At 43.7% G+C, this 70281-nt stretch overlaps 4 protein-coding genes across 4 annotated transcripts; 3 read left to right on the top strand and 1 right to left on the bottom strand.

Annotated features, from left to right (window-relative positions):
- Positions 1-23799: 23799 nt before the first annotated feature.
- PSMB9 (proteasome 20S subunit beta 9) lies at positions 23800-29396 on the bottom strand. The gene is made up of 6 exons (XM_049889985.1): positions 29239-29396; positions 27332-27399; positions 26424-26555; positions 25188-25317; positions 24801-24942; positions 23800-24231 (listed from the first exon to the last, which is right to left on the bottom strand). Exons 1-6 carry the CDS (start codon positions 29296-29298, stop codon positions 24104-24106), a joined length of 660 nt encoding a protein of 219 aa, XP_049745942.1. The 5' UTR covers positions 29299-29396; the 3' UTR covers positions 23800-24103.
- A 190-nt stretch (positions 29397-29586) lies between these two features.
- On the top strand, positions 29587-37365 carry TAP1 (transporter 1, ATP binding cassette subfamily B member). Its single transcript, XM_049889825.1, has 11 exons — positions 29587-30508; positions 30971-31085; positions 31250-31380; positions 32160-32365; positions 32788-32985; positions 33791-33919; positions 34081-34269; positions 34948-35121; positions 35360-35522; positions 35792-35928; positions 36732-37365. Exons 1-11 carry the CDS (start codon positions 29911-29913, stop codon positions 36942-36944), a joined length of 2253 nt encoding a protein of 750 aa, XP_049745782.1. The 5' UTR covers positions 29587-29910; the 3' UTR covers positions 36945-37365.
- Positions 37366-38473: 1108 nt separating this feature from the next.
- PSMB8 (proteasome 20S subunit beta 8) lies at positions 38474-41600 on the top strand. Its single transcript, XM_049889780.1, has 6 exons — positions 38474-38665; positions 39439-39586; positions 39746-39857; positions 40280-40409; positions 40808-41012; positions 41270-41600. Exons 1-6 carry the CDS (start codon positions 38519-38521, stop codon positions 41356-41358), a joined length of 831 nt encoding a protein of 276 aa, XP_049745737.1. The 5' UTR covers positions 38474-38518; the 3' UTR covers positions 41359-41600.
- Positions 41601-43634: 2034 nt separating this feature from the next.
- TAP2 (transporter 2, ATP binding cassette subfamily B member) lies at positions 43635-54645 on the top strand. The gene is made up of 12 exons (XM_049889764.1): positions 43635-43768; positions 44346-44855; positions 44945-45059; positions 47752-47882; positions 48137-48342; positions 49154-49351; positions 49527-49655; positions 52126-52314; positions 52502-52675; positions 52856-53015; positions 53421-53557; positions 54366-54645. The coding sequence occupies exons 2-12, from the start codon at positions 44354-44356 to the stop codon at positions 54543-54545; spliced, it is 2121 nt and encodes a 706-aa protein (XP_049745721.1). The 5' UTR covers positions 43635-43768; positions 44346-44353; the 3' UTR covers positions 54546-54645.
- Positions 54646-70281: the final 15636 nt, after the last annotated feature.

Raw genomic sequence — 70281 nt, 5'->3', positions numbered from 1 at the left:
TGCTCCACTCCTTCCTCTGATCCTGGCGTTGGGAACTGCCAGAGAAAACTGGGAGAAACCCCAATGTTTTTGCAGTCTACATTTACTCTTCCTTTAACTCATTGGTTTCAAATTACAGGTCAGAACCCAGTTAGACTGACATTTAAAAAAATTTAGACAGTGATGGTAACTATAGTTTAATAAAACTTTTCTTTCGGTTATATATATGTCATATATTTATGTACCGTTGTATACTTATTAGTGATTATATATATACATATATAGTAATTATATACATATGAAATATATATAATTATATGTAATTTTATAGTGATTTTATGTATATATATATATAATTGACTCGACAGCAAAGGGGTTTGGTTTTTTGGTACATGTATACAAAAAAAAAAAAAACCCCAAAAAACCAAACCTGTTGCCATGGAGTCAAATCCATTTCATAGTGACCGTATAGGACAGAGTAGAACTGCCCCATAGGTTTCCAAGGAGTGGCTGGTGGATTCGAACTGCCAGCCTTTTGGTTAGCAGCCGTGGCTCTTAACCACTGTACCACCAGGGCTCCATATATATATAATCTCTAAGGAAATTCTCCCGTGTATGTGTGTGTGTATAATTTTTGTTACTGTGGATAACAAAAAAAAAGTCTGAAACACACTGCTCTAAACTTGCCAAAAACTTGACCCTCCCCCCAAAAAAGTCTGAAAAACAGTGTTCTGAACTTGCCAAATTCTTCTCCTTGAACTGAACTGAACTCCCTGATGTCTCTGTCCCCAAAGTAAAACCGAGGCCTTCTGCCTCTGAGCCCTGACCTGTCTCTTAGACTCATCTCTAAGGAAATTCTCCCTCAGGGGACCCCAGACCAAAAAGTGACTTTCCTTTAGGAAATAGTAGGTGATGGGAAGGGGTTTTTGCTCTTTCTTTCTGAAAATGGCTGCTCATTGAAAGTACCAGACAATGATCAACACATCGTTTTTCAATTACATTGAATCCTCTATTTTAGTAACCATCTGCAAAAGATTTGAATTAATTGTTGAATATCTTCCTACAAAGGAAACTCCAGGCCCAGATTGCTACACCAACAAATTCTTTCACTTGCTGAAAAATAATTCCAGTCTTACAGAATTCTTCCAGAAGACAAAAAGAGAATATATCCCCTACTCATTTTATGAGTCTAGTACAGTCTTTATAGCCCTATGGGGGCAGTTCTACTATGTCCTATAGGGTCGCTATGAATCAGAATAGACTCAACAGCCAAGGGTAGTATAATCTTTATAGTACAAACTTGACAAAGACTCTACAAGATAGAAAAATTATAACTCATTATCTCATGGATACAGAGATGAAAATGCTAAACCAACAGTTCCCATGGGGCTTTCCATAGGGAAAATAAATCTCACACTCAAAGCAAAGGAGAAATCATCAACATCCAAACAAGCTGAGGATTACATAGCAGCACTTTTAAAAAAAATTTTTATTGTGCTTTAAGTGAAAGTTTACAAATCAAGTCGGTCTCATACGAAAATTTATATACACCTTGCTATCTACTCCTCGTTGCTCTTGCCCGAATGAGACAGCACACTCCTCTCCACCCTGCATTTTCGTGTCCATTCAGCCAGCTCTGACCCCCTCTGCCCTCTCATCTTCCCTCCAGACAGGAGCTGCCCATGTAGTCTCATGTGTCTCCTTGATCCAAGAAGCTCACTCCTCACCAGTATCATTTTCTATCCCGTAGTCCAGTCCAGTCCCTGTCTGAATAGTTGGCTTTGGGAATGGTTCCTGTCTTGGGCTAAAAGAAGGCCTGGGGACCATGACCTCTGGGGTCCTTCTAGTTATAGCAGCACTTATGACTAACTGAAAAGTTGGCGATTGGAAGCCACCATGCAGCTCCCCAGGAGAAAAGGCCTGGTGATCTGCTCCAGTAAATATTAAAAAAAAAAAAAAAAAACTGTCGCCATGGAGTGGAGTAGATTCGATTCCAATTCATACAGAGTAGAACTACCCAAAGGGGGTTCCAAGGAGTGGCTGCTGGATTGGAACTGCTGACCTTTTGGCTAGCAGCCTGAGCTTTTAACCAGTGCTGCTACCAGGGCAGCCCCATAAAAATGACAGCCTAAAAAACCTATGGGGCAGTTCTACTCTGTTACATGGGGTCACTATGAGTCAGAATCGACTGAGGACACCCAACAAAAACAACAACAAAAGATAAACATACACACAGGTCTTTACTACAGGTCTTTTTTTTTTAATCTTATGGTGGTAGGTTGTGACTCTCTGTTACTGAGGAAAAACAACTTATTGGAACCTCTGTGTTCTGCATTGTGTCCACCGGTAGGTTGGGAATACACTCCATCTCAACCTCATTTCTCAAGAAGAATCACTCACCCTGAATCAGATAAAAGTATAATTTGGCCAACTTAGAAAAACTAGTTTCAGTGCGATAGAATTATAACAGCTCTCATTCTATTCCAGCGATTCTCACAATGTGGTCCCTAAACCAGCAGTTTCAGCATAACCTGGGAACTTGCTAGAAATGCAGCTTCTCAGGTCCTGACTTAGACTCACTGAATCAGAAACTCTGGAGGAGGGGGGCCCAGGAATCTGCATTTTAACAACCCCCTCAGGTGATTCTGATGCACTCAAGTTTGAGAGGCACAGCTCTGGTTTACCTTCTATCATAGTCACAGATAAGACCCCACCTATATTCCATGGATTCACACCACCAGTGACTTCTGGCAAAAGCCTTTAGATAAAAAGACAACAAAATAAAACCCTATCATTTTCTTGTTTTCTAATAATTCTTGAGTTGCAGCAAAAAATTCCTTAGCAATGAAGTTTTGAGCTAGCTAGGGAAAGATCACAGAGGCACACATGCTCCCACTGAGGCCCAAGTAGGCTCATCTTACTTGCCTGCTTGTTTTGTGGGCTTATTCTTATGGTCAGCAAGGAATCAGCCCCTCAAGCCTGTACTCCGTGCTTGGTTCAGTCATTCAACAGACTGGTTCATAAAGAGTCCAGTACAGTCATTTTATACTATGCATGTATGAAAAAGGGAAATGCCAATGATTCTCTTCTGGTTTGACAGAAAATTCGCAAGTATTTTACCTTTCTGAAGATGGAGATAATAACTCAAAAATTATCATCAGAGTACTAAATTATTAAGAAAGATCAAAATTAAGAAACACTCAAAATTGCAGAGATTTTACAAGTTAAAAAAAAAAAAAAACCCGTTGCCATTGCGTTGATTCCGACTCATAGTGACCTTGTAGGACAGAGTAGAACTGCCCCATAGGGTTTCCAAGGAGCAGCTGGTGGATTCAAACTGCTGATCTTTAGTTAGCAGTCAAACCCTAACCAGTTATTTTATCAGGTCTTGCACAAAATCTTTGAAGTCTGGGGGTTTGACAAAATACCCTTGTTAGAAATATCACTTACAAAGACAATTTCATGTTGAATATATGTTCATTGTTCTTCACAACTTCAGGAGCAGGGGAGAGGGGAACAGTTTTTCCTTCTTAACTTGCTGAGAATTTTTTCAACAGCAGTTCAAGGCTAAGAACTGAAATTCCATTGTTAGCATTAAATTAAAAAGAGGCAAGCCAGGAAGATTGGGGAATCTCAGTTAGGAATACATATTTCCAAAGCCGTACTAAACAACAAACAGAATGCGAAATAAAATTAAAAAAAAAAAGAAAACAAACATGCAAGATCTTCATTTTCAGTGAAACTAGAAAGCACAAACGAAGGTTACACCCCAAATGATGTGTCATTTCTGCTTAAAGCAACTCAGGCTAGCAGAGCTGGGCAAAGGGAGCCGCAACGTTGCCGTGGGAATACAAGAGAATGTAGAGGAAACTAGTGGCAAGAGATTTCAGAAATGGCCTGCAAACATTCTCTGTAAGAGAAGGCGCCAGCCTGGGTTGGAACTGCTGTTGGTGCATCAGAGCTACAATGAAACGCAGGATGCTGGAGGAAGCAAAAAGCAAAAAAAAAAAAAAAAAAAAAAGAACCAAACCCATTGCCTTCCAGTCAATTCCAACTCACAGTGACACTATAGGACAGAGCAGAACTGTCCCATAGACTTTCCAAGGAGCACCTGGTAGATTTGAATTGCTGACCTTTTGGTTAGCAGATGTAACTCTTAACCACTATGCCACCAGGGTTTCCTGGAGGAGGCAGAAGAAGAAAAAGAGCAAACATTCAGTAGCATCACTAGAGGACTGTGCCAGGGGCACAGACCACACTGGGTGGCACTGTCAGAGGGTGACATCAAAGTGACTATAAAATTTTTGTGCAGTGTTTCAGCAGAAATTTATTATTTTTAATAAAAATATCCTTGTAGTTAGTTATAAAATGGAGCCCTGGTGGGGTAGTGGTTAAGAGCTCAGCTGCTAACCAAAAGGTCAGCAGTTCGAATCCACCAACCGCTCCTTGGGAAACCCTATGGGGCAGTTCTACTCTGTCCTATAGGGTGGCTATGAGTCAGAATTGATTCCATGGCAATAGGTTATTTATGGTTAGGATAACAACAAAAACATTTTTCGTAAGCCCAGCTTACATGTATCAATATATCTACAAGGCTAAAACGTTATGCTAATTTACTTTTTGAACCTTTTAATACCCTCTGGTCAGAGCTGTCATTTTTACCCAATTACAATGCCGCCTTGAATCACATGGTTTCGTCTGCTCGTGCTGCAAACATGCACTGTTGCTTTCATTGCTGCCATGGTGTTTTTATAGTTGCTGATTTTGTCAAATTTTCTGCTGTTTCAGCTACAATATTGTGGTAATTAGTATTTGTGAACCTATATCAGTAATTTTTTTGAGAATGAAGTAGTAATGAAAGGAAAAGAAGGAGTGATATACAGAAATTTACGAGTAATATTAGTACAAAAAACATTACTAAGGATCCTGTATGGTCTGGTACAGGGGTGCGTGATACCATAAGTTACCGCAGTGGGTGACATCAACCCAGTAATGCTGTTGCAGACATTGTCCTGGGGGTTCCAAGGTGGCAAATCTTAAAAGACAACACCACCTCCTAAGAGTAAGGGATCTGTCTGGAAAACAGAGGAATTCTAACAAGGGTGGGGGGGAGCCCTGCTGAAACAGGTTAGGTTCTGAAAGTCAGAGGAGGCATGAATTCAGCATATTTTGAGGTGAAGTCCACTGCAGTAGCAATAAAGGATGGGTCCTTGGATTGTAAAACCTGGGAGGTTATTATGGCCCATTCCAACCCCCATAAAACAGGAATCTTCCAGTAAGATATGGTCCAGAAATGCTCAGTTTATTCAGAATAAGTAGAAAAAGCACAGGTTCCATGTCAATATGCCATAAGAAAATAATCTGAAAAAAGCAATGAAACATCTTCAGCTCTGAAGGCCATAGAGCAAAATGAAAGAATTCAAGGGCACTTAGGAACCAAGGAGGCCTAAGGGCACCGAGGGGGGGACAAAGTGGCAAAGGGCCCATCTGGCAATGGACATAGGTGCCAAAGTGGGAGAAATGAGCAAGCAAGAAGGCAGTAGGTCCAGGGATTGAAGAAAGGGCACAGGAACAGGCAGGACACCAAATTTCAAAGTGAATAAGCAGGAGTCCCTGGGTGGTACAAATGGTTAACTTGCTAGGCTGGTAACAGAAAGGCTGGAGGTTTGGGTCCACTCAGAGGTGCCTTGGAAGAAAGACCTGGTGATCTGTTTCTGAAAAATCAGACAGCGAAAACCCGATGGAGCACAATCCAACTCTGACACACATGTGGTTGCCATGAGTCACAGTTGGCTCAATGGTAACTGGTTTTAAACCATCAGTGAGAAAAACGATTGAATTGAAATAACTGAACAATTAAAATTACGTGACCCAGAGACAGAGAGTTTTGAACTCATGAATAGGCCTGGTTTACCCACTAGTCACAAGAGAAGCAGTGGTGGCCATTGTTAAAATGCCAAGAATTCCAGAGCTGTTTGCCAAGAAACTCTGACCAACAATGGAGGCAGGCTTGTGACTCTGCTGGAATTGGTACTAGTTAGAATAGAAGAAAACTAAATAAGGCATAGCTGGGGGGAGAGTGGGAAGTGAGGGTCATGAATCAGCGTCTAGTGGAACACATTCAAGGATTAAACTGCTGTCCAGTTCTGGCAGATTTCAGATCCCTAGGGAAATCATCTGAGAGGGCCGTGTCGGCACACAGTCACAGTGCAGTGAGTCCGGCCACCGATTTTAAAGAGGTTCCTGCAATACAGGATACAGATGGATACTAGAAATCAAATCTGAAGGGAAATAGTCTACAACAGATGAAAATATCTGATCTCGCTCCTACTGGTCAGGTCAGAGCTGAGACCCAGTGGGGGATGGGATAAGATACAAGGAATGGACAAAGAAACTGGGCAAAGGCATAAGCTCCATTTTGCAGAATGGTCACATATGTTGAAGATTAGGGAAGGATGCTGCAGCCCATTGGTGTTTGCTCTTCCTTCAGAGTAACCATGCCTCAGTTTACCCAGGTAGACTCAAGTAGATGGAATGTATGCAAGTCCAGTGTAGATTACTATAATTTTACTATAACTAAGAGAAAAAATTATACATATTTATTATCAGTGTGTGCATCTCTTCTCAAGGGCCTATCATTCCAATCAGAATGGATCTCCATCATTCCATTTCCGTAGTGGAACATTTCAGGCCAGCTTACAGAAAAGCAGGTTCTAAGACAATGTAATTGGAAACGCACTGCTCAGTAGTGCTTAACATGTTTTATTTTGCATTTACAAAGAAATTACACCTTAGGCTGAACTACTTAATAAATATTTGTGGCTACAAATGGACTACAGCATTTGATTCTTAGCTTAGTATTTCCTTTTGCCCTTAAATTTCAGACTATGCTATGGATTGTGATTATCTACCACCACCTAGTGGAAATTCATGTATTTCTTTTTAAGTCTTTTTTAAAAAATAGTTTTTAAAAAATTCTACTGTAAATTCTTTTTGTTGTTAATTGCCATTGAGTGGATTCTGACTCACAGCGACCCCACGTATGCAGAATAGAACTGCTCCATAAGGTTTTCAAGGCTGTGTCATTTGGAAGCGAATCACTAAGCCTGTCTTTTGAGGTGCCTCCACGTAGGTTTGAACCTTCAACCTCTCAGCTAGTAGCTGAGTACTTAACTGTTAGTGATACCCAGGGTCTCCTCCACAGTAAATACTTGAATTAATTCTTGTTATAAAAGGTCCAAACCATAGAGAAGGGGATAGAGTAAAAGACCCTCCTTTTTACTGTCTCCCTCCCCATTCCGCTCCGCTTCACAAAGGTGACTGCAGTATGGTATGTGTCCTGCTGTAAAAAAACCATCCTGCTATACGTAGACATTTTCTATGCCTTTACATATACATGGTGGGAATATTCGGAGACATCAGTTTATGGTTGTTTTCCTCACGTGTATTTCTATCACAGAAGCAGATAAAGCATTTTCCTTTCGTGCCTTGGGAGACCACATCGAAACAACAATGACCCAAAGATTAAGGTTTGAATTTAAATTTTTACTTTGTAAAGGTTGCTCCCTGGTCTGCTGTGAGTGGGACAGAATGGCCCTCCATGGCTTTTGAGAAAAACTCCAGGGAAAAAATGCAAATGCTGGCAGTAAGAAGTCCAGCCAGTTCACACCAAAGTGGTGAGGTCAAAGGAATACAAGAAGGCATTGATGTAGTTTGCTGCAACAGGTCTCTTTTCAACTGGAAAACCCTTAGATGGTCTTGGACCTGTGGTCTCTAAGATTCATGGTATCTGTCATCAGAATTGAAGGGTTTTCTATAGTCATTTTCTTCAATTGTGCCTAAGCCCAAGTTAAGGCATGTCACAGCCTTATCTTTGCAGTTCCTTAATTAATAGGGACCAGGCCTAGGTCCAAATACAGGAGGATAATAGTGCAAAGGAGAGATCAACCTCCCCAAAAGGCTAAGGTGAGTGGGTGCAAAATTGGGCTCATGAGATCTTGATGGTCCTGCAGCTCAATGGATAACTGGCTTCAAAGTGGGCAGTGAGCAATAGCAGAACTAAGAACCGAGGTCGCACCAGAGTCAGGCTAGCTCCAAGGAGGAAGTTTTCATAAAGCAAATATCTCCACCCGTAAATAATAGAGCAAACAAACAGGCTGAAAGGGCTGCCGAGATTCTACCATTATGAGAATGGGGCATGTAAAGACAGGAGACATTTCAACTACGTAATATATTACACTTTTATATTTAAAAGTTATTTTTTCCATGGATGTTAGTTTTATTAGAATCTATGTTGTGCATCTTTTGTCCTACATATAAGTATTTTTGGTCCATATAGTGGATTGGCAGTGAATATTCATTTTACCTTCCTTATGGTGGGCCTTCTTGTACTTTAGTGGGAGGAATGCTGAAAGCTAAATTTCCCAGACTTATTGACAACCAGAGTTATGGATATGATTTTGGTTCACTCAAACTTTATGCTTGTTGTCTTCTTAAAAATATTTCAAAAAAATATGTATATTCTCATACATTTTAAAATTTAAACCTTTTTTGAGATAAGTTTAGATTCACATGCAACTGTAAAAAATAACACAGACAGATCCCATGTACCCTTTACTTAGTATCCACCAAGGGTGACACCTTAAAAAGCTATAGTACAATATCACAACCAGGATATTGGCAGTGATACGACAAAGATACAGAATATTTCTGTCACCTTAATCTGTGGTCTGTCTTGGCATATATTCTGTGGGTACTTGAAAAGAAGGTGTATTGTCCTTTTGTTGGGTGGAGTGTCCTATAAATACGATTAGGTCCTGTTGGTTGATGATTTTGTTGAATTCTTCTGTATCCTTGGTAGATTGGCTCTTTTATCATTATATAACATTCCTCTCTGTCTCTGGTAATTATCTGTGTTCTGATGCCTACTTTGTTAGATGATATAGCCACTCCTCTTTCTCCTGATTAATGTTTGCATGATGTAAGGTTTTTTTTTAATCCTTTTATTTTCAGACTTCCATTGTTATATTTGAAGTGAGTTTCTTGTAGACAGCTTATGGTTTGTCATATTTTCTCTATCTTCAAGTTCACTGAATCTTTCTCTGTGTCATCTATTCTGTTGTTGAGCCCATCCACTGAGCTTTTTGTTTTGGTTATCATATTTTTCTGTTCTAAAATTTCCATTTGTTTTTTCTTTATATCTCCTGTTCTTTGCTGAATTATTTCTTTTTATTTTTCTCATTTGTTTTAAGGTGTTTGTAATTGCTCTTTGAAGCATTTTTATGATAATCAAACCAAACCCATTGCCATTGAATCTATTCCAACCCATAGTGACCCTACAGGACAGAGTAGAACTGTCCCATAGGGTTTCCAAGGTTGTAATCTTTACGGAAGTAGACTGCCACATCTTTCTCCTGCAGAGTGGCTGGTGGATTCAAACCACCGACCTTTTGGTTAGCAACCAAGTTCTTAACCACTGTGCCACCAGGGCTCCTTATTTTTATGATAGCAACTTTAAAATCTTTATCAGATAGTTCCAGCATTTCTGTCATTTTGGTTTTGCCATCTACTCACTGTACACTTTCATTTAGTTTGAGAACATCCTGGTTCTTGGTATGACGAATGATTTTCAGTTGAAGTGTAAATTTTGGGTATTATGTTATGAGATTCTGGGTCTTATTTAAACCTTAGCTGATTTCTTTTGATACCACCCCAACAGAGGTGGGAGAGATGTACCTCATTAATGCCAGGTAAGGGTAAAAGTTCAGGTACCCCTCTCAGCCTCCATTGACACCTGAAGGGGGGGGCTCCTCATTACTGCTGAGTCAGCATGGAAATTTGTCTCCCCACTGGGTATCCACTGGCTGGTTGGGGTAGGAGAACTACTCCCCATGTGACCTTTACGGAACTCACAGGGGGTGGGAGGGTAGCCTGGTTACTTCTGAGCAGTGATAAAAACGCTTACTTTCCACTAAGCATTGTCTAATACCATCCTGGAGAGGAAGGAGAGAGGTGCTTTATTACTGCTGAGTAGGTAGAAGTCTAAGTCTTCACTGATAGTGCAGAAGGCAAGGGGAGAAGACTGTTTACCACTCAGAGGGGATGAATATCCTAGCTCCCTACTCACCTTCCCAGATACCAGCCTGGCGGGTAGGCACCTTGTTACAATTTCTCAAGGATGGAAGTCTGGGATCCCCACTCAGCCTTTGCTGGCATGGGTGGTGGTGGAGCCATAGTTTTTTTCTGCGTATTTTTGCTGGAGTAGAGCAGTTAATATGTAAGTTTTCTGCTCTTGCTAGGCTGTCCTTTTCCTGGTTCTTTGGCTAGAGCAGGTTTTTGTTGGGGCTTTCTCTGTGCCTGCCGGTATTTCGGGTTCCTGGCTTCTTCAGCTCTAAGTTTGGGATATATAAGGCAAAGACAAAACCCACACAACTCACCACCATGTCTTTCCTTGGGTCCTGAGGTCCCCAGCTCTTGTGCCTTCTCTTTTTTTCAGAGCCTTCGTCTGTTTGCTTTACATATAATTTCCAGAGCTTTTAGTTGCATGTAGCAGGGGAGATAGGGAAAAGTACAGCTACTATATTTTCTTAGAGGCGGAAGTCTTCTCCTCATACATTTTTTAAGTTGAAAACTAAAGCTTTATCCTAAATTAAAAAATATGCAAGTTTATGGTAATACTGTGTTTAAAAAAAAAAAAAACTGTTCCATCATTCTAAAAAATGTATCCAAGATTTTATACATGCCATCATCTGTTTCATAAATATAACCTTCACACATTTTATATTGTTTCTCTTTTTCTTAATTTTACATTCAACTTGCCTAACAAGATTTTATCCTAAATTTAGACTTGCAATTTTTGTTGTTGTTGTTGGTCACCATATCACATATCTCTGCAACAACTATGTGAATGTAACTTTAAACTTCCTAAGAGTTAAAATGTTTTGTTTTGTTTATTATTGCAGTTAGGATAGTACACAATAATCAAAACAGTAAAAATTTATCACAGATTTTGATAAATAATTATTAACCATAAAAGTAAAATTATATTGGCAATAATTCTCTTATTGAGATAGATGGGGCCTTTTTTTTTTTCAATTAGTTTGATATATCTGTAAATGAATAGTACTTCTTTCTAGAATGAGACAGAGTTTAGTATCAATTTTTATTTTGAGTTTTCCTTTTATATATGTAAGCACTTAGAAACTTTATGCACATAAATTAGATGGGAGAAGGTGGAGTTTTGTTATAGCAATTTTGCTTAATTATTTGAATTTCTGCATACTTATATTTCCCAAATCACATAATAAACTATCATCAAAAATTATTTAAATGATGTAACAGCTGACAATTTGATTAGGTCCTCTTTCTATCTTGATACAAAATATTGGAATCCACTTGACTTACGAAAAGGATTTGTTCTCTTGTCATTAGACTCATTTACTATTTCAATTTCTGGGAAGCAAACCTAAATGTAAACACATGTATTTAATATAATTGAATTCTCGTAAGACATGCTTTTATTTTTTAACTATGGGCTGCTGTGAACTTTAGACAATACCGCAAATCATTTGACTTAGTTACACTACTTGCACTCTTTGTAAAAATTTTAACTTTTTATCTCCTTGAAAACCTTCTAGTATCAATAGTGATCATGTTGCTGTACAGTGCCAACCTAAATTATTTTATGACTTTAGATTAACATTAAATTGAGTCAGTTAATAAATAACTTTTGATTACCTGAAAAATTGCTACAGAAATACTAATAATTCATAGAGACCAACAGAAAAAGAACTGGGTCACCAAATATAGCTCTTTATTGTATAGATTTTGTCCATATTTATTTTTTGCAAAATTCAAATTAAGACGGTGAATTCAATGTGGTATATATGTTAGCTTATTGGGTTGATAAGATTAATTACATTTTAAATCTAAAGTCGAAAGTTTTAAATAATAGTGACATAACGATACATATATTTCTTATGTTGAAATCACACACAAAATGGTGTATTAAGATGAATAAACCAAAAAGGAGAGGACTTATAGTTGGAATTTGGTCTTGGAACATTCATTCGTCCCTTATAAGAGGCAATAAAAAGTTTTTTCTCCCTTTAGTGTAGTCTTCTCAGCTAGCGGAGATTTCTTATCTCATCAAAATACTCTCACTCAATAGCCTGATAATTTTTAGTGCTTGTGTGTTGATATTGCCATGTTCTTCAATCATTTTTAAAACATATATCAAAAACTTCTTGCTTCTGAGAGACCTAGATCTTCTTATAACTATGTTACCCTCTGTTATGTAGATTTTAAGATGAGTATTGTCATTCTCCTTATTGAGGCCCAAAAGCTACAACTATTGCTAAGTCTCTCTCAGGTATCTGTGCACTTATCTTAATGAAGTGAGCAGCTTCCTGCAAAAATTCTTTTTTGTTGTTGCCTTTTTTTCCTCAAGCCTAGATCCTGAATTCAGAATACTAAAACTGTCAAGTTATCTTTTTTATCTCCCAAATCTTTGGTTTTCCCCCAGCTGGCCACTAGGTAGCACCAAAGGTTTAAACTTCCACCTTATAAAATGAAAGAAGTAATTAGGTGTATTTGGCATAAAAAAATGTATACATACATACACATATATAGAGAGGTACATAGATATAGATACACATACACACATATATGTTTTTATCTTTTATTTTTTGGTATTTAAAAATCAATTTTAGTTATATATTTATTTTTATTATGATAAAAATATATAAATAAAACATTTGCCACTTCAATGATAGATTTTTAATTAATTTTACACTATCAAAAGCGCTACCTTTGTACCATACCCACAATGTGGAAAAAGCTGACACATACAAAATAGGAGCTCAGCTTTTCCTAAATTAATTATGTCCAGGTAAAATATTAACATGAATACGTTTTCAGGAGGGGTAAAATTATACTCTTGTTCATATTCAAAGGCTGGTATGGTAACTGTTAACACATTAATTTTTAAGAAAAACTTACTTCTGGGTTTAAAACACCCTGTCAATTGGTGGGAATCCTGATATATACTTTACAGGATGGATGAGAAGACCCTGGAAGGTTGTCAATGCTCTCGCTGTCAATAATGTATTCTTACCTTCAGAATAATGATTGATAAATCTTTATGAAATAGCTTTTGATATTTATTTACAAAAATGATTTAAGAGCATGACAATGCCAGCACAAAAGCACTGAAAGTCCAACAGAAAATTCTACTCTTCTGATTTTGTTGGCTAATAAATTGAACACAGCCTTTCAGTCTTGTTATCAGCAAATGTTTTCTGCTTTTCCCTCATGCTTGTCTGAAGGCCTCTGTTATAAGCTATTCATCAAGAGACTGGGTCTCCTGAGACAGGCAACAGAAAAGTCTCAGAGTATCAGTGAAAATTACTCTACTAGGTACTCTTGACTCTTGATATCGCAGGGGATAGAAGTATGAGAACAAACTTAGCAGTTTAAGCTGATATTGACACCTACAGACATCTGTCAGACTATATAAGGGGACTTAAAACTTGGAACTCACAGGGCTGTCTCAGTAACAAAACAAAACAAAACCCACGAGTCAATTCCAACTCACAGTGACTCTATAGAAAAGAGTAGAACTGCCCCATAGAGTTTCCAAGGCTGTAAAACTTTTTCTTCCACAGAGAGGCTGGTGAGTTTGAACCGCCAACCTTTCAGTTAGCAGACGAGTTCTTTAACCACTGTGCGAACAGGACTCCTTTGTTTTAGTACAGAAGATTAATCTATCAAGAATTCTGCTTGCCCAAGATCAATGGAACAAGAAAAAGGACTGGATGAAATTGTTAACTGTTATTTAATTATGACTATTTGTTTTAGAGTATTGTTGATATTGTTTTAAATGCTCTATTTCATGATGGGCATATTAAAAAAAAAAACATTGTATTTTCTTCTTGATTTATCTATCTATAACCCTCAATTTTAGCCTGTGCTTGTGGAAACAGAAACCAAATGTTCTTTGAATGGTATCTTGTTCCAGTACAACAACAACCCATTGCCATAGAGCTGGTTCTGACTCACGATGACCCTAAATGACAGAGTAAAACTGCCCCATAGGGTTTCCAAAGAGCAGCTGGTGGATTTGAACGGCCCAGCTTTTGATAAGCAGCCGAGCTCTTAATCACTGCACCACCAGGGCACCTCTTGTTCCAATAAACCAAACCAGAAACCAAACTGTTGCCATCAAGTCCATTCCAACTCATCGCGACCCTGAAGGACAGAGTAAAACTGCCCTATAGTTTCCAAGGGGCACCTGGTGGATTCAAACTGCCAACCTTTTGGTTAGCAGCTGTAGCTCTTAACCACTATGCCACCAGGGTTTCCCTTGTTCTAATAAATAGGACCTCAGAATTCAGGAAAAATATCCTATATAGGCAATCTTAATATAGATTACAAGATAATGAATACTGAGGAGAAATTAAGAATGATGACCCTATTAATTGGAATTCTGACAAATACTTTTATAATACTTTAAGCTGAAAAAAACTAAACTATCCTTTGTTAAAGGATAATGGGTGAAATTTTACCTTTTAATTACCATACACCTATAAACAATCAAACATTTTTGTAGACAGCCTCATTAGTGATTGTATAGAAAATATGACACACATTGTTCTTTTCTGTAAATATTATACGAAGTGCCTTTTACAGGTTGCTTTATTCTTTATGGCAATGTAGTAATTTGTGGTAGTTCAGTAGTCCTTCTATCTACAAATTTGGAATCATAACCGTGGCAGAAATGTCACATTTGAAGGAAAATGTCATCTAATTGGGTATGACAAGCTACTATTAAAGAGCGAAAACTTCAGTTCATGTGTGGAAACAAGGCCTACAAAGTCCTCCTGGGACACTGGTCCATAGCTTATACAGTCCTCACCTAACAGGAGGAAAAGGATGTTTCTTCTGACAAGCCAGGATAATTGGTGAATTTTGGGCATCTCAGAGAAAAAGAAATTCCATTCACAGTTACAGGCATTGCAAGCAAAACTCTGAGGAGATGAGTTGGGGAAATGTTCTCAGAATAAATGAACTGATAGTGGCAATAAAAAAATTTCTGGTTATGATAGATGGGATTAAAATTAGGACCTATGGGCCTCTTCCAGATAGATGTTAACTCTTTAGCCTTAGTATCATAAGACCCTTGTTTTGTTAACTACACAACAGGGAGGTCTTTATGTCTTAATGTTATCAAATTCATGATACTGAATCAGAACATTTCTGAAAAATCTTAACTAATTCAGTTCTGTACCTTAAGGTTGGGAAATGACCAAAAAGAAGAAGAACTGTGTAGGAAAAATGTTCAAAAAATTAGAAAAAAGGCAAAATTGTGCTCGCTTGATCATTTAATATCATACTTGAGCATTTTCTCATAACCTTAGCCAAAATCTGAGTGTTTTAGGGTTTATAACATGACTAGAAAGAACCCAACCTCCAGTACAATTAGAGATGTATATGCAGAAAGCTGATAAGGTATGGTGGTTTTTGCTTTTTTTCTGGTAAAGATGATAACAACAAGTGTTTTAGTCTGGATTCTCTAGAGAAGCAAAATCAGTAAACTGTATATATATATTTCTATCAAGAAAATGGCTCATGCGGTTGTAGAAGCTGAAATGTCCCAAGTACGTGGGTCAGGATAGAGGCTTCTCCTGATGCTAGCCACACCCACACAGGCTGGTGAACCCAAGATCAGCAGGTTGGAGAGCAGGGCTCTTGCTCACAGACTGTGAAAGTTGATGAATTCCAAAGATCAACAGGCAAGACCACAGGTAAGGTGCTAGCTCAAATCCCAAGAACCAGAGGTCAGAGGAACAGGAGACAGCTGCAGGATCCGGAATGAACAAAACCCCACAAGTCTTACCAGAATATCACCTTATATTCAATACAGTCCACATGCCCAAGGAAATTCCCTTTCAACTGATTGGCTACTCACAGCAGACCCCATCATGGAGATCACGTAATATCAAATCTTATCTTGGAAGTGATCACACCATCATAGGACTATCAAACCACTGATAATCATGGCCCAGCCAAGTTGACACACAACCTTTACCGTCGAAACAAGGTTATGATTTTATTGTCCTGTTGTACATTAACCATTTTGAATCTAACATAGCACTCTTTCCTGACTGACTACACAAACCCCAAACCAAACCCATTGCAGCTGAGTTGATTCCAACTCATAGCGATCTTATAGAATAGAGTAGAACTTCCCCATAAGGTTTCCAAAGCTGTAAATCTTTATGGAAGCAGACTGCCACATCTTTCTCCTGTCAAGTGGCTTGTGGATTTGAACTGCTGACCTACTGGTTAGCAGCAGAGTACTTAACCACTGTGCCATCAATGCTCTTTTCTATTGACTACACACGTATTTGTTTTTTCACATACTTTTCAAGTCTCCTGTCCTTTTCCTGATGGTCTCATTAATGAGTGTGATAACACTTTGAAAAGTCTAACAAATAAATTTCTCTCAGAATTAGTCTTTTAGAGTAGAAATGCTGGCACAACAGACTGGAGGCTTGCTTGTGTAGTTAAAGGCCCATACCACCCACCAAACAGGCACCACCTCTTCTAGTCATTGCTGTTTGCTCTGCTTTTAGGAAGTGGACTGAAACCACTACTGCAGACTGCTTTAAAGCCACTTCTGTACCAGGAACTTCACCTTTTTTTCTTTTTTAACCACTGCTTCCCCAAAAGTCAGGTGCTTCTTCTGTCACGGTTACCAAATAAATGAATGTACGTTGGATCCCCGTTTCCTCCTGTTGCTTGCTTTTGAGTTGAAGTCTCAGGTGGATGCATCTGGTTGGTGGGATGGAGAGCCCCTATTTGTGCCCTCATTTCAAAGAGGGCTAGGGGAAGTGAGTTTTCTGGGTTTTACTATGGGAAGGCAAGACTCTTAAGGTAGGGGATATTTAAAGATGTTCAGATCTGATGGGCACGCAGAAAACATAACCAACATTCATACAGAAATGTGAGGCACTGGGTGGCGTGGCTGCTATAAATTAGTGCTTTGGTTCATAGGCCGCACCAATGGTTCTTAAAGTCCAGTCAACCTCAGACACACAAGAGATAATAAAATGGTTGCCTTTTGTTTTAAGCCACTAAAACTGGGGGTGGTCTGCTACACAGCAACGGATAACTGAAACATGCGGTATGTAACTTTTGTGTCTGGCTTCATCACTTGCTACTGTTTCTATGAAATCCGTCCATGTTGTTGCCTGCATCAGTATCTAGTTCATTTTCTTTGCTTATATAGTATTGCATTGTATGACTATGCTACATTTTATTTATTCATTTTATGTTTGAAGAGCTATTTTGACAAACCATTTAAAAGTTATCTGTAGACATGACACTGACTCCTAGCTTGGCAAGTATATTTTAAGAACAAGGACATTCTCCTACATAGCCACATTACCATCATTACCCCCAAGACACTTAAAATTGATACAATATTATCAAATACACAGTATATATTCAAATGTCTTTTATTGTCCCCATAATGGCCAATAGTAAATATTCATCATTTTAAGCTGCTAAATTTTGGCATCATTTGTTATGCAGCAGTAGATAACTAACACAATGGTTCTGCCTTTTCCAACCAGGATGTTCAGAACCATTTGGTGGTTTATAGTTCTCAGACTTCATTGTGTCTACGCACATGCCCCATTTCATGCCTCAGGGCCCCAATCTTTCCTAACCAGTGGCCTTGCCTTAGCACAAGAGGCACTATGGGGCTATGCAATTAACAGTTCTACAATTGCACCACACTTATCATAACACCCTAGGCTTGATCTTCACCCATGTCTGTGCTGGGCGATAGTACCCTTTAAGGTATCCTTTAAAACTGCTATAAACTGCTATAGATGCTTTAAAAGTTTTTCATTTGTGTCTCAGATTAAAAGCTTTTAAGGTGCTCTTTTTAAAAAAATAATATTTTGCTGTGTTTTTTGGTAAAAGTTTACATAGCAAAATAAGTTCCTGTTGAATAATTACTACACAAATTGTTCAGTGACATTGATTACATTTTTCACAATGTGTCAATATTCTCATTAATTCCATTCTGGAGGTTTTGTTTCCAGTAATCTGGATTCCCTGTCCCCTTACCCTTTCATCTTTGCATTAGAGTAATTGTTGATCATTTGGTCTCATGTAGATGATTTTTTTTTTTTAAAGGTGTGCAGTAGAACTGATGATATTCTTTATTTATTATTTAGCTAATAATTTATTCTTTTTTCTTTGTATTCTCTCTAGAGCAGTCGGGAACACTCAACCTATAAAAAATTTTTTTTTTTTTTTAACCTATAAAGGCAGGGGCAAAAACCTCAATTGACTCATCCAGCATTAGTCTGGTACCTACCCTCATCTTCATTTAAAACCTTGTCTCAGGTTTCTTTGGGTGTGAGGTCAATTTTCACTTCCCTGATGATTTAGCTGTCCTGATCGGCTAGTACTGAATCTACTTCCTTTCTCAGCATCGCTGCCACATTCATCTTGAAATTTCACCCAGAACCAAAGGGAGGGTATTTCCAAGGGAAATTCACCTTCTTCCACACTGTGATGGTTAATTTTATGTGTCACCTTTGTTCTGTTATGGCTTCACTGTTGTTTGCTCAAACATTAGTCTAGGTGGTGCTGTGAAGATATTTTGTAGATGTGGTTAACATTTACAGTCAGTTGATTTTAGTAAAGGAAATTACCCTCAATAATGTGGGTGAGTTTATCTAATCAGTTGAAGGCCATAAGGGCAAAAACTGAGGTGTCCCAGAGAAGAAAGAATTTTGCCTCAAGATTGTAACATAGAAATCCTGCTTGAGTTCCCAGAGTGTTGCTTGTCCTACTGACTTAGGACTCAAGACTGCAATAGTCACTTTTGCCTGATTTTTCAGCCAGCTGGCCTGCCCTACAGATTCCTTTCACCATACCTATTCAAACTGTATGCTGAGCAAATAATCTGAGAAGCTGGACTACATGAAGAAGTACGGGGCATCAGGATTGGAGGAAGACTCATTAACAACCTGCGTTATGCAGATGACGCAACCTTGATTGCTGAAAGTGAAAAAGACTTGAAGCACTTACTAATGAAGATCAAAGACCACAACCTTCGATATGGATTGCATCTCAACATAAAGAAAACAAAAATCCTCACAGCTGAACCAATGAGCAACATCACAATAAAAGGAGAAAAGATTGAAGTTGTCAAGGATTTCATTTTACTTGGATCCACAATCAACAGCCATGGAAGCAGCAGTCAAGAAATCAAAAAACGCATTGCATTGGGCAAATCTGCTGCAAAGGACCTCTTTGAAGTGTTGAAGAGCAAAGATGTCACCTAGAAAACTAAGGTGCACCTGCCCCAAGCCATGGCATTTTCAATCGCATCATATGCATGTGAAAGCTGGACAATGAATAAGGAAGACCAAAGAAGAATTGACGCCTTTGAATTGTGGTGTTGGCAAAGAATATTGAACAAACCATGGTCTGCCAAAAGAATGAACAAATCTGTCTTGGAAGAAGTGCAACCAGAATGCTCCTTAGAAGCAAGGATGGCAAGATGGCATCTTGCATACTTTGGACATGTCAGGAGGGATCAGTCCCTGGAGAAGGACATCATGCTTGGCAAAGTACAGGGTCAGCGGAAAAGAGAAAGACCTTCAGCGAGGTGGATTGACACAGTGGCTGCAACAATGAGCTCAAGCATAACAACGATTGTAAGGATGGCGCAGGACTGGGCAGTGTTTCATTCTGTTGTGTATAGGGTCGCCATGAGTTGGAACCCACTTGACGGCACCTAACAACAACAACAACAACAAAGCTGACAGCCATTGAAAACCCCACGGACTGCAGTTCTACTCTGAAACGCATGTGGTCACCATGAGTCGGAGTTGACTCTACGGCAGTAGCTTTTTTTTAAAGTGACCCTTCTACGTAATTTATACCCTTCTTTGCTTTCACTATTTTGTAGCTCAGAACCAATTGTTTATTACCTATCTGTAAACCAAACCCATTGCTGTCTAGTTGATTCTGACTCATAGCAACCCTATAGGACAGAGTAGAACTGCCCCATAGGATTTCCAAGGAGTGGCTGGTGGATTCAAACTGCCAACCTTTTGGTTAGCAGCTGAGCTCTTAAACACTGTGCCATTGGTTGATAAATTGGTGCGCTGTTAAACCAGCTCTCCAGGGGAAAAATAAAAGGCTTTGATTGGTAGCACTGCCGATTTCTGTAGTATAAAATACTTCCACCGTGGTCAATATCAAGCTATCAATGGTTAACAAATGGCTTGGCAAATTGACTATTTTACAATCTGCTCTCTCTAGCCAGTACAAGATGGCTCCAGCACACCATCTTTTTTTTTTTTTTTTTACGGTGTTCATGTCGTATGAATGTTTTACCCCTTAGCTTCACTTATTTTCTTAGTCTTATTTTCCCTTTGTCCCAATTTCTTCATCTTGTGTGTGTGTGTGTGTCTTTTTAAGCTGCTACAAACCCTTTTTGGAATGAGGGGCATAAATAAATTAAAACTATTTTATAATTGTTTTTCCTCATGCCATTCAGGAAACACTTATTTCACCAAAAAAGAAAAATTAAGCCTTCTAATTTAGAAAGATTTAAATCTTATTTCATTTCTCAAAGCCTTTGCTGTGCTGCTTAAGGTTTGTCCCACACATGTTCAGCTCAGAGATGACTCAAGGGCTCATGCAGAAATTTAGTGGGTCCCCTCCTCCAGCTCTCCCCTTTTGGAGGTTCCCCCCTCCCACCCTCCTGCCCACAGGCACCCTTTTCTCGTTCCTCTGGCCATGAAGATGGTGTTTCTCTTGGAGACATGGCACTTCAGCTGCCACTGCAGTGCAGCTCAGCACCTGAGGGCTGACTTCAGGGCAAACCCATGACATGAAAAAAAGTTAAAAAACATCCCCGGGAGGGTTGCCTATCTGAGTTTTGACTTTCTTCACAATTGCTTTTGTTTACTTTTCAGAATCCTCAGGTATTTGCTTTTTGAATTCTGTCCAGAGTTTCTAGTTGTGATCAGTACGAAAGATAGGTTCAAACGATTTTTTAAAAATTCAATTAAGTTATATATCATGGCTAAAACCGACTTGTTGTTGTTGTTATTAGATGCCAGTGAGTCGGTTCCAACTTACAGTGACCCCGCGTACAACAGAAAGAAACACAGCCTGGTCCCGCGCCACCCTCACAGTTGTTGTTATACCTGAGCCCATTGTTGCAGCCACTGTGTCAATCCATCTCGTTGAGGGTCTTCCTCTTTTTCACTGGCCCTCTACCAAGCATGATGTCCTTCTCCAGGGACTGGTTCCTCCTGATAACATGGCCAAAGGATGTGAGACGAAGTCACACCATCCTTCTTCTAAAAAATTTGAGACGCTAGTAGTTTTAGTTCCCCCCCCCCCCAACCAAACACACACTCCCAAGGGTGTATGGTTGTTTTAGAGTACTCTGGATTTGTACGTTTAGCTGGAGATCCAGAAAGAAAAGCAGACAGAAGCTTCCTGGGTGGCCTATTAGTATTTCTGTTGAATATACGTCTTAACTGCTCGCTTATAAGCAAAATGGAGCCCTGGTAGTGTAGTGGTTAAGAGCTTAGCTGTCAACCAAAAAGTCGTCAGTTTGAATTCACCAGTCACTCTGTCCTATGGGGTCGCTATGAGTCGGAATCCACTTTGTAAGCAAAAGAGCATTAAATGTCAGAGCTGTAAATTCAACTTAGAAATCACTCAAAACCTTCATTTAAGAGAAGAGGAAATGATGGCTTACGAAACAGGAATAATTTGTCCTGTCGCTCAGCAAAGACATGATGGAGATAGGTCCAGAACTCAGCTCTATTTAATACAACCATTCAAATACCTGGGCACAACTTCCCAGGTGCTAAGGAATGTGCTGGATACTATGGGAACCTCCACATATACAGTTCGGCTGCTAGACAAGACTCATGCACAGGAAAGGGCAAAGAGTGATATGGAACTGGCTGTTTTAAGTGCCTGGGTGTGGAGCATCGCTTTTAAGTGCTGAATCAGTTCTCTTCAGGTCAGAGTAGGCTGAACTACTTAGTGCAGATTGCAAAGGGGAGATAGTATATGAAGCTTGAGCAAATGCAAAGCTTTATACAGACAGTCCCTCACTTACGACAGGGTTCTGCTCCAATGACTTCATCTTAAGTTGGTTTTGACAAGTACCTCTTTTTTTTTTTTTTAGTTTTCATTATTATTGCCTTTATTATCAGTATCTTTATAAATCTGATCTTTATTTGTCTTTGGGGGTTGGAAATATTACAACTGAGAATGATAACATCAAAAAATGCGCTGCAACATTGTAAGTAGTACATATTACTAATGATAAGAAGTAAAAAAAAAAACAACAACAACAAAACCGGATGGTCATAAGTGCTGTTTGTTGTAACTCAAACACGTTTTAAGTCGGGGACTACGTGGATAGTGGTAGGGGAAGGGCAGGAGTCCCTGGGTGGTGTTAACAGTTAAGCACTTGACCACTAGCTAAAAGATTGTTAGTTCGAACTCACCCAGAGGTGCCTCTGAAGACAGACCTAGTGATCTGCTTCTGAAAAGTCACAGTCTGGAAAACCCTATGGAGCACAGTTCTACTCTGACACACATGGGGTCGCCAAATTGACTCTTCGGCAACTAACAAGAAGAAGAAGAGGGATAAGGCATATACTAAAACTAAATCCTAGCTTCTGAACTTCCTGTGTGATCTGCTCAAGTGGCTTAATCTTTCTAAGTCTCCATCTGTCCTTAAAAAAAAAAAACAAACTAAACCCATTAGGACAGAGTAGGACTGCCCCAAAGGGTTTCAAGGAGTGGCTGGTGGATTCAAACTGCTGACCTTTGACAGAAAGGGCCACTTGAACCAGAGACTTACATCATCCTGAGACCAGAAGAACTAGATGGTGCCCGGCCACAACCGATGACTGCCCTGACAGGGAGTACAACAGAGAAGCCCTGAGGGAGCAGGAGATCAGTGGGATGCAGACCCCAAATTCTCATAAAAAGACCAGACTTAATGGTCTGACTGAGACTAGAGGAATCCCGGCGGTCATGGCTCCCAGACCTTCTGTAGGCCCAGGACAGGAACCATTCCCGAAGACAACTCATCAGACATGGAAGGGACTGGACAATGGGTTGGAGAGAGATGCTGACAAAGAGTGAGCTACTTGTATCAGGTGGACACTTGAGACTGTGTTGGCATCTCCTGTCTGGAGGGGAGATAGGAGGGTAGAGAGGGTTAGAAACTGGTAAAATTGTCATGAAAGGTGAGACTGGAAGGAGGGAGCGGGCTGACTCATTAGGGGGAGAATAAGTGGGAGTATGGAGTAAGGTGTATATAAGCTTATATGTGACATACTGACTTGATTTGTAAACGTTCACTTAAAGCTCAATAAAAATTATTAAAACAAAAACAAAAACAAACTGCTGACCTTTTTTGGTTAGCAGCTGTAGCACTTAAACACTAAGCCACCAGGGCTCCACATGTCCCTAAATACAAGTAATAATAGTATCTACGTAGGTTTTTTTTTGTTTGGGTTCAAAGAGAGATAACATTTATAATGTCAATGTCTGACTTAATGAACGTAGCCTTTTTTTGGTTCTTGTTATTGTTATTATTTGAAATTTACAGATGTCCCCAAAATATTTAGGCACTATGAAAGGAATTCTTTTACATGTTGAGTTTGTTGGAGCTCTTAGCTAATTCTCGTGTGTGTTGTTGTCTTATCTGCCCAGTCTTAGCAGTAAAGAAATGAGTCTCAACTCTTCACTTGTACCCTCATCCCTCAGGCATCAGCATGAGATTTTATTGCTGCTAATATTTCATACTTGTGCAGTACATGACGACCTGTCATGTATAGGGCTCTTTCTAGTTCTAGTGTAGTTCCCACAGTTTCCTCTGGGAAAGGCCTGGAGCCAAAAGAATAAGAAGAATGTGCTGGCATCTGGGAGGAAAGAAGCCTCCCCTCCACTAAGCTTCATCTCCCTGAGCACCCATTTCCAGTTGACCATACCAGGTTCTGGTCCCAGAGAGTTTATACAAAATAAGAAAGGGAAGCCTGAGGAAGTTTCACTCATCATAAAATTTTGGCAGCGCATCGCCCAAGATGACTCGATGATCCACACCAGCAGCTGTGATAGTGACCAGGTAGATGACGCCCCCACTGGAGCTATCCCGGCTCATGGCCAGGGTGATAGCTGCAGAGAGTTTCAAGTTGGAGAGAGGGAAAGAGAATGGTTTAGCTTCAAAAGTCTTTTCCTCCACCCCACCCCGCCCCCCGCCACCATCCACCCGTCCTACCACTTTCAGACTTCAAAAGCCATCTCCCAGAGGAACATATTTAGTCGTGTGCTAGTAAACCATTTGGGAAAAAAAGCCTTGATTTGTAGCATCTTCCAGTGTCTATGGTGTAAATACTCCCACCATGCTCAATGTCAAGTTCTCAACAGTGTAACAAGCAACTCAAAAAATCCCTTAATACTTAGCAATTGTCTCTTGTGAGCTGGCCCAAGCCAGTTCTAGCACACCACTGGTTCTTACACTCAGCATACATCCTAATATGGTTTACTCAGGACAGTCCTGGCTTATGCCTATTTTCCTGAAGTCCCATCCAGTTCAGCATTTGTCCTGCTCACTTCTACTCTCAAAAACGTCCCAGTTGATACAGGAAATGATCACCCATGTATTCCTCTTCCTAATCCTCATAATCCATTTTCTTCCCATGTTTAAATAATCCTCCCAGGTTCCCTTCCACTTAGTCAATTACCATCTGTGGTGAAGCGCCTGCATTCCTCAGGGGACATGCCTGGTTTGTATGCTGCATCCACATAACCGTAGATATAAGTGCTGCCGGAGCCACCAATGGCAAAGGGCTGTCGATTCAGCATTCCTTCCAGGGTTCCATATACCTAGGGGGGACATCCTCAGGTCAGACGAAAGAAGCATCCACTCTCTTCTTCTCACTGAGATAAACAGGCGGCCTTCCCATTATGCAGGGAAGCCTCAGGACCTCATACCCCAACAGCTGAGACTCTGCACTATGCATTTAGGGGCAATGTCTTTGGAACTCATTGCTTGAATGACATACAACCTCCATCTCCCTCTACAGGAAATGTGGAACCCCAAGAGAGGAAGTGGATTGGGAGGGACTCACTTGGCCCCCTTCACGTTGGTCCCAGCCAGCTACCATGAGATGTGCAGACAGGTCCTCCCGGTACTTATATGTGATATTCCTCACCACGTTAGCAGCAGCCAGAACAAGAGGAGGTTCTTCCAGTTCCATCCTAAAGGAATTGTTAGGAATAGGAGTTAATTTAATTTCCTGAAGTTCCACCTCCTGTGCCATTACCACTATCCCTGCCAAGTGACGCCTGAAACCTATAGTTGCAATAATTCAAACTCCAGCTTAAGTTCCACGCCACCAATTGGTAAGAAGCGTCCAACTGACCACCCCCACCCTCCAATCACATAACTCCCTTTGGTGCAAGGACCCTATCCTTGTGGGTAAACCCAGATTAACTTTGCTTCTGCCCCAATGACCTTGACTCCTCATACAGTAACTTTGCCTGGGTGATACAAATGGTTAAGGACTTGACTACTAGCTGAAAGGTTGGTGGTTCGAGTCCATCCAGAGGTGCCTTGTAAGAAAATCCTGGTGATCTACTTTTGAAAGATCAGCCATTGAAAACCCTATGGAGCAGTTGTACCCTGATACACGTGGGGTTACCATGAGGTGGAACTGACTCGATGGCAACTGGAAAGAACTTTGCTTGATATGGTGGGGCCACATCATTTTCTTCTTCATTATTTATATTTGCGTAGCAATTTGCAGTTTTAAACCGCTTCTGCATACATCATTTGATTCTCAAAATAATCATGTTTGTTTTACACAATTACTCAAGTACCTGGGAAAAACTTCCTAAGTGCTAAGGAACGTGCTGGGCATTATGGGAGTCTCCACACACAAGCCGGGTGTGAGACAAGACTCATCCACACGAAAGAGCAAAGAATGACATGGGACTACGTGTTTCAAGGGCCTGTGTGTGGAGCCCCACCCATTCCCCATGCCCATCATTGGGCACCCATGTCCTCTGGATAAGGCTTTACACAGTACGCTAACCTGTGTGGGGCAGATCTGCCCAGAAACAGGTGATGAAAGAGCCCAGCCCTGAAGGATAGGATAGGTACTATTATCCCCACTTTATAGATGTAGAAACCGGCTTAGAGAGATTCAAGGATCAGTTGAAAGCTAATAAAAGTTGGAGCCAAAACAAATTTTTTCACTTCCCAAGGGAGCACTTCTGGAATAGGACACGATACAAGGGTTTGCAGATTGCAGGCACTCTAGTGGGTGTGGAGTCAGGATCCCAGTGCCAGTGGAGATGCATACCCATGGAGCTCCAGCTGGTAGGTGGCCATGTCTGCCACGGCCTGGGCATCAGCAGCTGAACCAGAGAGTGCACAGTAGATGTGTTGGTGTAGGGGGGCCAGCTTGTTAAACACTCGGTTCACCACCGCCTCTCTGCCAAGAAGGAGTCAACAGTCCTGAATGTTAGAGTTGCCAGAAATTTTTCAGGTTAATTACCCAGTGTCTGTCAAACTTATTTGACAAGAGAACAGCCATAGAGTGCAGGAAATTTAATACTTGGATTAAAGCAGAAAGAAAAAAAATAACAATCTCATAGATAAATGATTTACTGCAAGTATTAATCAAAATTAGATTTAGTTTCAGGATAAAATTTATAACTTAACAAAAAATACTTAGTTGAGACATTAAAAAAGATATTCCTCTGATCAATTTTCCTTTGCTAGTAACCATCTTGAGGGCATTTAGTGTTCTCTGGAATATAATATAAGCAATATGGATCTAATCCCACCTATTCATTTTGCATGTGAAGAAACCGTGACCAGGTGTGGGGAAGAGACAAAATTAGTTCACCACATGATAAATGAGAAACCAGAATATCAGCTTGGCAGAACCATCTCTTCTACCCCTAAACACAGAGGGAGGGAGGGCCCTGCCTGTCCCCCTCTCAGTTCCTATTCCTTTATATTAATCCCTGTTCACTGCCAGGACAGGCTATGTACGTGTTCAGATCCCAGATCCTGCTCTATGATTTTGGAGACCCAACCACCCACCCAATTTCTTATTATCATGGCTTCTCCTTCCTGAAAGGTCAACTCCATTTCCTCCAAAGCTCCAGTCTGTCAGTCTTTCTATGAATGGGTAAGAAAAATGCATATTCGGGGCCATTAGTTTCCTTCCAAATCCACACACCTTCACTGACTGCTACTCACCCTGCGGACACCCGGGAATCAGACCCTATAATGACGCCTCCGTCAAACTCCACTGCCATGATGGTTGTCTGCAGAGACACACAGAGTGGAATATCAGAGCAGGAAGAGCCTTGAGACCCACATGCAACAGATGAGGAAACACTCCCAGAGATAAAACATGACTGGTTCAAGGTCACACAGTAATTCAGGCCAGAGCTGATTCCCAGTACGGGGATTTTTCTCCCCTTCTGCCTTCTCTTTTTATCTCACCTGGCTGCAGGGGAATGTCGCAGCCTGGCTGTGGTACAACGTAGAATCGCATACCTAAACCCCAAGTTCCTTAAGTGGAATCCTTTCCACTCTAAAGACAGAGATGGGGGGGGGGGCGGTGAGGCTCCTAGAGGCAGAAGTGCTTCCTTTGAGGAAAGGGCTCATATGAGTGTATATGAAGTAGCCCCACAAGTGAATTATCTCCACGTATGTGCTTGTTGCATGCTCCAGTGTGTGCAGATGTGGTACAAACTGAAAACAGAGGAAGTTACTAAGAATGTGGGAAAGAAGGTCAGGTTTTTTTTGGGGGGGGCAAATCCTCCACCCTTCAACCCTACTTAGTCAGGAGTGAGCACTTTCAGTTTACTGAACAATGGAAAACACTGGCCAGTGGTGAGCAGAACCAAGTCAGGGAAGGAGGAAAGCAGCAAAGAACACGTGAGACAGTTTAAAATAAAAGTTTTGCCCAAAGAGTCTCTAATCAGGAGTAGCAGATTTCTCAAGTAGCCAGGAGAGGTCTGCACCAAGACAGGCTATGATTGGGAAGTTGGAGTTGACTTTTCCAGGTCAAGAAAAGAATGAGGAGTGAAGGAGGATAAAGTTACCCTTCCTCTACTCCTGCTGAGATCATTTGGTTCAAATGAGGAAACCGAGTCATAGAGAAGGCAAGTGACTTATTCAAGATTATGTAGAATTAATAGCAGAGCTGTTAACCCAGGTCTAACTCCTATAGCTTCCTCTGATTTCTACTTCCTTCTTTTCACTGCTCGTTTGGCGGTAAGGGGAGATTTTCTAACTTGTAAATGGCTTATCTGCTACTTTTTTCACTACCCCGTGGTTACTCAGGCCCTCAGGGATATTGACCTGAACGTGCTTTCTGACTACAGATTTACCACGAACAGAAGTGCCTCCGGACAGGCGCAATCCCATCCTAGAGGTTTTTACTCTATAAGAGACCTGCTTCCAAACCAAGAGTGGTGGCAATAGCCTGGGAGCAGAAGCTAGCCAGCCTTGGGGCTGCCGTCTGTGCTAGGCGCTCAGCCTGGGCAAAGTCCCCCAGCAGGCATGTAGGAGTGGGCAGGGAAGACAGAGGGAAGACAGCGCGGCAGCACCTGAGGCAAGGAGGAACCTTCCTGGGCCAAGCTAGGAAAGAGCACCACCGGCTCACACGGAGCCCCCATTATCGGTGCTCGGGCTATGAGTTAACTCCGGGGCAAGTATACCAAAGGTCTGTGTGATGAGTTGACCCTTCTCAATCAGTGCCCGTATTCCCCTCTCCCAAAATGTTGTCCAACTTCACTCAGGACACCATTTCCTCATGTCTTTGCACCGTCCCACCCGCTCTCTTGATTTAATCAGCCCCCTATCTAGATGGTAAGAGTGAAAGCGAAAGCGCCTTAGAGCAGCTTCCCCTTGACGCTTCCAGCTAAGAGCCGAAGCAGCCCCCCTTCACAAGCCCCGTCCCTTCGAGCCCCCCCCCAGGTGACCTCCTACGGAGTAGAGACACCCTATGTTCTTTGCGGGGTGCAAGCACTGCTGCAACAAGCCATTTCCCCACACTCATATTAGTCTTCACGTTCGCTTCTCGGCGCTTTCAGGGTCTCCTGCCGATCTACCTCCTTCGTCCCTCTGCTAGCCCTCAAGCCCAGAATCATTACCCCGGTGTGGACTTCTCCGGCTCCGGGGACGTCCCCGGCTGGTGCTCCCGCGCGCAGCATCCCGGCCTGGTGTCGCGCTCTGAGCTGCCTGGGGCGGCGGTTCCTGACCGCGGGCAGTGTGCGGCGCGTTGCCCACAGCCCCGCCCCTTCCTTATGCCCGCCAGGGGGCGCCGGTGTCCTCCCGGGGAGTCTTGGCGTGGGATGCTAACCTGTGCGGGGCAGATTTGCCCGGAGACAGGTGACGAAAGAGCCGAGCTCGGAAGCGAGGGTGGGAAAGTCAGGGCCAGGGGATCCCGTGGGACAAGTCGGGAGGGGAAGGAACGGACTGCCTGAAGACGCAGCACTAGGGCTACGCCCCAGAGCCCCAGAATTGATTTCAGCGCCAGCTCCTGAAATCGTCTGGGCGGGCCGCGTTTGGAAGTGGGCGGACCGAGCGAGCCCGCGGCCGCTTTCGATTTCTCTTTCCGCTAAGCGGCTGCTCTTCTGGCCCGCGCTCCCAGGCTCAGCCGGCTCCCCGGGCCTTCCGGGAGCCCCGCCCCGGCGCGTCCCTACTCCCTCCTCCAGGCCGCAGCCCCAGCGCCGACTCGCTCGCAGACTCGGACAGAGCCGGACCCAGCGGGGACATCGGAGAACCCAGGCCGGGACGGCACGCAGGACAGGGCCTGCGCGCCAATGGCCACCTCGGGGCCCCCTGCTCCTGGAGGGTGCCTCCGCCTCCCCCGAGCTTGCTGCGCGTGGCTGGGGGCGACGCTGCTGCTTCTCGGGGACTGGGTGCTGCTCCGGCGAGCGCTGCCCGGCATAGTCTCCTTGCTGGTGCCCGTGGTGCCGCCGCTGCTCCGGGTCTGGGCGGTGGGTTTGGGCCGCTGGGCAGTGCTGTGGCTTGGGGCCCGCGGGGTCCTCAGGGCCACGGTCGACTCCAAGAGCGAAAGCGTACGAGGCCAGGGCTGGCTGGCTGTTTTGGAGCCACTGGCGGCAGCGTTGGGCTTGGCCCTGCCGGGACTTGCCTCGTTTCGAGAACTGAGATCGTGGGGCGTCCCCAGGAACATTGAGAGCACCAAACTGCTTCACTGGGCAGGTCGCCCCGACGCCTTCGTCCTCAGCTACGCCGCGGCGCTGCCCGCAGCCATTCTGTGGCACAAATTCGAGAGCTTATGGGTGCTCGGCGGACAGGGGGGCTCTGGAGAGGTGGTGACTCGACTACTACGCTGCATAGGCCCTGAGATACGCCGTTACCCTCTCGTTTTGGGCCTGTTGATCTTTTCCTGTCTCGGTAAGGGGGAAGAGGGTAGGACATAGGGGACTGAACAGGAAATCAAGGGTAATGGTCAGTGAGGCAGGGTAGTGTCCGTTCCGGGAAATGTGGATGAGGCGGAAGGCGACCCAGCCTGGGTCTTGGGGAGACCACTCCGGTGTAGAGGAAAGAGCACTGGGCAGGGTGGGAGAGAGGAGTCATGGACTGCAGTCCTGCCGCAGGCATTAATTCGCTGGGCCACGCCGAGCAGCATTCTCATCTCTAACATGAGGCTTCCTGTTTAAACCGCTGAAAGGTCTTGGGTTGTGAGTTGCAGGGCCTCCTATTCAGGTGTGGAATTCTGGCCCCAGTGTCTTCTTTCTGCCCCTGCCCTCAAGGATAATGGTGAGGGTGGAAGAGGACGTGATGGGGGGCAGTCTGATTGGAGGTGATATGTTTAGACTTAATATTTGTGACTGACCGAGTTCTCTTTCAACCCAGGGGAGATGGCCATACCATTCTTCACCGGCCGCCTTGCTGACTGGATTCTGCAAGATGGGGCAGCTCCTGGCTTCACCAGAAACATAACTTTCATGTCCCTTCTCACCATAGCCAGGTCTGGGGGCTGAGGATGGAAGGCTGAGACTGGTGCACTCTAGAGAAATAAGGAAGTGGAATTGGAGCTGTGCTCCAAAGTTCACTTCTGTGTGGATACCTGCGACCTTTTCTCTCCATCCTCCAGCACTCATCCTGGCCCTTTTTTTCCGTTTCTCTCTCTAGTGCAGTGCTGGAATTCCTGGGTGACGGGCTCTATAACAGTACCATGGGCCGCATGCACAGCCGCCTGCAGGGAGACGTATTTCAGGCTGTCCTCCGCCAAGAGACAGAGTTTTTCCAACAGAACCAAACAGGTTTGTCACAAAACTCTTTCATTACAGATCCATATACTTTTTATATCCCCATACATCCTTTACTTATAATATTGATATCTCTGTCTCTTGTTTTTACACACACATTGTTGTTCTTGGTATACCTCTAGTCTGAACACAAATTATTCTTTTTACCTTCCGTAAAACATAGTTTTTCCATTCAGGATTTTTCCATAAATCTATCCCTGTATATCATTAAATAAAAACCATGGAATTTCAAACCTGGAAATTTTGTGATCATGGAGTCCTAATGCCTAATTTTCCAGAGAAGGAAACTGAGGTCTAGGCCCAAAATGCTGAAAATTGCATGTCACCTAATGGATTGAGAGAAGCTTGGGGGAAGAACCCCAGTCTTTTGATTCCTAGTACATTGCTGGTTACAGGGGCACCATCTGTTCTTCTCCACCTCCATTATACAACCAGCTTAAACTCTTTCTGCCTATGTGTATATCATAAAATCATGGGACATACAAATTCTTTAAGGAACAGAAATCTTTTACAGAAAGAAAAATTTACATGGGCATCAAATTCCTCATAGTTAAAATGATGGTCTTTAGCTAGATTTCTCAGCTCTAATACTTATTTCTCCCTGCAGTGAGATTCCCAAATGTCCCCATACTCCCATATGATCTGTTTGCCCCAGCCTCCTTAAAACACCATGTTGACACCCGTACTCCTGGCACCCTGGATTGTTATTAGTCCCTCTCATCACTTGGAACCCTTCTTATTCATACCACACTTTTCTCCCCAATCTCTGGCAGGTGCCATCACATCTCGGGTAACAGATGACACATCCACCCTGAGTGATTCTCTGAGTGAGAAGCTGAACCTGTTGATGTGGTACCTGGTACGGGGGCTGTGTCTCTTGGGGCTCATGCTCTGGGAGTCAGTGTCCCTCACCATGGTCACCCTGGTCAACCTGCCTCTGCTCTTCCTTCTGCCTGAGAAGCTGGGAAAATGGCACCAGGTATGTTCAGGAAGTTGGCTTAACCAACATGGACGCTTTGTCTCCCAGATTTGGAAGACTCAGTTTCTGTCAGATGTCTTTCTGTACAACCTTCTTGGTACCCTCACTGATTCTCCATCTTCATGAACGCTTATCCCTGTAACTTGTGTTCTTAGATTGCTCATTGTTGATCTTCATAGTCTTTGTATCGTCTCTTCTAACTTCTCTCCACAGTGTGTCTTTAAGAATGTGACTCCCAGCCCTTTCTAAGTTATTATCTGTCACCTGTATCTATCTAATATCAAGGGGGTATGCTTGTATTTTATTTTTTTCTCACTTGTTTTTCTGCCTCTTCTTACTTTTAATCTCCAACCAGGTAACTCAGGTACTTGTGTCCATTATGGCTTTCTAACCCTGTGTGACATCTTTCCATGTATCCACAGTTGCTGGCAGTACGTGTGCAGAAATCTCTGGCAGAGGCTAGCCAGGTGGCCATTGAAGCCCTGTCAGCTATGCCCACAGTCCGGAGCTTTGCCAATGAGGAGGGTGAGGACCGGAGGTTTAGGCAAAAGCTACGGGAAATGAAGACACTCAACCAGCAGGAGGCACTGGCCTATGCAGTCAGCTTCTGGACCACCAGTGTGAGCACCCATTCCTTTGTCCCTGAGATGCCTCAACTCCATTCCCTTTCCGATGACCTTGCTCCCAACTCTTCCTCCACTGGGAAATGGTTGGTTCAGTGTTCTCAGCATAGCAACCTGATGCTTAATTACCCTACTCAATGTCCTTAACCCCTCCCTCTTTTTAGGTATTCTAGATGACTTCTTTCCACTATGGTATTCAAAATCCTCCCAACTCTCTTTTTAGGGAGTTGTGTTTTCCAGTTCTTGAGCCTTCCTTTGCTTCTTGAGAGAAGCTCTGGGAGCCATAAATCCCTGCACCTGGGCCCATTTCGTGCTGGGATGCTGTGGGTGTGCTAGTGAGAGCCTGGGGAATAGTGGAAGCCAGGGATAGGGGCATCTGTGATGTAACAGAAAGAGAACTAGACCAGCAATCAAAAATTCCTGTCTTGATGTTGCCATTTACTTGCTCTGTGGTCACGGGAAAGTAACTTAACCTTCTCTGAGGCTATTTCCTTGCTTTAAAAAATAGGGATGATAAGGGCCTTCTTTATAGAGATCTTGATAGGAGTGTTGGATGACATCAAGTTCATGAAAGCCTTCTGTGAAGAGTAAAATGCTACCCAAACAAAGGCGATAATGGTGATGATGATGATGACCCCTTGGGGTCTCTCTGATTCATTTTTTTTTTTTTATCTATTGAGCTGGCCACTATCACTTGGGCAGAAGGGAACTTTGTATCTCCTTGTTGCTGACGACTATGGTTCTTTATGGCCCCTCTTGTATCTTGCTCCCACAATCCTTTTTCTCTGTGGTCTATCCGCAGATCTCAGGGATGTTGCTGAAGGTGGGAATCCTGTACATTGGTGGGCAGCTGGTGACAAGCGGGACCGTAAGCAGTGGGAACCTTGTTGCATTTGTTCTCTACCAGATCCAGTTCACCACAGCTATTGAGGTGAGTTCCCTCCAGTTTCACTCCCTGGTGCTTTCCCTTCGTCTATTGCATTACCATCTGTGTTCCTTTCCTTCCATTCTTTATCCTTCTTATATCACATAACCTTGGCAAGCCAATTAGGTCTCCCTACCTCCTTCTCATTATTCATATCTCCTCTCCAGGTTCTGTTCTCTACGTACCCCAGCGTACAGAAGGCTGTGGGCTCCTCAGAGAAAATATTTGAATACCTGGACCGTACCCCTCGTTGCCCAGCCAGTGGTCCTTTGGCTTCCTTGAACTTGGAAGGCCATGTCCAGTTCCAAGATGTCTCCTTTGCCTACCCAACCCAGCCAGATGTTCCAGTACTGAAGGTACAACTTACAAATACCTGTATTCCATCATCCCACCTCTCAACTCTACCATCCTAAATTTTCTTCCTGCCCTCAGCCTACCAAGCACAGACCCTTCCTAGCCCTTCAAAGGCAAAGATAAGTATCATCTGCTGTACAGAGGGAAACCCTGGTGGCATCGTGGTTAAGTGCTACGGCTGCTAACCAAAGGGTTGGCAGTTTGAATCTGCCAGGTGCTCCTTGGAAACTCTATGGGGTAGTTCTACTGTGTCCTGTAGGGTCACTATGAGTCGGAATTGACTCGATGGCACTGGGTTTGTTTTTTTTTTTTTGGCAGCTCTACAAAGCTTCCCCAAATACAAGAACCAGTTTGGGCTTCCAAGGAGAAGAATTGCTGCAGCAAAATCTGTGTCTCCATTCTTCTGTCTTTGCTTTTTCTTTTCACAGTGGAATGTGTTTTTTTTTTTTTGTTGTTGTTGTTGTTGTCTGGTGGTATCTGACATCAAGCGTGTGGCATAGTGGTGCTCAGTCTTTGTCTTTGCCTTATCTTCTATCTCTATTCTTTGGAAGGTTGTTATATTTTCCCATTTTTCTCTTTTCTTCTTTGGGGTAAGACATCATGCTATGTAACAAGACAATGATAGTCCCAGGATTGGGGGCTTCAGCCTGTCTCTCATTGTGTGACTCTCTGGTCTTCAGGGCCTGACGTTCACCCTTAGTCCTGGTGAAGTGACTGCACTGGTGGGGCCCAATGGGTCCGGGAAGAGCACAGTGGCTGCCCTGCTGCAGAATCTGTACCAGCCCACAGGGGGCCAGCTGCTGCTGGATGGCAAGCCCCTTCCCCAATATGAGCACCGCTATTTGCACAAACAGGTGAGTGAGAAGGTGGCATAGGGAGAATGGGGAGCATCAAATAAGAAGATCATTCTCACTGAGTATTCTAAAAGGAGGATTAGTGAATGGTAGAAGACGTTGGGTGGTGACGGGTGTCACCAGGAGAGAAGTTGTGTGATGTTGTAATATGATCTCAATAAAGATTCTGAGTTTTCAATCCCAAAATAAAAACTCACCTGCATTCCTTGTTCTGAATATTTACTGTATTTCATCCCAGGTGGCTGCAGTGGGACAAGAGCCACAGCTGTTTGGAAGAAGTTTTCGAGAAAATATCGCCTATGGCATGACCCAGGAGCCAGATATGGCAGAAATCACAGCTGCTGCAAAGGAGTCTGGAGCCCATAGTTTCATCTCTAGACTCCCTCAGGGCTATGACACAGGTACTCTCTCCATTCATCTCGCTACCCAAATACCATTACCTTTACTGAAACCCCAACAGTCTTGCTTTCATTCTTCAGTTCCTCCTGCCCCAGTGACATCCATTTGAAGTTCCAACAAGATCCTACCCCTGTGGCTCCTTCATTCTCAGAACTCCATTCACCTTCCCCAAACCTCCCCTATTTAGATGCATCTGTTAGTCCTTGGTGTGTGTGTGTGTGTGTGCATGCTTGTACACATGTAGTTATTCACCTCATTCTTGTCTCTGCAGAGGTAGGTGAGGCCGGGAGCCAGTTATCAGGGGGTCAGCGACAGGCAGTGGCCTTGGCCCGAGCACTGATCCGGAAACCACGCATACTCATCCTGGATGATGCCACCAGTGCCCTGGATGCAGACAATCAGTCACGGGTGAGAGAGTCACCCTCTTAATGCCTATATGCCACGCAGTCTTTCTTCCTTTACTCGTCCCGTGGTAGTCATACTAACATCATAATTATCCAAACTAGTCCTTGCGATTTTCTGAGCCCCCTTAGCTTCTCCAGATCACCCAGTTCCTATTAGCCTTTCCTCAGGACACCTAGAACCAGTTAAAAGAGACTATCTACTGATGCTGAGTCTCTGGAGCCAAGCATAAGGCCATCCTAATAATATTAACTAAAATTAATCGAGCTTTTAGTAGGTGCCAGATATGGTACTAGGCCCTTTCCATGTCCTACTTCACTCATTTATTTATCATAAATCCTTGTGATCTGGATGTTGTTATCCTCCTTGTACAGATGACAAAATGGAGGCTGAGAAAGGTTGAACAACCTGCTCAAGGACATACAGCAGCTGAGCAGCAGAACCTGAACCAAAATTCAGGTCTGCTTGACTTAAATGCTCATGCTCTTTACCACTAAATTATATTTCCTTAAAACAATATAAAAATTCCCAGTTCATGGATAGAGGCGAGACGATTTAGTACCCTTCACTCTTCTATGGGTTTCTCTGTAGAGCTCTCTTACTTTTATCCCATTTTTGCCATCTCATATAAGTATTCCTTAACAAAACAAAGATTTGACAGAGAAGCACTCAGAACAGGAATCTTCAGCTCTCCTTGGGGTTGTTGGCAGAGGTGGCGGTGATCTTGCTGAGGTCTGTCCCAGTCCTAGAAACACAAGTGTCTTCCTTGGGAGTGGCCCCCAGCTCTGACAGAATCTGTCTTTTCTCAGGTGGAGCAGCTCCTGTACGATAGCCCCCATCGGTGCTCTCGGTCTGTTCTGCTCATCACTCAGCGTCTAAACTTGGTGGAGCGGGCTAACCAAATCCTCTTTCTGGAAGGGGGTACCATCTGTGAGGCAGGAACCCACCAGCAGCTAATGGAGAATCACGGACGCTACTCAGCCATGGTGCAGGCCCCTGGGGAGTCAGATGTTCCAGAATGAGAGACTTCTTGGACCTGCACACTCCATCTTCCTCCTTTTGCTTTTTTTGTTTTTTTTCCTCCTCTTCGGGGTGGAAAATTTGGAACAAAGAAGATCTTATCAGTGGCAGAGTATGCAGCTGCTTCTAGAAGGAGTTACATCCTAAAATGTAACCTTGATGATGCCTGAAATTCTGCCATGAGTGTTACCTAGTTTTTCTCTCCAAGCACTTCTTGATAATGCCACGGCCATAGGGGTTATAACTCCTTAGTGTCACTGGGTTTAGAGCCAGGTGTGGATAGCACTCTGAACATGAGAAATATTCAGAATATACAGAAAAGGGAAATCAGCTCCTTTCTAATACAACTGAAGGCAGTATGTTGGCCTGTAAATAACCTGTGGATTCTTGATATTTATAATAAACGGGGTATTTTGTACTGTGGTTTCTGGTGTGTTTCTGGTGTACCTAATGTTTCAACAGCTTTTGCAGCACACTTCCCAGGGTCCTCTTGTCTCCTTCCTTTAGCATCCTCTATGTTTCACAGCCCTAAATGTACCATCTTCTCCCGTAAGTTTTCTATTTCCTATGGCTCCTGCTGCCACCAGCCGCTCTCCCGCCAAGACGAGCAAGAGCCCAGACGGCGCCCTCCAGGTTACCAGCAGCTGCAGCTCAGAACCGTGGACTTTCTGAGGTGGGAGGCGGAAGGTGGAGGGCGAGTGAGGCCTCACGCTCCTTCACCACCTCGCCAGCTCTGGTCCTTTCCTGAAGCGCTCATCCGGCTCGGAAGTAACAGCACCTGCCGGAGCAACCTCAGCGTAGGAGGCGTGGTTGTTTCGTACACCTTCCATTCAGGGAGGGCCAGAGTCATGTGACGTGAGCAGTCGCTGGGCAGATTTGTCCTGCTCTGTTTGCAAGGAGAGGCGGAGTTTAGAGGAGTTAACTCACTAGAGCTAAAACGAGGAAGAATTACGCGGAGAGGAGAGAGCAGACAGAGCGTGTCCTTGTGGGTGGCCGCAGATAAGGGAGATCGTTGAACAGGGAGGCGCCCTATGAGAACCACGTTGAAAGATTCAGAGATTGAGCCCTCTGCTTGGTGCTCCCATTTTCCCTACACACTTGGGTACAGTCTGCTGCCGGTTGCCCCAGGACCTGTCCTCAAACTCAAGCCCCCACGTACTCCTACCTTTCCCCTAGTTTTATGAAATGATGCTCTTAGGAGCCCTCCTCTTGCTCCCGGCCTGTCTGCTGACTTCCAGCTTTCTGGCTGAGGCGATGCCTTTAGAGGATACGACCCTACCCCCTCCTTAACCGTTTTCAGAGGATGCCCAGCCTGTAGACGTCTCTGGCCGTGATCCCTTTCTTCTCCCTCCCTTTCTTCTGACAGTCCACTATCCACCCTTCCTCAACCTCCATGAAGCCGGAGCACAGACGCCTGTCTCCAGGGCGATATTCCTGGCCTCCAGGCACCCACAATCTCTTCTTGGAAAGGGCAGGGGGATGTGGAAAAAAAAAGTGTGGTTCCCTCCCCTTCGGACTGAGGCTTTCGCTTTCACTTCCTCCTCCGAGAGCCGACAGATCTCCTGTGCGGGCGATCATGGCGCTCCAGGAGGTGTGCGGAGCCACCCGAGGGCAGTGCGAAGACTGGGCTCTTCCCGGCACGGGAAGCAGACACCGCTCGGACCCGGGACACTACAGTTTCTCTCTGAGATCTCCGGAGCTCGCCCTTCCCCGGGGAATGCAGGTTGGGGCTTTGGGGAACCCCAAGGGGATGAGGGAGTAGGGCGCAGAAGAATGGAGGGGCTGCTTTGGGACTGCCCGCGGCGGGGCTCGCGCAAGGGGGCGTCCATTACGCCCAGAGGGCAACGTCCAGACTCGGACCCCTGGAAGAAGCTACGTGGGGCTGGGGGGCTGATCGCCTGAGGGTTTGGAAGTGCAGGTTAGGGAATGGACAAAGAGGTGACGTGGGGCTCCCAGCGGAAGAAACGGCTCCCATGTCCTTTTTCCACTGCACACAAATCTCGAAGCCTTTTTCAGGGGCTTATCATATGATTTTTTTTTTTAATCATATGATAATAGAAGGCTGTGTAGTGTCTTGGAAAACCTGTGAACTTTGGCGGCTCGCCTGGCCTCGCCTCAGCAACCCATTGTTGTGTGACTGGGATCAGTCTAGATCTCAGACCCCTCTTCTGCAAAATGGGGATGCTAGTCAAACATAGCTAAATGAGCTATGAGTGGGGAAAACATTAAAAAAAAAGTCACCCTTAAATCCTTAGTTATGGTAGCATTTGTTTGCTTTCATTTCTATCGCACTGGAAAATAAAAAAGGTTGATGCCATGTGCTTCTTTTCCTTCTCCCAAGCCATTTCCTCCTGGAGACTGTTGATTAACTTACATTTATTGGTGGTTGGTGAACTTTTCCACATCTCCTCACCTCCATACTCTCTAAAACCCTTACCTAGAGCATCCTGCCAGAAAGTTTTCAGTGCCCCTTTCTCTACTCTTTTCGCTCACTAGCCAACTGAATTCTTCTGGTCCCTGAGTGGGGACAGAGAAAGAAACGTTTGCATTGGGATGAACCATGGCACCACCACACTAGCCTTCAAGTTCCAGCATGGAGTGATTGTGGCAGTGGATTCCCGAGCCTCCGCTGGAACTTACATTGGTGAGTGTGTGTGCTTCAGCAGGCAGATTCTGGGGAGCTGGACCCTCCTATCAGCGGAAGCCCAACATCTGCACCAAACCAGAAACTAATACTGATTTAGGACACACAGGGAGAGCTGTGGGGTCATTATAACTCTTTCAAAACTCCATATTCTTCCAGCCAACTTACAGACTAAAAAGGTGATTGAGATTAACCCTTACCTGCTTGGCACCATGTCTGGCTCTGCAGCTGACTGTCAGTACTGGGAGCGTCTGCTGGCCAAGGAGTGCAGGTGAGCGAGGCTTCTCATCTCCCTTTCTAAGCCTAGTGGTCAATCCCTGGATGCCTCAGATCACTGCTCCTCACTCTTTCCTCTGTGTTTCTCCTTTGTGCTAATATAGTATTTCACACAACATCCTTTGGGTGATAACCCCTCCCCCTTCCAAATCAGCCTGTGCTCCTGCTAACGAGCCAGATAATTTGTCCAGTTATTTATCACTGACACCGTCAACCCTGGTGGGAAGTATCATTTGTTAGGATTGTTTTTTGTATTTTAGGTGCTTGGGATTCTAAATCCCTTCCTCTTTCTTATATCCTACAGATAATTCCTTTCAAATGGTTATCTCCCCAACCATTTTTTGCCCCATCAAGTGGGTGGCTCAGAGAGCTAACCTTCCCCACTGTCTGTAAGTTCTCCCTGTCGTCCTCACCCAGGTTGTACTACCTGCGGAATGGGGAGCGCATCTCAGTGTCAGCAGCCTCCAAACTGCTCTCCAACATGATGTGCCAGTACCGGGGCATGGGCCTCTCCATGGGCAGCATGATCTGTGGCTGGGACAAGAAGGTGGGTGCTCTCCATTCCCCATGTTCCCCTACCCTTGGATGAGAGATCATTTTCCCCATTGTACACCCCCATTCCCTCCTCTCTAAGCTCCATGCCATGGAAAACACTTGGTTACAGAACTCTTTTAGTGTATCCATGGGCCATTTCTTGGTCCAGGTGTGGACTGAGTGGGTATGTGTTTAATAAGCTTGTCTCTTTTTATAAAGCAGTTGATTCTAAGTGTGTTTTTTCTTTTTTATTTACAATGTTCTACGGTGTAACCTAAGTGCTATCCTCATCCAAATGTTCCTGTGGTGATTTTCTTTCTTTTCTACACTTTTTATGGTTCACAATTGAACCTCTGTGTTACCAACACCTCCCTGGTCAATTTCAACCTGGAACTTTCCTTCATCCTATAGGGTCCTGGACTCTACTATGTGGATGATAGTGGGACTCGGCTCTCAGGAAGTATGTTCTCCACTGGTAGTGGGAAGACTTATGCCTACGGGGTCATGGACAGTGGCTACTGGCCTAATCTTAGCTCTGAAGAGGCCTATGACCTTGCCCGCAGGGCTATTGCTCATGCTACCCACCGAGACAGCTATTCAGGAGGAGTTGTCAATAGTAAGAGACCAATGCTATTACCACCATGCCCAGGGCGGGTGGTGGGGTGGGGGGTGAGAGGATTAAGACTGGGAGAATTAAGACTAAGGGGGCAGAGTGGGAAGAGGTTTTCAGGGTCAGAAGAGGGGCATTGAAGTCCCAGGAATAAGGGCTTTGAGCGTGTGTATATGTGTTGTTGCCACTTTTAACATAGCATCATTAACAGGAACATGCTGAAGTGAAAGGTGACTCCATGTTCTTTTCCCATTTGCCCACAGTGTACCACATGAAGGAAGATGGTTGGGTAAAAGTGGAAAGTACAGATGTCAGTGACCTGCTGCACCAGTATCGGGAGACCAATCAGTAATGGTGGTGGCAGCTGGGCAGGTCTCTTCTGGGAGAGCCTGGCCGACTCAGGGAACCGGGCCAGCTTAAGTCCCAGAAGAAGGAAGGGCCTAACTTAAGCCCAGAGAAACTGGCTTGTTGGTCAGTGGGAGTTGGCAGGGTTCATCCTTTTGTGTGTTCTTTATTTCAAAGAGCACCCCACCCCCACCCTGCACATTTTGGGTATCCCATTAAGCACAATAAAGGAAAACGGTTATAAAATGACTCTGTGTTGTGGCTCAGTGGGGTTGGAGCTATGGTTGTTAGGAGGTGTGGTGAGAAGAGCAGGAAATAAAGAGTGGCGTTTTCCTGGAGAGGAATCTCTGGGTGGTGCAAACAGTTAATTTGCTCAGCTGCTAACTGAAAGACTGGAGGTTGCAATCCACCCAGAGGTGTCTCAGAAGAAAGGTCTGGCAATCTACTTCTGAAAAAGCTGCCATCGAAAACCCTGTGGAGCACAGTTCTACTCTGACACATATGGGGTTGTCATGAGTTGGAATCGACTTAATGGCAACTGGCTGGTTTTCCTGCAGAAGACACTCAAACCTCTACCAAGATTTAGTTCCCCAAGAAATGGGATCTCCCCAACTATTTCTCCTGGGTTTTCCTTCCATACTCATCTTTCCAGGACCTCAGGAAGGGTGATCACTGTTATCTATGATCACTTCTTTGCAATTTCACTTAGGGTTAAGATCCTTTTTATAGCGGCACAAACTGGAGACTCCTGTATGGTCCATTGTTAGTGGTTTGGGTTTTTGGGAGTAGGGCACCTACAACAACCCTTTTTGACTTTGTAGAGTGGGATGAAAAAGCTTTCACCTCAACATATATGCAGTAATTGTAAACACCTTGCCGTTTACCCCAAGTAGCACTTAGAGATATTGGATATTGAATATGAAGATGGACATTAGGGGTTCAGTTTCATTATGTGTCACACCTCATTGCCAGATGACAGGACCATGACTGAAGGGGAAGAAGAGATAAGGCGGATTCTCTGAAGTGGGGAATATGAGGAAAAAGTAAAACAACCAGGTTAGAAAAAAAAAGAGGACGTAAGATTTTCTGAATTATGTTGGAGTGACAGTTGGATGGTACCTCTGAGAGGAGAGTTAGTCAAGGTAAGAGCTGGAAAGCAGGAAGCAGTTGAGCGTGGAGGTTTTTTTTTTTTTTTTTTTTTCTCACTAGGGAGAGATCCTTACAATCCCAGAAATGAATAAGGTTGGAGCAATTTTAGTAATCCCCTACTTCAAATACCCTCCCTCTTATTTTAAACGTTAAGTGACTCATTGGTAGTCACACCGGTAACATTTCAGGAGGGTGGTTTGGAACCTAAATGATCCTTTCTTTAGGTATTTTTTGAGTTTGGAAGATAGTTCCATCCTGAAGAGTTATTTCTGGAATAAACAAATCTGCATGTTCCACATATAGACTCTGAATCAGGCAGGAGCCACAGAAGGTTATTCTCACCACTGTTAAAGTAGACCCAGAGGCAAAGTCCAGTGCCTGGCATTCCCTTCACATACTGAAGGTACTCCCAACATAATCTGGAGTACAGATTTAGAGGCTTCTGAGCATCAATCCTGCTCAAGGTGTCCTGTTGAGAAAGAGAATAAAGATAAAGGGCCACTTAAACTAAAAATCTGTAAGTGGAAATCCCCTTAGGCCCTGGTGAGAGTGACTAAAAAACAAACAAAACAAACCCGTTACCCTCCGGTCGATTCCAACTCATAGCGACCTTACAGGACAGCACAGAGCTGTCCACAGGGTTTCCAAGGAGCGGCTGGTGGATTCGACTTTGGTTAGCAGCCAAGCTCTTAATCACTCACTGCACCACTAAGGGCTCCAGTGAGAGTGACTAGAGCTTTCTATTTAGGAGAGGTCCTTTGTGTTTCTCACTCAGGGTCTGGCTCTGTTCTTACCTCCCTCTAAAACTGGAGCTTTGACAGGAGAGCAGGGCAGTCACTTTCAGTGGGTTCAGACCTTGAGGTCATAACTGACAAAATCCAGTGGCTCTCCAATTGTAAAGAATCCCAATTCTTGAGATGGATTAATTTACCTGATGACAATTTTAAAAATGTCAGTAGTTTTATATCACAGAGTAAATGCCGTTAAGAGTGGAATTCATTAGTGGCCTGGCAGGCGCGCACAGGCATTCGCGGGCCTGGCTCTGTGCTCTGGCTGTCTCGCGCGCCCCCTCTTGGCCGCCCAGCCCCGAACGAGGGCGTGGCGCAGGAAGCGAAAGCGAAAGCGGCACTAGCCCGGACGCCCTGCCCTGGAGAGCGTCGCTGCCAAATTAGGGGCCAACGAAGTAGGGCAGCTGGCGCGGGTTTCTGAGCTCAAAGCTCAGCGCCTGACGGAAGACCTCTGGAGCTGCAGCCCCCAAGCCGTCTCCGGTGAGTTCTGGGGCTAGAAAACTGGAGCGCCGCGGGGGATGCATCCCAACCCACTACCCGCGCGTCGCGGTTCCCGACCCTCTGGACCGCGGGGAGTGGCCCGGCGCGGAGCAGGGGTCGCCAGACTGCTAGGAACTCGGCGGCGGCAGGCGGAGGTGGGGTGAGGGGAGGGCTGTCAGGGAAGAGTTTTTTTTTTTTTTTTAAAGGGGATGGTTCCTGGTGTTCCCGCTCCCCATCTCCCTCTGACAGGCAGCATGACCTTCTGTAGTAGCAGGGAACTGATGAGCACGGGGTACCCAGGGGATCTTTCAGCTGACGGGTTGGGAGAGATGGGGGTGCAGGGATAGGGAGAAGGATTCAGACTTCACTTCCCTAATTTCGTACCTTCTCTCTGGGTGGCACAAACGTTTTGCACTCACCTACTAACGAAAAGTTGGCAGTTCGAATCCACTCAGAATACATAAAGATTACAAGCCAAGAAAACTCTATTAGCGCGAAGTTCTACTCTGTAACACATGGGGCTGCATGAGTCAGATATAACTGACTTTTTTTTTTTTTTTTTGGTTTTTACCCACAGGTGGCGCCATGCCGCGCCTTGACCTGAGACCCTGGGTCTGCCTGCTGCTCCTGGACTCAGCCTTTCTCTGGGTGCTCCAGGGGACTCTGGGGGCTCTGCTTCCCGGAGGGCTTCCAGGCCTATGGCTGGAGGGGGCCCTGCGACTTGGAGGGCTGTGGGGGCTGTTAAAGCAGGGAGGACTGCTGGGATTTGGGGGGACACTCCTGCCCCTGCTCTGCCTGGTGATACCCTTGTTTCTCTCGCTGAGGGCCCTGGTCCCAGGGGCCTTGCGTGCACCCCCAGTCAGAGTGGCTTCAGCCCCTTGGAGCTGGCTGCTGGCTAGCTATGGGGCTGTAGCGCTAAGCTGGGCATTGTGGGCGGTGCTGAGTCCTCAGGGAGCCCCTGCCTCTGCCCAGGAGAGGAAGCAGGGCCAGGAGAACAAAGCCTTGATGTGGAGGCTGCTGAAGCTCTCCAGGCCAGACCTACCCTTCCTCGCGGCGGCCTTCTTCTTCCTTGTTATGGCCGTTTGGGGTGAGTAGGGAGAGGGCGTGGAGAGTTGGAGGTGGGAAAAGGCCCTTGGCACCAGCACTTTCATCTCTTACCCATTATGCCTTTTTCAGGTGAGACATTAATTCCTTACTATTCTGGTCGTGTGATTGACATCCTGGGAGGTGACTTTGACCCCGAAGCCTTTACCAGTGCCATCTTCTTCATGTGCCTCTTCTCCTTTGGGAGGTAGGTGGGCAGTTGGGTCCATTTGCTAGCCCCACATCTTTATGTTGTTGTTGTTAGCTGCTATCGAGTTGGCCCGGCTCATGGTGGCCCCATGCACAACAGCAAGAAATGATGCCTGGTCTTGTGCCATCCCCATGACTAGTTCTGGATCAGGTCAGTGTGATTCATAGGATTTTCGGAAATAGATTGCCAGACCTTTCTTCTTAGTCTGCCTTAATCTGGAAGCTCTGCAGAAACCTGTTCAGCATCACGGCAACATGCAGACCTCCACTCACAGACAGGTGGCGGCTGAGTGTGAGGTGCATTGGCCAGGAATTGAACCCAGGTTCTCGTGCACGGAAGGCAAGAATTCTACCACTGAATCGCCACCAAGCTAATCCAAATCTTTGTAGGGGCCCTCGTTTTCCTATCTCCATTTTCATTCCCTTTTGTAGGTAGGCATATGTCGTTTAAAACTAAAATATGCATGTATTTATCCACCATTCTGTTCCATCTATTCATTCATCTCTTCATTTACCGTATTTCTCCAACATCTTCAGTGTCAATATTAAGTTATGATAAATAAAATAACAAGGGAATATAGCATAAAATGAGTTTATGTGCCAAGTGGAATGTCTCAACGTTTCTATCTCCGTGAAACTCCATTTCTCTTTACTGCTTCCTACCCCTGCTTTCATATTTTTTCCAGAAAAATTGTTATTGTAAAAATGTGGTTGATATGAGGAATTCTCCAACGTTAGGGACGATAGAGATGGGGAACGGTGTGGACGGGGCTCTGGAGAGCGGGAGGGCAGGTAGTTCCATTGACCCAGTTCCCATAATGAAATATCTGGGACTAGGAAGAGGGAATTTGGGGTCAGGGGAGGAAAGAGACCAAGACAGAGGAGAAGCCTGAGGGATAACCCTGAGGCCAGGTTATTATATGGGCTATTTTTTCCCTAAGCCTCTGTCCAAATGTCTCTCCAGGGTTATCCTCTTGTCATATTGGGCGTGCTTTTCTCTCCTGACCATTTTTCCTAACTCATTTTGCTGGTCCCTGAAGATCTTAATCTGAGGCTTATCATCTTTCTCTGCAGACTCTTTACTCTTTTCTTTAGCGTTTGCTCTCCCCTCTCTTTTCAGACGTATTCAGGAGCTTACTGTCTTAAAATCAGCCCACCAACCAATGGACAGACAAAAATACTGCCTCGTAGGGCCAGGACTAGGGTGAGACACTTGAGGCCCATAGGCTGCAGAATTTAAGGGGTGCTCACTCTCAGGGTAGTACAAGTGCTTCACTTCTCTCACCCTAATCCTGGCCCTAGTGCTTGATAGTGCTCTTTTTTTATGGCCCAGCTTCACCTAGGATGTCCTCAAAAACCAATTCTTCGTCGTGCCTTCATTCCACACTTGTTACTCTCTGCTGAAACTAACTGCTCAAAAGTGAGTAACTTCTTATTAGCCAATCCAGTGCCTTCCTAAAAATCAGTCCTCAATTCTCCATGCTTCCCTGTAGCATTTGGTAATGGAATAATCTCTTGTTATTGACATCTTCCCTCAGTTAGTGTTTCTGAACTCCCTTTCTACCTCCCAATCCACTCTACCTCTTCTGGAGAAGTTTCCTCTTCTGGACTCTTAAATATGGACTTTTCCTTATGACTTAATATTTTGATCTGTAGAAATAGTTTTCCTACTGAGCTAATTCAGGTCGTCTCTGCAGGTGACTCCCAGACCCATATTTCCAGTGCTGAGCTCCAGTCTTACAAATTGACTTGCCTCCTTGACACTCCCACTGGATAGCTCACTCTCATCTCACGCCGCACAGGCCCAGGGCTCTAGATACATCGTACTCCCTCCTGGTCTTCTCGAAAGTGGCTTCCTCATCTTCCCACTCATGAAACCCCCAGGATTCCAGGCCCCAAGCATCGGCATTGTCTTCCTCGTTTTCAAACAATAACCCTGATATTTTCTATTTTCAAAAATTGTCTCCTGTGACTCGTTCCTTTCCATTCTCACTACAGTCACCAAAGTTGTCCGTTCATGTCTGGACTATGCCAGCCGCCTCCTATTTGATAGGCTAATTGAATTTGTATTAGAAACCATATCTTTAATTATGTAATTGAAACACCTCTGCTTTCATATTTTTTCCAGAAAAATTGTTATTGTAAAAATGTGGTTGATATAAGGAATTCTCCAATGTCAGGGACGATAGAGATGGGGAACGGTGTGGATGGGGCTCTGGAGGGTGGGAGGGCAGGTAGTTCCATTGACCCAGTTCCCATAATGAAGTATCTGGGACTAGGAAGAGGGAATTTGGGGCCAGGGGAGGAAGGAGACCAAGATAGAGGAGAGGCCTGAGGGATAACCCTGAGGCCAGGTTATTATATGGGCTATTTTTTCCTCCATATTTTTTCACTTATGTTACATTCTTTCTTTATGTTTAGCACAGAATGAATTCTGTAAATGTCCATCAATTTGAACATATTAAGATTTTGTTCTCACATCTAGCTCACTACGTCTTCCTTTCTTCTCTGTTTGTTCCTGCCCCTCTTGTCTCTTATATTTCCTTCCCTTTTGCCGCTCTTGGTCCGCTTTCCCCAACTTTGTATTTCTTTTCATTCTGTGCTTTCTCCTCTGCTTTTCTCACCCATTCCCTTCCTTTCTGCGTCTCTCTCTCCCCTTTGCCCTCCTGCTTTCTCCCTTTGCCCCCCAGCTCACTGTCTGCAGGCTGCCGAGGCGGCTCCTTCCTCTTCACCATGTCCAGAATCAACTTGCGGATCCGGGAGCTGCTCTTCTCCTCCCTGCTGCGCCAGGACCTTGGCTTCTTCCAGGAGATTAAGACAGGTGGAGCTTGGAGTCCAGGGCTGGGATACCCCGGGAGGCTCCTTGCTCCTCAGTTGCTTGCCACCTGCAGCCTCTCCTGCCTTTGTCCAGGATGCTGGGGCCTGGATAGGGCAGTGAGGCAGCCTCCCTACAGCCTCTTTGCAAGTCAAGGCTGGTGTTTAGAGGAGGGGACTGTTTCAGAGGGAAAAGTCAGGAGGGAATTTCTGGGGGCTCTGTCTTATGCTTGGTGTCCTTACCTGCTCTGTCTTCCCCAGGGGAGCTGAACTCACGGCTGAGCTCGGATACTACCTTGATGAGCCGCTGGCTTCCTTTTAATGCCAATGTACTCTTGCGAAGCCTGGTGAAAGTGGTGGGACTGTATAGCTTCATGCTCAGCCTGTCACCTCGACTCACCCTCCTCTCTCTGCTCAATGTGCCCCTCTCATTAGCCGTTGATAAGGTGTACAATTCACGCCATCAGGTACGTGTGGATGTTAGGGAACCCCAAGGGGACACTAAAACTTAGAGAGGAAGAAGACTCCCCATTCGTTGCTAGAGGCTCTCCTAGAGGTCTTCTCAGCCCTTAGAGCAGAAGTTCTTAGCTGGGAGGTGGGGTGAGAGTCCATGGACGGGCTTCAGGCAGTCCATGATCCCCTGAGACTTAGGAAAAATTGTGAGTGTGTGTGTGAGTTTTTCTGGGGCGACGATAACTTTTATCAGATTCTTAAAGGAGTCTATATTGACTTTCCCCATAAAAAACAACCTGTTGCCATCAAGCTGATTCGGACTCATAGCGACCTTATAGGACGGAGTAGGACTGCCCCATAGGGTTTCCAAAGAGCGGCTGGTGGGTTCGAACTGCTGACCATTTGGTTATCAGCTGAGCTCTTAACCACAGGGTAGAGAACTTTTATAATCAGAAGAGGGAATTTGAGTGTAGAGAAAGTAGAATGTGTGGCCAGGAGGTCCTGAGTTTGAATGTCCGCTCCACCATCTTTTAATTCGCTGTGGCTCCTTGGCCAACTACTCCCCAGTTTCTCATCAGATACGAGTTGGTATGAATGATCTCATATGAGGTAAAAAACGGAGCATGTATCTCCTACCCTGCCTAGCTTCGAGAGCTCAATAATTTTGTTCCCTCCCTCCTTCACTCTCATTATTCCTTCTGGAAGGAAGTTTAAGGGAGAGGGATATTTTTAGGTAGATTGGGGAACACCCTCAGGGCTGGAATGAGACATGGGCCTGCTGTCTTCTGCCTCACGGACCCTATATCCCCCGCCCCACTTTTCCAGGCGGTGCTCCAGGAGATCCAGGATGCTGTGGCAGGGGCAGGGCAGATAGTGCGGGAAGCAGTTGGAGGGTTGCAGACTGTCCGGAGTTTTGGGGCAGAGGAGTGTGAGGTCTCTCGCTATAGGGAGGCCCTTGAACGTTGCCGGCAGCTGTGGTGGCGGCGAGACCTGGAACTAGCTCTATACCTGGTCTTCCGGAGGGTGAGATGGAGAGGGTGAGACAGCCCAGTGGCGGGTGGGAATAGCCCAGGGAGGGGGTAGGGGGAGGGATGGGGAGCTTACATTTGGTCCTGCTGTTCTGTTCAGTGTCATAGGGGCAGGGAGAGGGAAAGAATGGCCAGACTCCTCAGCCTCATCTCTGTCTTCTCCCCCACAGCTGCTGCAGTTGGCAGTGCAGGTGCTGATGCTGAGCTGTGGCCTGCAGCAGATACTGGCTGGGGATCTCACGCAGGGCGGGCTGCTCTCCTTTCTGCTCTACCAGGAGGATGTGGGACATCACGTGTTTGTGAGTGAGGAGCCTGCGCTTGCAGCCTTTTCTCCCCTGTTTTTCATTCTGGTTTTCTGGGCCTTCTTTGGGCTTTACTTGCTCCCTTTAAAAAAAAACCTCATTTTGTTACGGAGAATTTCAAACATATACCAAAAAAAAAAAAAAAAAAGAGAAAGTAATGGAATGAACCCCTACTTACCTATCACCTTGTGCCTTAGTTATCTAGTGCTGCTATAACAGAAATACCACAAGTGGATGGGTTCAACAAACAAGTTTATTCTCTCACAGTCTGGTAGGTTAGAAGTCCAAAATCAGGGCGTCAGCTCCAGGGGAAGGCTTTCTCTCTCTGTTGGCTCTGGAGGAAGGTCCTTGTCATCAGTCTTCCCCAGACTAGGAGCTTCTCAGTGCAGGGACCCTGGGTCCGAATTATGTGCTCTTCTCCTGGCACTACTTTCTTGGTGATATTGAGGTCCCCGTCTCTCTGCTCGCTTCTCTCGTTTATATCTCAAAGGAGATTGACTTTAGACAAAACCTAATCCTGTAGATTGAATCCTGCATCATTAACACAACTGCCGCTAATCCTGCTTCATTAACAACGTAAGAGGTGGGATTTATAACACATAGGAAAATCGAGTCGGATGACAAAATGGTGGATAATCACACAATACTGGGAATCATGGCCTAGCCAAGTTGACAGATATTTTTTGGGGACACAATTCAATCCATGACAGCTGGCTTGGTGTCATCCAAGTAAGTGATCACCTCATGGTCAATCTTGTTTCATCCATTGCCCCATCCCTGTCCCTCGCCTGTGTTATTTTGAAGCAAATTCCAGATATCATTTCATCTGTAAATATTTAAGTATGTATCTCTGAAATATAAACCCCTTTAAAAAATATAAGCACAAAGCCCTCATCATACCTAAAAAATTAACAGTAATTGTTTAAATATGCCAAATAGCTAGACAGTGGTTTGATTTCTGTTTATCTCCTACATGCACTATATGTATATATATTATAGTTTGCTTCAATCAGGATTCAGATAAAGTTCACATTTGTATATATTAATATATGTATATGTGTACACGTATGTGTATATATGTATGTATGTTAAAAAAATAATAACAAAACTCGGTGCCATCCAGTTGATCTGACTCATAGCAACTGTACAGGACAGAGTAGAACTGCCACATAGGGTTCCAAGGAGCTGCTGGTGGATTTGAACTGCCGACTTTTTGGTTAGCAGGCTGAGCTCTTAACAACTGTGCCACCAGGGCTCCGTATATATGTATATGTATACGTATACGTATATGTGCTGGAAACCCTGGTGGCATAGTGGTTAAGTACTATGGCTGCTAACCAAGAGGTCGGCAGTTTGAATCCACCAGGTGCTCCTCGGAAACTCTGTGGGGCAGTTCTACCCTGTCCTATAGGGTCGCTATAAGTCGGGAAAGAAAAAAAAAAGAGGTATATGTATATGTGTGTATATATATATATATAAGTACATACACACACAATTGTTGAAGAAACGGTGTTGTTTGTACTGTAGAGTTTTTTTGTAGTCTGGATTTTGTTGATTGATTCCCTGTGATAGTATCTAGTATATTTCTCTGTCTCTGTGTTTCATGTCAGTTTATAAATAAATCTAGAGGCTTGTTAGAGCAAGTCTTTTTAATATATTAAAAATAATTTTTTGGAAGACAAGCATACTTTGTAGGTGGTAGTATGCTCTTTAGGAAGCACGGAACGTCTGGCCCTCTCTTTGTGAGGTCACCAGCTGTCATTGCTCAGTGCTCAGATCCATTAAATTATTTAGGGGCTACAAAGCTGTGCTATTGTATCATCCCTTCAGTTATTAGTTGGAGTATACCTATCAAGGGAAACGTCCCCATATCTGCTATTCGGTTACCCAGGGGACAGTGTAACTAGGAGAGAAAAGATCAGCATCTGACTCTTTCCCTGTATTTACCAGTTTTCAAAAATAATTAGCTGCTTCATCTTGGGCTTTATTTTATAATTTTCCTAGACATTTGTGAACTGTTTTTTTCTGTGTAGAGAACTGTGCCAGACATTCTAGTGACTGCAAAGTTGACTTAGGCACAGGGCCTGTTTTTAAGGAGTTTTCTGTCTAGTCAGGCTCTAGTCAGGCAAGACAGAGCTGGGCACGAATTAAAAAAAAAAAAAATAGAAACAGGTAATTGAAGAGGTCTGGGGATAGAAGTCATGATGTTGGGATGAATAAGGACTTCTTTCTCCTTACCATTGCAAATTGGAACGCTGGAGGTATTGGTGCCACTTTTAAATTCTGACCAAATTGTACACTGAACAACAGAAAATCTTTTCTGGGTAAGAGGGAGGAGGAGCCTGGTTGTGGGTGGAGCATGGCTGGGGAGCGGAGGGTGGCAGAGGAGTTGGAACGTTGGCTTATTAGACAGTTGGTTTCTGGTGAGGGTACGTTTGATTAGCTAACCCTCGTTCCTGTATTCCAGAGACTGGTATACATGTGGGGAGATATGCTGAGCAACGTGGGAGCTGCCAAGAAGGTTTTTTGCTACTTGGATCGAAAGCCGAACCTGCCCCCACTGGGGACATTGGCCCCTTCCACTCTGAAGGGGCATGTGGAATTCAGAGATGTCTCCTTTGCGTATCCCAATCGCCCTGACCAGCCTGTGCTCAAGGTGCCTGAAAGAGGCCACAGTGAGGAGACCCTGCCCCCAGCTCCCTGCCGCTTGCTCATGCTTGATGAGGCCCTGCAGCCTCCAGATCATTTACCTCTGAGAGCTTATCTTGCCTGGGATGGGAAAAGAAAGGGAGGGGTCTCAAGGAAGAAGAGGTAGACCCCTAACTCTCCCCTGGCTTTTCTAGGGGCTGACGTTCACCCTTAGTCCTGGTGAGGAGACCGCACTGGTAGGGCCCAATGGGTCTGGGAAGAGCACAGTGGCTGCCCTGCTGCAGAATCTGTACCAGCCCACAGGTGGTCAGCTGCTGCTGGATGGGAAGCCCATCTCGGAATATGAGCACTGCTACCTGCACAGAAAGGTGGGTGGGGAGGGAGAAGAGGGATGGGAGCGGGAGAGAAGGAGCATGCACAGAGAGAAGGGGGGGACCATAGGAAGCAACACGAAGGGCCCATTTTGGTGGAGGTAGGGGAGGCGCACAGGAGGGTCTCTGTCACAGGGGCTTTGCACACAGCCCTCTGTTCTCGTCCACTCCGTACAGGTGGTTTTGGTTGGGCAGGAGCCTGTGCTTTTCTCAGGCTCTGTGAGGGACAACATTGCTTACGGGCTGGAGAACTGCAAGGATGAGGAGGTTATGGCCGCTGCCAAGGACGCGCATGCAGATAAATTCATCGCGGAAATGGAGCATGGGATGCATACAGGTACCTTCTGCAAACGATAGGCCTGTCCTTCAGTCAAAAGAGAAAATGGAACTTTCTCGTGGGGTGAGGATGCTGTCTCACAGAGAGTTTTCTTATAACTGCATGTTTACTACTTACCTGCCTTTTCTCTTATTCCCACTTCTCCGCCTTCCCCAACACCATGAATTCTCTAGCCTGTTTCTTGTTCATGAGTTTTTGTTCCCAGAGAGCCATGCAGAAGGAGTGCCTTCTCCATGTGGGCAGCCTCATCAGGTCCTCACCCCCACAGCCTCCTTGTCCCAGGGCCTCATATCTCCTAACTGGTTCTTGTGGAAGTACCAGTAGTGCCCTTGTTCCTACTTGTGGTGAAGAATGTTGTTTGTGGCCACTTGTGTCTGAGGAAGTGTGTTTCTCTGATTCTCTCAGATGTAGGAGAGAAAGGGAGCCAGTTGGCTGCAGGGCAGAAACAGTGCCTGGCCATTGCCCGGGCCCTTGTACGGGACCCACAGGTCCTCATCCTGGATGAGGCCACCAGTGCCCTGGATGCTGAGTGTGAGAAGGCGGTGAGTGCTGGGGACCAGCTTAAATCTGGGGTGGGAGGGATGGGAGAGTGGGACCTAAGGGACCATGTTTGAAGGGTCAGCATGTACAAAATTGGGCAGGAGGCGGATGAATGGTCCACTAGTGGAAATATCAGTGCCTTCTTAGGATTGGGGACAAAGGATGGGGAGGGATGGAGAATACAGTGTGGGTGGGGACATCTCTGATTTCTCTACCTGTGGTGGTATAGGGGATAGAGAATGGCAGTGCAGACCTTCATCTACCGCTCTTTCCTACCTTCTCCTGTTCCCCACCTTCTTTACCTTAAGCCAGAGTGGCTGGATGGGGCAAACAGTTAATATCCTCGGTTGTTAACCGAAATGGTGGTGGTTCAAGTCCACCCAGAGACTCCTCAGAAGAAGGCGTAGCGATCTGCTTCTGAAAAGCCAGCCATTGAAAACCCTGTGGGGAACAGTTATACTCTGACACACATGGGGTTGCCATGAGTTGGAACTGACTTGAAGGCAACTATCAACAACAACACCTTTGCCTGGGTGGTGCAAACAGTGAACGTGCTTGGCTGCTAACCGAAAGGTTGGCGTTCAAGCCCACTTAGAGGTGCCTTGGAAGAAAATCCTGGCAATCTACTTCTAAAAGATCAGCCATTGAAAACCCTATGGAGCACAGTTCTACTCTGACACACATGGGGTCACCATGAATCACCTTAATGGCAAATGGTACTGGTTACCCTAAGATGCAAGAGATGGTGCTCAGTTGGGATGTGATATCCATCTCATATCTTTCTGAGGTTTCATGGTCCTCCCCCTTCAGCTGCAGGACTGGAGAGCCCGTAGGGGTCGAACGGTGTTGAAGATTGCTCACAGGCTGAAGACAGTTCAAAATGCTGACCGGATCCTAGTGCTCAAGCAGGGGCAGCTGGTGGATGAGGCCGAGCTCATGAAGCAGCAGGACGCCTATGCCCGTCTGGTGCAGCGGCAGCTGGAGACCTGAGGTCCAAGGGACACTGGGTCTTTCTCATGGACATCTCCACAGGCCAGGGTGGCTCCTGCTTTGAGTTTCCCTGGGGCTGTGCCCCTGGGTAGTTGTTCCTGGAGCTGGAGCATGATGGAGATATGCTTTTTGGGGATGTGGTGGGGGCGGGGGGGGGGGGTCGGGGAGGTGGGGGTATCACCTTATTTCCTGGTTGAACAGAGCCTTGTTTGGTACTGTTGTGGCATAATAAATATATTTAAAAATTGTTTTTCATTATTACATCAACAATATACATTCATATAGAAAATACAGAAAAGTACCAAGAAAAAAAAACTACCCATTGTCTTACCACAACCACCAGTACTATTTTGTTGGATTGTCTTAATCTTTTATTTTTTCTTTGAGATGCTATTAAGCAATATATCATAAATATTCATGAAGTTGCTCTTCCTTATCTGTTTCCTCTTCCTACTAGTGTCTGATATTTTAGGGAAACTGGAGTATGGAGAATACAGCATAGTTCAATTATCAGTGTTAATAATTATATTGATACCATGTATAGAGTTTTAATATGCACAGGAACCTATGCTAAGTGCTTTTCTTGGATTATCACTTTTATTCCTTATCCACAACCCTATGAAATTGGTTACTATCATCCCCATTTTACAGACGAGAAAAACTGAGGCTCAGATTAAATAACCTTCCCCAGGCTACAGAGTGGTACAGTTGGAATTGGAATATCCAGGCCTAGCCCAAGAGCTCACATTCTGAACCAAGAAGTTATATTGTATCTTATAATCCCTGATTCAGAATCAGATCAAGCAAAACTCTGTTACTTCCAGCTCTGAATGGCTCTGACTACATTATCTTCTCGTCCTGTTGTCATAGCTTTCTTTCACAGTATTTGATTGTCTCATCTCCAGAGAGGTTCCTCTACCATTGGTTCCCCTCTTCTAGCCATTCTCCATGAAGCCATTCTTTTTAAAAGGCAAAGAGGCTGATGTCACTCTTGGGAAAGGCTTCATCCCCTTATTCTCAGACCCTTTGTGGAGAACACAAGATCTTCCAGCCCGTTGTTGTTGTTAGGTGCCACTGAGTTGGTTCCCACTCAAAGTGACCCTATGCACAACAGAATGAAACATCGCCTGGGCCTGTGCCATGCTTACAATCGCTGTTATGCCTGAGTCCATTGTTGTAGCCACTGTGTCAACCCACCTCATTGAGGGTCTTCCTCTTTTCCTCTGACCCATTGGTCTGCATTAAGCTCCAGCCACAAGAAACTTCCTGCCCTCCCTGACACCTTTGTGTCTTTGCATGTAGTGTTTACCTGCCCCATTCCCTGTACCGCCCTCCTCTGATTTCCCAAAAGTTCCTGGAGACAGCCCAACCTCATCACCACTTGATTCTCCCTGGCCCATCATTTCTCTTTGTCACTGACCTTCAGAATCATTCCCACCTAGCTTTTTCTGAAGGAAGGTAATGAAGAAGGGGAACCTAAGGAAGCTCTCATAGGTTCCTTTAGACCCCCAAACAGCTCCCCACCCATTCTGCCTTACCCAATGTGGAAACAGCATTGAATTTCAAAGCCTTCATGCCCTTGCCCAGTGGGATGTCTTCCAGAAAACCACTCATTTCCTCAGTCTGAGAAAGTGCCCTTTCCTTGTGCTTCTGTCCATCCTGGGGCTTAACTCTCTCACAGCCATTATTAAACTCTAAACCTGTTGTCTTGGAGTTGACTCTGACTCATGACAACCCCATGTGCATTAGAGGAGAGCTGTGCTCTAGAGAGTTTTCAGTAGCTGAGTTTTTGGATGTAGATCACCAGGCCTTTTTTCCAAGGTGCCTCTGGGTGGACTTGAACCTCCAAGTTTTCAGTTAGTGGCTGAGTGCATTAATTGCACCACCCAGGGACTCTTGTTAAACCTAAATCAAAAAACCAAGTCTGGTACTGTGGATTTGATTCCAACTCACGGCAACCCCATGTGTTGCAGAGTAGAACTGCTCCATGGGGTTTTCTTGGCTATACATCTTTATAGAAGCAGATCAAGGTGGGTTGAAACCACCAACCTTTAAGTTAGTAGACAAGTGCAAACTGCACCACCCAGGGACCTTATTAAACTCTACACCTATTGTTTGTTTGTCCTTATCACCTGTTAGACCTTAACCTACAGGGGGAAGGCCATATGTTTTATTAAGCTTTATATCATCTACCTGGCACAGTGCCCAATTCATAGACAATCAAACATTTGTTGGATGAATCAATAAATCCCTGTCGTCACTCATTCCTCCCTACACACACCAACCACTGAAAATCCAGGGCTGCACACAACACTGGTTACTGGGAGGGACTTACTTTGGAAGGTTCTTATTCTAGGAAAGAGAAACTTTCACATTCCTAGAAATAGCAGGTACTTTCCAGATGGCAGTGGGTTCCAGAACTCCTGCTGTCTTGGATTTTTTCTGCCTAGCAACTGTTGGGGGATGAGAACGCGGAGTTTCTCATGCAGGTAAATAAACCTTTGTTTTGCCCTGCTGCTGCCTTACTGCTCCACCCCATCTACCTCCGAGATTTCACTGCTGCGTAAATGTGCATTTACAGGGAGAGAAGGCTGACTTGATTCCTTGTCCCTGCAAAATGCCCTTTCTCTATTTAGAAAATGAGAGTAACAATTCCTGCACCTCCAACCTTATGGAGTCTGTAGCCCTAGTGGGGAAGTCCCTGTGTGGTGCAAAAAATTAACAGGCTCAACTGCTAACCAAAAGGTTGGAGGTTCAAGTCTACCCATAGGTGCTTGGAAGAAAGGCCTGGCAAGCTACTTCTAAAAATCAGCCATTGAAAACCCCGTGGAGCACAGTTCTACTCTGACACACATGGAGTCACTGTGAGTTGGGATCTACTTGATGGCAACTGGTTTAGCCCTCGTGGAAGATGATCTTTGAAAATGTTTTGTTTGATATCTTCAGCACAATGACACCCATAGGCTCATAATACTTTAAACCTAGAGTGATTCTTAAAAATAATGTACCAGTCAAACCTTATTTTACAGATAAGGAAACTGGCCTGAACCTGCATACCTATTCAGCGTTAGAGCTGGGATGAAAACTTGGACATTCTGATGGGCAGTACAGGAAGATTCAACTGACCTTGAAATCTTAAGATGTCCCAAAAATTTCTTATCTCAGGGGAAAATCCCAGGGAAATGTTGTCTGACAGTCGAAGTATTCAACCCAGATAGTCAAATTCCTACATGGGTGGCTCCGTTTTGGTAACCATAAAAAAAAAACCCATAGTTATTAGTAATTGTGGGTTTCTCCAGAGTTCTTTTCATTCAGTCCCAGCCCACCACCATTTGATTCTCTCCGCCCAGTACTTTCTCCTTTTTGTGACTTAGCTTCATAATCTTTCCCGCTCAGTCATGCTTTACTCTTTCCGAAGGAAGATGTGAATGAAGAAGGAGAACCTTAGGAACGTCTTGTAGGTTTCTTTAGCGCTTCAAACAGCTCCCCACCCTGCCTGCCCTGCCCAGTGTGGAAACAGCATTGGATTTCAAGTCTTTCACGCCCCAGCCCAGTGGAATAGCCACTTGGAGCCCACGTGGCAATCGTGAATCAGGAGGAAGAATGGAGTTGTCAGAATTTTTGGAGACAGGACCAGGGAATGAGAAAAAGACCTTGCCCATGTTTTGGTGCTGAGAGTACTCATTGGAGTCTGGTGCCATCTAGTGGTTCCTAGGAAATACGGGGTTTTGAACTTAAGAGTTCATGGAATCTTATGGACTATAATGATTCTAATAACAATAATCCACTAAACCCACTGCCGTCGAGTCGATTCTGACTCATAGCGACCAAAGTAATTATCATTTATTGAATCCTTACTGTGTGCCGCTGCTGTGTTAAGTTCCTGACATAGTTTTTTATTTTATCTTCAAGATACTCTTGTATGGCAAGTATTACTATCCCTATTCTAAAGATGGAGCCCTGGTGGCAACAGCAATTCAGAGCTTGGCTGCTAATTAAAAAGTCGGTAGTTCAAATCCACCAGCTGCTCCTTGGAAACCCTATGGGGCAGTTCTACTCTGTCCTATACTGTTGCTATGAGTTGGAATTGACTCCACAGCACAGGTTTGATTTTTGTTTATTCTAAAGACGAGAAAATGCAAGTTTGGAAATATTTACTAATTGGGTTACACAGCTAAGAAAAGGTGGACTCTTCTCAGCTTTACAACAAAATTCCTCAGAAGAGTTCTCTATACCCACAGTATCCACATATCCTCCTACTATTGAAAAAAAAATCTTTTTTGAAAAAATTTTGATGAAAGTATACACATCTTTTCCACAGTTTCTACATGTACAATTCAGTGAAGCTGGTTAATTCTTCAAGCTGTGCTACCATTCTCACTAAACTTTTCCAAATTATTCCACCATTATATTAAACTCACTGCTCCCTAAGCTTCCATCCAACATTTCGAGTTGCTGCTGTTAATCTGATCTCACGCAGAGAATTCTTTAAAAGAGCAGAATGTTCAAAGCAGACATAAGTCACTAATTAAGATATTTAAAGGAGCCTTGGTGGTAGGGTGGTTAAGCACTTGGCTGCTAACCAAAAGGCCAGCAGTTCAAACCAACCAGCCACTCTGTGGGAGAAAGATGTGGCAGACGGATTCCATAAAGATTACAGCCTTGGAAACCCTATGGGACAGTTTTACTCTGTCCCATAGGGTCGCTATGAGTTAGAATCTACTCGATGGCAATGGGTGTGTTTTTTATTTATTGGTTCAAAGAAGATTTCTGGGGATAGTTTTGATTTAAGGTTTAAAGTTTAAAAATTATCTCAAGCAATATTTTCAGGGCCTCACCCAGCCTCAATGGCTCTAGAAAGTCTGGATTCCATTGAGAATTTGAAATTATGTTCTGCATTCTCCCCTTTTTGATCAGGATTCTTTTATAGAATCTTTGATCAAAAAAGTTCAGTAACGGTAACTGGGCACCAACCAGTTCTGGTCTCGTGGCAAAGGAGGCAGTTGTTCATGCAGGCAACCAGACATGTATTTGATTTCTTCCTCAGATTCCTGACTTTGGCTTCCTCTGTTGGCTTCAGATGAATGGAAACTAATTCTTATACTTTGGATGGCCACTTGTTAGCTTTTAAAAACCCAGTTGTTACCCAGCAAATTAGGAGGTGGAACAGAAGTACTGAGAAACACTATTAGGCCAGTTGATTGTGATGTCCCTCGAAACAATGGCCTTAAATCTCCAAACCCAGAAAACAAATTCTGTGAGGTGTTTGGTTGTATGTAAGAAGCCTCAACAACTACTTTTTTTTTGGTGAAAATATATATAACACAGCATTTGACAGCTCAGCATTTATTTAAGACCCAAAGCATTAGTAGATATAAAGATGATCATTGCATAATGATAAAAGCAGCAAATCACCCGAACGTTATACTAAAATTGAATCAGTCTGCACCTAGTAACATACCTACAAAATACATAAGGAAAGTACAGACAGAATTACAAGAAGAAATTAATTGACAAATCTATACACCTTTATCTATAATTTATAGATTAAGTAGAAAAATGAATAATGATGTAGAATAAGCTTACTGATGGCCTTGTCAGTAATATCTGGGAGTCAAAAGATATCACTTAAAGCTGACAAATCAAGCAGTAGTATTTACTACATATTTAAGAGTACAAAGATAAACACAAAATGGAAGGAGGAGGGAGAAGATATAAGCTAATTTTTATGTTTGTTCACAATAGAAAACTAATAAGAACTATCTAAAGAAAGAACTATATTATACAAAAATAAAATTATGAGGGTAATCCCAAAATATAAATCCTCCTACGTATTTCAGAAGCTCCAGGTTTAAAAATCACAAAAAAGACATAGTAAAAAACATTTATAAGTAGTATATTTAACAGAAAATAATAATATCCTTAAACTAGACTGAATGTATTTGCCATATTAATAATTGTAAATGGGTTTCACTCATCTATAAAAATAAAGATATTTTATTTTAGATTAGATTCAAAAGAAATATTCTGGTGTTTGCAATATATAAAAGGCCCACCTAAAATCAATTTTGTTTCATTAATTTGTTCAACAAATAAAATGATAGGCAAAGACATAACAAAAAAACGTAAACAGAAAGGAAGCAGAGGTCATGATATTTATTATCAAACGAGATGAAATTCAGGCCAAAAACATGATGTGATTCAAAGAAGGGCACTTTATAGTGCTTAAGTGTAAAATTCATAACAGATATATTGCTGTCATATATATTTAAACTCTGAGTAGCATACAAGCAACTCTCATGGAAATTGCTGCTTAGAAATTAAAGTAGGTACAACCGAAAAGTTGAGAAATGTACTACTAATAAAAAAAACTACTAATAGGATACTTTAATTACCTTTTCTCAGGACTAAACAGATCAAGTGGACAAAAAGTAAGCATGTATCCAGAAGATATTACTAACACAATAAAAAATGGATCTGATGGAGTTAGTTATATTGAACTTTCTTTATTGCAAATAGAGAACACAGCTTTTCAAGTTCCAACAGAACAGACCATGTATTAAGGCACAAAAAAACCTCAATAAATCCCAAAATATAGCAATGATGCAGATATTATTCTCTGACCATAATGGAACAAACAAAGTATTAATAAGAAAATCAGAAAAGATGAAGGCTATTCCACATGAAACTGTTTCTTTCTTAGGCCAGAGAGGGAATAAATAAACTGAAAAATTTCCAGAAAAACGTTTAGTAAAAATTATGTACGAAAACGTTTGGGATATAGCTAAAGTGATGCTCAGAAGCAAATCATGACCTTAATTACTTATACCAATAAAAGGAAAGAATAAAACCAAGTGAATTAAGTGAAAAGAACAGTCAATTAAATAAAGCAGGAGTAGATAATAAAGATGAAAGCAGGTATTGAAGACTTAAAACATTGAAAAACAGTAGAATGAATAAATACAAAAGCTTTTAAATAATTTCAATAAAATAAACCTAATTAAGGAAAAAGCAGAGAAATTGAAAGTAAATAAAATAAGATATGACTAGTTTGTCACACTGTGGGGGCTTGTGTGTTGCTGTGATGCTGGAAGCTATGCCACCGTATTCAGATACCAGCAGGGTTACTCATGGAGGACAGGTTTCAGCTGAGTTTTCAGACTAAGACAGAGTAGGAAGAGGGACCCAGCAGTCTATTTTTGAAAAGCATTAGCCAGTGAAAACGTTATGAATAGCAGCGGAACATTGTCTGATATAGTGCTGGAAGATGAGCCCCTCAGGTTGGAAGGCACTCAAAAGATGAAAGGGGAAGAGCTGCCTCCTCAAAGTAGAGTCGACCTTAATGACGTGGATGGAGTAAAGCTTGCGGGACCTTCATTTGTTGATGTGTCACGACTCAAAATGAGAAGAAGCAGCTGTAAACATCCATTAATAATCAGAACCTGGAATGTACAAGGAAACCCTGGTGGCATAGTGGTTAAGTGCTACGGCTGCTAACCAAGAGGTTGGCAGTTCAAATCCGCCAGGCGCTCCTTGGAAGCTCTATGGGGCAGTTCTACTCTGTCCTATAGGGTTGCTATCAGTTGGAATCGACTCGACAGCAGTGGGTTTTTGGTTTGGAATGTACAAAGTATGAATCTAGGAAAATTGGAAATTGTCAAAAATGAAATGGAATGCATAAACACCGATATCTTAGGCATTAGTGAGCTGAAATGGACTGGTGTTGGCCATTTTGAATCGGACAATCATATAGTCTACCATGCTGGGAATGACAACTCGAAGAGGAATGGTGTTGCATTCATTGTCAAAAAGAACCTTTCAAGATCTATGCTGAAGTACAACGCTGTCAGTGATAGGATAATGTCCATACGCCTATAAGGAAGACCAGTTAATACTACTCAAATTTGCACACCAACCACTAGGGCCAAAGATGAAGAAATAGAAGATTTTATCAGCTGCTGCAGTCTGAAATTGATCGAACATGCAATCAAGATGCATTGATAATTACTGGCGACTGGAATGAGAAAGTTGGAAACAAAGAAGGATCAGGAGTTGGAAAATATGGCCTTGGTGATAGAAACAATGCTGGAGATCGAATGACAGAATTTTGCAATACCGATGACTTCTTCATTGCAAATACCTTCTTTCACCAACATGAATGGCGACTATACACATGGACCTCGCCAGATGGAACACACAGAAATCAAATTGACTACATCTGTGGAAAAAGGCAATGGAAAAGCTCAATATCATCAGTCAGAATAAGGCCAGGGGCCGACTGCGGAACACACCATCAATTGCTCATATGCACTTTCACGCTGAAACTGAAGAAAATCAGAGCAAGTTCATGAGAGCCAAAATATGACCTTGAGTATATCCCACCTGAATTTAGAGACCATCTGAAGAACAGATTTGACGCATTGAACACTAGTGACCGAAGACCACACGAGTTGTGGAATGACATCAAGGACATCATCCATGAAGAAAGCAAGAGGTCACTGAAAAGACAGGAAAGAAAGAAAAGACCAAGGTGGATGTCAGAGGAGACTCGGAAACTTGCTCTTGAGCTTTGAGAAGTTAAAGCAAAAGGAAGAATTGATGAAGTAAAAGAACTGAACAGAAGATTTCAAAGGGCCTCTTGTGAAGACGAAGTAAAGTATTATAATGACATGTGCAAAGAGCTGGAGATGGAAAACCAAAAAGGAAGAACACGCTCGGCATTTCTCAAGCTGAAAGAACTGAAGAAAAAATTCAAGCCTCGAGTTGCAATAGTGAAGGATTCCATGGGGAAAATATTAAACGACGCAGGAAGCATCAAAAGAAGATGGAAGGAATACACAGAGTCTTTATACCGAAAAGAATTAGTCGATATTCAACCATTTCAAGAGGTGGCATGTGATCAGGAGCCAATGGTACTGAAGGAAGAAGACCAAGCTGCTCTGAAGGCATTGACGAAAAACAAGGCTCCAGGAATTGATGGAATATCAACTGAGATGTTTCAACAAATAGGTGCAGCGCTGGAGGTGCTCACTTGTCTATGCCAAGAAATATGGAGGACAACTGATTGGAAGAGAGCCATATTTATGCCTATTCCCAAGAAAGGTGATCCAACCGAATGTGGAAATTATAGAACAATATCATTAATATCGCACACAAGCAAAATTCTGCTGAAGATCATTCAAAAATGGCTGCAGCAGTATATTGACGGGGAACTGCCAGAAATTCAGGCCAGTTTCAGAAGAGGATGTGGAACCAGGGTTATCATTGCTGATGTCAGATGGATCCTGGCTGAAAGCAGAGAATACCAGAAGGATGCTTACTTGTGTTTTATTGATTATGCAAAGGCATTTGACTGTGTGGATCATAACAAACTATGGATAACACTGAGAAGAATGGGAATTCCAGAACACTTAATTGTGCTCTTGAGGAACCTTTACATAGATCAAGAGGCAGTTGTTCAGACAGAACAAGGGGATACTGATTGGTTTAAAGTCAGAAAAGGTGTGCGTCAGGGTTGTGTTCTTTCACCATACCTATTTAATCTGTATGCTGAACAAATAATACGAGAAGCTGGACTATAAGAAGAAGAACAGGGCATCAAGATCGGAGGAAAACTCCCTAACAACCTGTGTTATGCAGATGACACAACCTTGCTTGCTGAAAGTGAAGAGGACTTGAAGCACTTACTAATGAAGATCAAAGACTACAGCCTTCAGTATGGTTTGCAGCTTAACATAAAACAAAAATCCTCACAACTGGACCAGTGAGCAACATCATGATAAATGGAGAAAAGATTGAAGTTGTCAAGGATTTCATTTTACTTGGTTCCACAATCAACAGCCACGGAAGCAGCAGTCAAGAAATCAAAAGACGCATTGCATTGGGCAAATCTGCTGCAAAGGACCTCTTCAAAGTGTTGAAGAGTAAAGATGTCACCCTGAAGACTAAGGTGCGCCTGACCCAAGCCATGGCATTTTCAATCGCATCATATGCATGTGAAAGCTGGACAATGAATAAGGAAGACCAAAGAAGAGTTGACGCCTTTGAATTGTGGTGTTGGTGAAGAATATTGAATATACCATGGACTGCTAAAAGAACGAACAAATCTGTCTTAGAAGAAGTACAACCAGAATGCTCCTTAGAAGCAAGGATGGCGACACTGCATCTTACATACTTTGGACATATTGTCAGGAGGGATCAGTCCCTGGAGAAGGACATCATACTTGGCAGAGTACAGGGTCAGTGGAAAAGAGGAAGTCCCTCAATGAGGTGGATTGACACAGTGGCTGCAACAATGAGCTCAAGCATAACAAGGATTGTAAGGATGACGTAGGACCGGGCAGTGTTTTTTGTTCTGTTGTGCATAGGGTCACCATGAGTCGGAACCAACTTGATGGCACCTAACAACAACAACAACAAAGGGCAAAATTGGAAACCCTGGTGGCATAGTGGCTGAGAGCTACAGCTGCTAACCAAAGGTTCGGCAGTTTGAATCCGCCAGGTGCTCCTTGGGAACTCTATGGGGCAATTCTACTCTGTCCTATAGGGTCACTAGGAGTCGGAATTGACTCGATGGCACTGGGTTTGGTTTTTGGTTTTTTTAGGGCAAAATTATTTCAGCAATAGAGGAAAAGATCATGAGACTATTTTGCAAAAAAAAAAAAAAGAAAACTTAGGTTAAAAGATTAAATCCCTTGAAAGATGTACCCAAACTGACCCCTGTAGAGGCAGAATATCTATACTGGCTGATTTTCATAGAAGAAAGAGAAAGTCTTAAAGAACTAGCCACAGAAAAACTGCAGGTCCAGATATTTTCACAGGAAAATATAATCAAGTCTTTATTATTATTATTATTTACAATATTTCATCGTGTTTTTAGTGAGAGTTTACATAGCAGATGAGGTTCCCTATACAAATTGTTCAGTGATATTAGCTACATTTTTTTACAATGTCTCAACATTCTCTTTAATTGTGTTCTGGTTGTTCCATTTCTAGTACTCTAGTTTCCCTGCCCCCTTATCTTCTCATCTTTGCTCTAGAGCAAGTGCTGACCTTTTGGTCTCATATAGATGGTTTACTAACCGAGCACTGTGCTCACAGGAAATATCCTTTATTCTGTATGCCAATCTCTTATTTCCCTAAAAGGTGACCTCTGGGGATAATTTTGGTATAATCAAATCTTCAAAGAAAAAAGATAATTGCAATCCAAATTAAATGACTCAATAGCATAAAAAAGCATTCTTTTAATAATATAAGGAGAATATTGATGCTAAATTATGACAAATCACAAAAATGAAAACTGTAGATAAATTTTATTTATTATTATCGATGCAAAAACCCTAAATAAAGTCTTGCAAACAGAATGAAGCACAGATTGAAAAAATAATTTGTCAGGATCAAGTTGAGTTTGTTCCGGAACACCTTTGTGAAGTTCATTATATTTATAATTCCAGTGGCTATTTATGAGGAAGAATGAGTTCAACTGAACAAATCAGCAGAACAAAACACCACCAACATGGAATTTTCCAGGGTGAGGTGATGGGCAAAACCATGATTGGAAAATGGTGTCACGTAGTATGTATAAATCAATAGTCTGAATTAGTCCACTCACCCGTATGTCATATCAAAGAAGTGATTGCTGATGACAGCCCATAGCCTTTGATTCCTCTGTTCCAAATGGATTTTTGCTGGGTGGGGTCATGATCTTGCCTTGGACCCCACGTTCCAACCGTTTCTGTCGTTCCTCATATCTCTTCCTTCTTACCTTTCGCTACATGCAACATCTCCCTCAAGTTTGGGACCTCAATCAGCACCGAGGGAGAATTAAGCAAGTGTTTTGAGCTGGCAAAATTTTTAGTCTAGTACAGTCCCTTCATTTAAGCTGAAGCACAACACGTGGTGTTTTCAAAAACTATGCTTTAATTCTCTGTGAAGGAACTCAGATTATTTTTATACCTATTCCAAGGTAACACACAAGGCAGTTTGGATTATGTTTCTGGTGATAGGAGGGAGTAGAAAGAGAAAAAAGAATTTAAAATAACTATTTAGAAAATACATAACAAATTATTTCAATTTTAAAGTCACAAAAACAGCAATTGAAGGAGTATTTGTGTCAGGCAATAGGGGAATAATGATGATTTTATACCAGTCTCAAAAAACAACCACACATATCCACACCCGGCTTCTCTCATTTTCCCCCAGAGAATGGGAAAAGAAAGAGGAAGATGGGTGCAAAATACGGGTTTGAGTGAAAAATTACAGAAAAGCCTGTATCTATATTAGGTAGGGCTCTTGACTGAAGTCAGATAGGAGAAGAAAGATCAAAACATTCCACTTTAGTTTTCAAGCTCATACAAGTAGAAGACAAAAACAGAAATGTGGGAGATGGAACTGGGTCAAGATCTCTCTTTATTAGATGTCTCCCCCAAACTGTATAGTTTTTCTGATAAGCTGGGGAGCCCAGGCCCTTTCACTGTAGTCACTGACAGTGAACACAGAAAATGACTCCAAAAAGATTCTAACTTGATGAATCAGTTGCTTTCTTTTTTAATTCAAGACGTTTCAGAGGCCATTGACAAAGGGAGAAGCCTAGGTTGATAACTGAAGCCTATTCCTTTCTCTTCTTAGTCGCCTTAGCCAGGCTCTATGCCATTCCTTCTCTGCGATGTGTGAGGCCACTGATTTCCTTTTTGTCAGACAGGGTATGAATTCCTGATGGAGATCTGTCCTGGGAGAAGTGGTTATAATAAAATTCTTTAGTTATTTTTCTCTGTTGTGCATCTTCTCATTATAGAGATGCTGAAGGTGTAGGGAAAAAGCACTCCTGGGTTCCCTAGTAAGAAATGGAGGACAATGGAAAGAGCATAGCTTATGGACTTACTATTTATGTGATTCTTGGTTCATTTCTTCACTACTTCATCTGTAAAAGGGAGATAATAATAGTGTATATGGAAAAGGATTATTGTGATTGTCTTATATAGTGCTGTATAACAGAAATACCACAAGTGGGTGGCTTTAACAAACAAATTTATTTTCTCACAGTTTGTCATTGCTATTGTTGTTCTTAGGTGCCATCGAGTTGGTTCCGACCCATAGCGACCCTATGTACAACAGAATGAAACATTGCGTGGTTCTAGGCCATTCTCACAATCATTGTTATGCTTGAGACCATTGTTGCGGCTACTGTGTCAATTCATCTTGTGAATGGTCTTCCTCTTTTTCACAGACCCCCTACTTTACCAAACATGACGTCCTTTTTCAGGGATTGAGCCCTCCTGATAACACATTCAAATTATGTAAGATGAAGTCTTGCCATCCTTGCTTCTAAGGAGCATTCTGGTTGTACTTCTTCAAAGACAGATTTTTAAAAATTTTTCTGGCAATCCACGGTGGATTCAACTTTCTTCACCGACACCATGATTCAAAGGTGTTGTCTTAGCAGCCATCCACTGCTGCTGTAACAGAAATACCACAAGTGGATGGCTTTAACAAAGAGAAGCTTATTCTCTCACAGTCTAGTAGGCTACAAGTCCGAATTCAGGGCACCAGCTCCAGGGGAAGGCTTTCTCTCTCTGTAGGCTCTGAAGGAAGGATGCATCAGTCTTCCCTTGGTCTGGGAGCATCTCAGCACAGGAACCTCAGGTTCAAAGGACGTGCTCTGCTCCTGGCACTGCTTTCTTGGTGGTATGAGGTTCCCACTCTCTGTTAACTTCCCTTTCCTTTTATCTCTTGAGAGAAAAGGTGGTGCAGGCCACACCCCAGGGAAACTTTCTTTACATTGCATCAAAGAGGTGACCTAAGCAAAAGTATTACATCTCACCTTAATCCTTTTAACCACAGAGATTATGACTTATAACACATAGGAAAATCACAAAATGGAAGATAACCCCCCATGGCCTAACCAAGTTAATACACACATTTTTGGGGGGACATAATTCAATCCATGACATTCCACCCTTTGGCCCCCCAAAATTCATGTCCTTGTCACATGTAAAACATATTTGTTCCATCATATCATGGCAAAAGTCTTAACTCAATTCCATGTCTAAAATTCAAAAACTCTTCTTTATCTGTGACATCTAGAATACAAGTTATCTGCTTCCAAAGTACAACAGCAGAACAGGCACAAGCTAGACATTTTCATTATAAATGGGAGAAACTGGAGGGAAAGAAGGAATAAGAGGCAACAAGCAAGTCAGCAGAACACTTTACATTAGCTCTCAAAGCTTTGAAAATAATCCTCTGTTCTCTGAGACAATTTATACAATGACCCTGCTCTCCAGACTCTAGGTATTGGCCACACTCTCCGATTCTGAGTGGCCCTAGGCCCTAGGCTTCAACTCCACCTTCCAGGTCCACTGGGACAGCAGCTCTGTTATCTCGGGTTTAGGTGCGCCATTTTTCTAGTCCATCTGAGTGGCAGCTCCACCCTTAGAAACACCAGAGGCCATGGCTCTACCCTTTGAAACCCCTGAGGTCACAGCCATATCTTTTGAGAGTGAGGCAGCTCAGCTTCTTGTGCTGTCTCTTCAGTTTTTGTTTTCTGGTTTCTTGACCCCTCAGCTCTTCAGGCCTCACGCTTGCATCTCTCCTGCTGGGGCAAGTGTTCAAAACCTCTGTAGCTCCACTGATAAGTGCCTGGAGGCACCCCACTCTGCAAGGAAACCTCTTGTACACAGGCACTCAGCTTTCTGGCTCTGTGGGTCGGCAAGCCTAGTTCTGCCGCTAACTGCCAGGAGGCACCTTACTTCGCCAGGAAGCCTTCTGTGCACAGGTACTCAGCTCTCTCATTCCGTGGGTTGGCTCCAGCGCCATCTTGTGCTGGTCTCCATTCTGCGGCTACCAGTTCTCTGCTGATGTTGCTCTTTTATCAGTTCACAGTTTTAAAACCGCTTTCACATTTTAGGTATCTGTTAGAGAAGTACCCCACTCCTGGTACCAAATTCTTTTAGCCATCTAGTGCTGCTGTAACAGAAATACCACAAGTGGATGGCTCTAACAAAGAGAAGTTTATTCTTTCACAGTCCAGTAGGTTACAAGTCTGAATTCAGGGTGCTGGCTCCAGGAGAAGGCTTTCTCTGTAGGCTCTGAAGGAAGGTCTTTGTGATGCATCAGCGTTCCCTTTGTCTGGGAGCATCTCAGTGCAGGAATCTGAGGTCAAAAGGACACGCTTTGCTCCCAGCTGCTTTCATGGTGGTATGAGGTTTCCACTCTCTGCTAGCTTCCCTTTCCTTTTATCTCTTGAGAGATAAAAGGTGATGCAGGCCTCACCCCAGGGAAACTCCCTTTACATTGGATCAGGGAGGTGACTTGAGCAAGAGTGTTACATCCCACCCTAATTCTTTTAACCACAGACAGAGATTATGATTCATAACACATAGGAAAATCACAAAATGGAGGACAACCTCCCATGGCCTAACCAAGTTAATACACACATTTTTGGGGGGACATAATTCAATCCATGACAGATGTCAATTATTCATTGGTCATCTTTATCCATCACCAAGATTTTGGGTGCATTATGAGCTGACTGAAAACACCATGGCTTGGGTCAGGTGCACCTTAATCATCAAGGGGACATTTTTGCTTTTCAACACTTTAAAAAGGCCTTTTGCAGCAAATTTGCCCAATGCAACGTGTCATTTGATTTCTTGACTGCTGCTTCCATGGGTGTGGATCCATTGTGGATCCAAGTAAATGAAATCTTTGACAACTTCAGCCTTTTCTCTGTTTATCG

Source organism: Elephas maximus, chromosome 1 (assembly GCF_024166365.1).
Source record: "Elephas maximus indicus isolate mEleMax1 chromosome 1, mEleMax1 primary haplotype, whole genome shotgun sequence".
In the NCBI taxonomy this organism is placed as follows: Eukaryota; Metazoa; Chordata; class Mammalia; order Proboscidea; family Elephantidae; genus Elephas; species Elephas maximus.
The sequence above is the reverse complement of the archived record's forward strand: the minus strand, read 5'-3'. Positions and strand labels throughout refer to the sequence as shown.

Excerpts from the sequence above, each read along its gene's own strand:
- PSMB9 (XM_049889985.1), bottom strand. The coding sequence starts at position 29,298 with ATGCTGCGCGCGGGAGCACCAGCCGGGGACGTCCCCGGAGCCGGAGAA. Across the intron at positions 25,318-26,423 it reads TACCAGCTGGAGCTCCATGG|GATGGAACTGGAAGAACCTC; the intron begins GTATGCATCTCC and ends CAATTCCTTTAG. Across the intron at positions 24,943-25,187 it reads ACCAACGTGAAGGGGGCCAA|GTATATGGAACCCTGGAAGG; the intron begins GTGAGTCCCTCC and ends TGTCCCCCCTAG.
- TAP1 (XM_049889825.1), top strand. The coding sequence starts at position 29,911 with ATGGCCACCTCGGGGCCCCCTGCTCCTGGAGGGTGCCTCCGCCTCCCC. Across the intron at positions 32,986-33,790 it reads TCAGCTTCTGGACCACCAGT|ATCTCAGGGATGTTGCTGAA; the intron begins GTGAGCACCCAT and ends GTCTATCCGCAG. Across the intron at positions 35,929-36,731 it reads ATGCAGACAATCAGTCACGG|GTGGAGCAGCTCCTGTACGA; the intron begins GTGAGAGAGTCA and ends GTCTTTTCTCAG.
- PSMB8 (XM_049889780.1), top strand. The coding sequence starts at position 38,519 with ATGGCGCTCCAGGAGGTGTGCGGAGCCACCCGAGGGCAGTGCGAAGAC. Across the intron at positions 39,587-39,745 it reads CTCCGCTGGAACTTACATTG|CCAACTTACAGACTAAAAAG; the intron begins GTGAGTGTGTGT and ends ATATTCTTCCAG. Across the intron at positions 40,410-40,807 it reads TCTGTGGCTGGGACAAGAAG|GGTCCTGGACTCTACTATGT; the intron begins GTGGGTGCTCTC and ends TTCATCCTATAG.
- TAP2 (XM_049889764.1), top strand. The coding sequence starts at position 44,354 with ATGCCGCGCCTTGACCTGAGACCCTGGGTCTGCCTGCTGCTCCTGGAC. Across the intron at positions 49,352-49,526 it reads TATACCTGGTCTTCCGGAGG|CTGCTGCAGTTGGCAGTGCA; the intron begins GTGAGATGGAGA and ends TCTCCCCCACAG. Across the intron at positions 52,676-52,855 it reads ACTGCTACCTGCACAGAAAG|GTGGTTTTGGTTGGGCAGGA; the intron begins GTGGGTGGGGAG and ends CACTCCGTACAG.